Here is a 72,089-nt window from a genome sequence, read left to right as displayed (position 1 = left end):
TGAGCCAGAGTTGAGCTTCAAGCCCAGTTTTTATCTTTGCAAAATTGCAAGCATAATTATTACGTGATGTGTCTGATAATTAAAACATCTAAAGGATTTTTTTGTGTGCCTATTTTCTGTTGATTCACATGTTCTGGCATCTATCACCTTCTTTCCTTGAAAAGATTTGTATTTACATTCCATTAATTGCCTGGATGCAGTATTAGTTTAGTATTCTTTAAATTATTCCTTTTCATTTTTTGATCATTCTTGGAATGTGAACTTGAGTTGCAAATATATACTTCTGGATTTGAAATTACAAATTCTAAAGGACTTTCTGCCTTGCTTTCTTTAACAGCAAGGCACATTTATGGATACTGTTGATGATGTCGATGTGGTGTTGGTGAATTTATTTCTGGTTCATACTTAGACAATATATGGAACTTTGTGTACCTGTTTACTAGCCAAAGTTTCTACTTTTGGACTATACCTTGGATGAGTGCTGGCTTTTGTCTCTATCTTCATGACCCGCAAGATATTGTAAACAAATCTTAGATTTTACAGTTTTAATCAATGTTTCTAGGGTAAAGTTCCTTCAGGATTACCTTTGCCTCACTGGGTTCCCCACTGCCATTTAGCCTTCAACATTGTAATTCTTTAGTAGCATCTCATCACATTGCTTTTATAATTATTAAAAACTACTTAAAAGTATGCTAAACACTTGAAGATACCCCATGTCTATACCAATCCACTTGACCATCATCAGTGTACCTTTTCATGCAGAAAAATGAAAAAAGGATGGGGTAGGGGTTAGTACTTGCTTCAGTTTTAGCTTCCTGTTTTTACTATAGCAGCAATGAAAAATTTGATGGTTACTTCCATTTTGTTTTTTAAAACATTATTTTTTAAAGCAGTTTTAGGTTCACTACAAAATTGAGAGTAAAGTACAGAGATTTCCCATACAAAGTGTTTCACAGGATTCTGACCACTGTTAACACCTTCTCTGTGTTTGGCTTAGACATCCCCAGGCATTCCACTGATTCAGGGAGCACTTATCAAAGGCCCTATGAGATCACACTTGTTTCTTGTTGAGGTTTCCTAAGCACACTGCATCTGACAACAGACCTAGATTTACAGCCTCATGCTACACACGAGTGGACTCAGTCATTGGACATGCAATGCCCAATTCTCCACATCACCCCAAAGCCACAGGACTATTGAATGTTTTAATGAAATTAAAGGATAGGGACACCTGGGTGGCTCAGCAGTTGAGTGTCTTCCTTCTGCTCAGGTCATGATCCCAGGATCCAGGGACTGAGTCCTACATCGGGGTCCCTGCAGGGAGCCTGCTTCTCCCTCTGCCTATGTCTCTGCCTCTCTCTCTCTCTGTGTCTCAGGAATAAGTAAATAAAATCTTAAAAAAAAGAAAAAGAAATTAAAGGGCAGACTCTGTTGGCTGATGAAAGAGACTAAGATAATATCAGTCTGGACTGCATATCTTAGGTAAGCCTCCCCTGGTGTCTCAATGCAGCAAGTCTCCAAAAGGACACTTCTCATTTGTGTCACATGTCCCATGAGACAGTCTTTCCTCCTTCAGCTTTACAATTCTTTTTTGCAATTATTGATAACTCAGTTCCCTGGGGGATCCTGTAAGGACCCCATGTTCCACTCAGTTCTTTTCTAAAGATTCAAATATACAAGAGATCAAAATATCTGTCAAAGAAAAGATGAGAGACTATGTAAGAATATTTTGAAATCTTTAAAAAAAATCAGGATTTTATGTAAACCAATTCTTAAACACAATGTAGCTTTCTGACTCAGATATATTAAGCTATTTTTCTCTAAATATGTTTTTGTCCCTTTTGCATTAATTCTTTCCAGATGAAAGATTTTTATAGGGGAAATAAGGGAATGATAAAAAAAGTAAAGTTTTGATTATTAAATGGGACACACTGATCATAACAGAAATAACAAATAAAAAATCTAAAATCCTCATGTCTAAGGAGGTGGGGAGGGAGAGGGAAGTACAACAATGATCGTTTGTTTTAGAAAACTGCTCTTGAAAGCTTTCCTCTTCTAAAATAAATACACAAACACACACACACACACACACACACACACACATACCCCTATGTCATCATTATAAACTGTTAGGAGTGTTTTGGATTCAGACTGAATTTGACCCCATAATCACACCTGACAGTGCCAACTACGAAGCAGCAGCTACTGTGTGTTCCTTGTAAAACACTTCACTCCAGCTGTTGTCCAAACTTGTGAGGCTGAATGTCTGATATCATGGACAAGAAAAACTGTTGGAAACTGACAGCCACAAGCACTGCTCCTGAAACCAAGAACTAAACTGAATTTTTTGTACTGGACTGGAAATGGGTCCCCGTTAGGCCCTGTTAACTTGATTAACATATGCTTTATGTGGGGTATCCTAACCCTGTAAACATTTTGTTTCCAGAGTTACTCCTTTCTTAGATTATACTTTTTTTTTTTTTTTTTTTTTTTAGATTATACTTCTTGTATGTACTCCCTACCCTGATACAATCTTAGTCTTGGAAGTCTTTGGGTCAACTTCAGCCAGAGATATGCTGTGCAGAATTGATGTTGCAGACCAGCTAAAAAAGATTCATAAAGAAATTGGAGGAGCTCCCTGGCTCTCCAAAGTAGACCTTAATGAGCAGTGATCTATCCTTTTCTGCCTTGATAACTGTTAGGCCTGATGGTTACCTTCAGTCTCACAAACGGACCTAATTTTCCTACTGGGAGTGATCTTGGTAACTGCCTTGGTGTCTTGACCCAAATCAACTGAGGTATTATCACAGCTCCTAATTGTCTGACCTATTTGGAGAGTCATGATTGGGTAGCTATGTTTCTTCCTCATGTCTTAAAAAAATCAAGGGATGGGGTTGAGGAGTCTTGCTCCCTGCTGAAAAACTGCTAATGAGTTCTCAGGCCAAACACAGGCAGTTACAAAGGCTTTACCTGATAAACCTCACAAGGTAAACTCCCTCCTCCACCAGACCTGGTACAAAATCAGTGCCCTATAGTCTCTAAAGGTATTATTGTCAAGGACTCAGAGCTCCCTGGCTGTCCTGCTCTTAAACATATCTGTGTTCCCATCCATGTGCTTCCATTTAGAAGTCTTCCTACTGGCAGAGGACAGAAAAACTTAAAAGATCTTTTTCCCCACCTTGACTCAGTACTCACTACTCTTCTGCTCTCAGGCTTCCCTCTTCTCCATCCCTCTGACCACCTCATTCCATACAATTGTAAAACTGCTTCAGACTCTTGTTTAGGGCTCCCCACTCAAGACTATCCTGATTTATTTGACCTTGACTATTCCATGAGAACTTAGTACTATTTTCTGATATATACATGAGAAAAGAAATTCGACTAATATTCTCATTTTTCTGAAGGAAAAAAAAAGAGTTGTCAACTTACAGTTAAATACTCAAACTTTCATTGACGGTAAAATTAAGGGGTGCCTGGGTAGCTGAGTTGGTTAAACATCTGCTTTTGGCTCAGGTCATGATCTCAGAGTCCTCAGATTGAGTCCAACATAGGGCTCTTTGCTCCACAGGGAGCCTTCTTCTCCCTCCCCACTCTGCCTGCCACTTCCCCTGCTGGTGCTTTTTCTCTGTGTCAAACAAATAAATAAAATCTTTAAAGAGAGAGAGAAATTAAGATAATATCAAACAAAAAATAAAATAGCAGGAGGACTTTGCAACCATAGGTCAGCTCTTATAAAATTTTTAGAGGATTTCCTTTACCAGAAAACAAACATACAAACAACAAAAACATTATAAGCTAAGAGGATAAGCAGAAGGATACAAGCCAGAAGAATTTTTAAAATATGTTAAAAATAACAATGGTAATATCTAATGGGTAGAGTGAAAATAAGTAAAAATAAAATATTGGACATTAGTAATACATAAATGAAAGTATTAGAATTAATGTGTATTTCATAATCACTATTTTAATCAGGAGAAATCAAACCACATTGATTCACTTAAAAATCAGTTAAATGTTTAAGTTAAAGTAGATGGAAAAAGTAAGAGAATATACCTAGTTGTATAAATAGTAAATAAAATATAGAAGAAAAATAAATAAGGAAGAGAGAAAAAATATAAAAGTCCAATCAACCTAAAGGGAGACAAGAAAAAAAGAAGAGGGAGGGATACAAAGTATAACGTATATAAAGCCTCATAATCTTATGAAAAAAGTTCAACTGTAACATAAATAGAACATATATAATTACAAATATAAATATGAATGAATTTGGGGCACCTAGATTGCTCAGTAGGTTAAGCATCCAACTCTTGGTTTTATCTCAGGTCATGATTTCAAGGTTGTGAGATTGAACCCCACATTGGGCTCCACACTCAGTGGGGAATCTGCTTGATATTCTTACTCTCCATCTCCCCCTTTCCCTCCCTCTTCCACACACTCTTTCTCTCTCTCTTTCTCTTTCTACAATAAATAAATCTTTTAATAAATAAATAAACATGAAGGGACTACATACCCAGTTTCAAAGTAAAGTGGATTAAGATGATAAAGCCTATATATAGGGTTTTTAACAAAAATGTTCTGAAATGCTAAGGAGTCAAGAACAAAAAAAAAAAAAAAGAAAGAAATTAAGAAATTAAGTAAAATGACATACTAGAATAAAAGGTATACTACCTAATAATAATTTTGAAGTCCCCAGGAAGATATATTTTAAAAAGTGGATGCCCCAATATGAATCTCAATTATCAAGAGTAAGAGCCGAGTGGTGCCTGGGTAGCTCAATTAAGTGTCCAACTCTTGATTTCAGCTCAGCTCTTAGGGTTGTGAGACAGCTCCATGTTGGGCTCCAGACTGGGCATTGAACCTGCTTAAGATACTCTCTCTTATTTTTCCTCCACTCCATCTCCCTCTCTCAGAAAAAACAAAAACAAAAAACAAAAAACAAACAAACAAAAAAGTAAGAATTGACATCTATGCGAAAATTAAACTGACACCATTAAAAATATTAGTACTTCTGTTTCAATAATTTATAGATCAAGTATACAGAAAAATCAGTAAAATTATAGAATTGAATGTTATTCTAAGCTAAACGTACTTAAGTATTAATTCCATAAATGAAGAATACCGATTTATCTAAAACTGGCTCCAAGTAATGATTATCAGTGTGTTGGTCCAAAATGCTGCATTTAATAATTTATTAAGTTTGAATTTATTCAGACCACAAATTCTGACTCCAATGCAACATGTTAGAAATAAATAATAGATAATTAGAAGAAACTTTTTATTCAGAAATTTTAAAACATACTTCTACAAACATGAGTCAAGAGAGAAATCTTGATAGAAGTTATAAAATTCTGAGGGCTGATTTACAATGAAAAATATTATACACTGGGACGCCTACGTAGCATGGTGGGTCAAGCATCTGACTCCTGGTTTTGGTTCAGGTCATGCTTTCAGGGTCTTGAGGTCAAGCCTCAGATGAACTCTTGTGTAAGAGGCACCCGACTGAACTATACCCAGTTGTCTCACTCCCAGAAACTGTAAGATAATGAATGCTATTGTTTTAAGACACCAAGTCTGGATAATTAGTTCAACAGGAACAGATAACAAAAATGCAAACATAAAAGTACAAAAAGAAAATTGCAGGAAATCTCAAATGTGCTACATCTAACAGCACATAGATGTAATAGTGCTAATTATTAATAGTAAATGATAAGAGTAAATACGTAGACTGCATCATAATCACAGTAATGTGTGTTAGATATTAAAGAATTGAGCAACATTGTTTACCATTAAAAAATAATTTAAAAAGCCCAAAGGATCACAACATATTCAGAAGTGTCTAATAAGATTCTATATCTGTAGTGGATAAAAACTGGTAATTGCTAATAAACATTATTAAATTAATAGAGGCATTTACAAAATCTTACAACAAGCATTATACAAAATGGCAAAAGTATTTAAGGATTTCAAAGTATTTATTTTAAGATCAGAAACAAAAAAGTATGTCAATTAGTCAACATTTACTTTAGGCTTTAGCTAGCAAAGTATAAGACATTAAAAGTAATAAATTAGTAAATGTCAAAAGGAAGAAATAAAACTGTGATTATTTTCTAATTGCAAAAGATGTTTTATTCAACTACATTGAATTTAAAAATATATGTTTATAAAAATCACATTGAGTGCAAAGGTGTGAAGTCAAAATAAGAGATATATGCAACACATAATTACTAAAAAGTTAGCAATGGACAACATAGATTCAATTCAATAGTAAGAAAAAAACAAAAGGAAAATTGGCAAACATATATGGACACTTTAGAAAGAAGACATACAAATGGCACATAAACATGTTCATTATCACTTGCCCACTGTATTAAAGAACTGTAAATTTAAATCACAATAGTGCATCATTTCACACTAATAAAATTTACAAAAATTACAGGTCAAACAATGTCTTGGGTTGTAGATGATGTGAACCCCAAACTCTGATACTAGAATTGACAAAAAAATACTTCAATTCAACTCCATATCACTAGTAAACATTATAAGAATATTTATTTTTCTTTTCCTCTTTTTTAAGAGAGAGAGAGAGAGAGAGAGAGTGTGTGTGTGTGTGTGTGTGTGTGAGCAGAGGGAGGGGCAGGGGAGAGGGAGAGAGGGAATCTTTAGCAGGCTCCATGTCCAGCACTGATAGGGATGTGGGGGCTCAATCTCAAGACCCTGAGATCATGACCTGAGCCAAATTCAGGAGTAAGATGTGTATCTAACTGAGCCATCCGGGCACCCCTGTTTAGAGCTTTTTTCTTAATACTAAATTATAGGAATCAACCTATGCAACTCTTAACACACTTATGAATATATTTTTTATACATACAATGGAATATTCTACTCTAATCAAAAGGAATACTGCAGGATACATCCACTTGGATGTATCCTAATCATGATGTTGATTGACAGATTGAAATCATAGATGAATTCCTTCAGTAAAGTCCATTTATGTAAGTTTCAAAAACAAGAAAAACTAAGAATGTATATTAATGGACACTAATAAGAAGTAGTAGAAAAATTATGTAGGAAAAAGAGAAAACTCACAAATTTGGGGGTTAAGAAAAAGGTTTGTATTGAGCGATCACTAGCAGCTTCTAAAATACTCCCAATATTTTATATCTTGGACTGCTAATGTGTGGAAGGTGTATTCTTATTATAATCCTTTAAACTATATGCACATAGTTTAGTATATATTCCACAATAAAAACTTTTACAAACTTTTAAATGAGTTTTAAATTTATGAAGTCTTCAAAATTTTTACCTCATTTTTATTCAAAAACATTTGTTGTGAAGCTTCAAAAAAGTATTTTCTAGCAAAAACATCTACTTCTTAACCACTGCTTTGAAATAAATAACATCTTTACCATCTCTTAAAAGAAAAAACAAAAACAACCAAAACTGAGGTTTTATTGAAGGCATTCTTCACCATATGAGATATGTCACACAGTATCTTTGAAACTATTTTTGAATTTTTTTGTGTGTGAACTCATTACTTCAAAGAAGATCATTCTCTACTCTTTATAGGATTCAGATGGATCTAGATTTATGCTTTGTTAAAAGGAAAAAATACTGGTATTCACATCGTGTTAATATCATAAATGCAAGAAATACACAGAGAGAGAAGAAAGATGAAATTTCTGAGTTTTCTACATCCTCTCTGAAAATCATGCCGAAATGCTCTGTTACCAACTAAACTGTGTGTGGGTGTGCGTGTGTGTAAAACTCTGATCAAGGAACTGCTCTAGTGCAATCAAAATGCTAGCTTCAGAATTGTGTAACCAATCATTATAATTATTTAGCAAACTTTCAAAGCCAATTTGGTTAAAACAGTTTTTCTGAAACTATTGTAAAACTGTATGCCAAAACCGATGCATAAATAATTTTATTTTTACTTTTTTAAGATTTATTTATTTAGCGGGATATCTCTTATTTTGACTTCTCACATTTGCACCCAATGTGTTTTATATAAACAGATAAATTTTTGTGTTCAATTGTTGGAGCCTAAAAGAAATTCATCCTTTTAACTGCATAAACATGAGTCATCTTATTCTTCACTATTTATTCTTCATTCATATGGTGAAAACACAAAAGAGCCTCTTGATTTTGTGTGCACATGTATGTGTGTGTGTGGATAGATAGATAGATAGATAGATAGATAGATACATATACATACATACACATATATACACACACACGAATGTAAATAAACAAATTCTAATGTTGCAATGTTCCTTATAACAACTACAAAAGTATGAATTATAATGATACCTGAAAATTCAGAAGGCCATTGTGGGGATGGGTATGGCAGGCATGTGCTAAAAGATTATAAAATGAATTAAATTTATTTTATATTATATATAGGAAGCGAAATGTACATAATAGATATGAATTAGTTTATTGACAAACTAGTAAGAAGTCTGTCATGTTTTCCTTAAATATATGTAAAAAATGTAAGGTTGATGTTTGGGGTTTAACATTAAGTCTCTTCCAGATTCTCAGCTATTCATTCATTTAAAAATATGGCAGAAATGATGGATATATTTATCACCATGAACTTAATATTTTTTTATTTTTTTTTTATTTATTCATGATAGACATAGAGAGAGAGAGGCAGAGACACAGGCAGAGGGAGAAGCAGGCTCCATGCAGGGAGCCCGAGACGGAACTCGATCCCTGGACTCCAGGATCAGGCCCTGGGCTGAAGGCGGCCCTAAACTGCTGAGCCACCCAGGGATCCCCACTATGAACCTAATATTATAGGATGATCTAATACAATAGTTTATATGAAATGTCAATAACAATGAGGCAAATGTATAAAAATCACGAAGATTTTTAAATATTTTACCATATGAAATAGTGAAGTCCAACATTACAAAATAAAAACTAGGCTCTGGACAGGACATTTTTCTAAACACCTCCTAAGAACAAATTTTGAGGCAACAGCATGGACTCCTTCCTCTCATCAATCCACAAGTTTTCAATATATATCAAGAGACAGGATAGTAGAAAGTAACTGATATAAAGTAATGAGTAGTAGAATTGGTATAGTATATCCTTACTTTATTTTGTTTTACAATATCATGAAGAAGGTACTAAATTAATATTTGAGAAAGTTAAAATACAGAGAAGTTATGTAAGTTGTCAAAGTCCACAGGGGTATGAAATAATATACACTGCGTTCTAAGCCATGTAGTTGGCCGCCAGGTCTTACACCACTCTCCACATCCAAACTAGGGCTTTTGAAATAATTTGAAGGTGGAAAAAACATATTTTGAAGCTTCAGAAGAAGAAAACTAGAACTATAAAATTTATTGTTATCAGCCATAAAATCTTTAAACACCTGGAAATTTCATAAGGCAAGATGATATAGCATTTATCAAACAATGAAACAAGGGAAAGAAAATAACAGAATGAGAAAAGATAACAGAATGAAGTAAGATTGTAGATAGATCATATAGGAAAAGGTAATGACTAAAGATGTAATAGAACATGAGTTAAAATATAAAAAAATATTTATATAAAATGCCTAGCGCAAACTAGTATGCAAGTAGCCATTAGCTATTAAAACTATTATAAATCACTTGCCTCTAAAGGAAGCAGATTCTGTTGTTACCTTTTTTTTCTGGTTTTCAAATTGGCAGAAAAATAGATGGACAATTCTCGTCCTCTATAATAAACAATTCCCTTTTTATATCTGAATATTAAGTGTAGTTTTATCTTCATGACTTCACTTTCAGTACTAGGTTCTAAGAGTCATTTCATAAATAAGATATGGGGATTTTTTTTTCTTTTCTAAACTGCTGTGATTCTTGCTATTTTCAATGATTCTTGAATTAATGAATTGGACCAATTTGACTGAAAGGCGCACTGTAAATATACTCTTATCTTTTTTTATCCCCTCACTTCTGGCTCTTTAGTTATTGATATCACTCCTATTCATTCATTCATTTGATAATACATATTGAGCACCTATCAAAGGCCAGGTATATCGTGAATACTATTTTGTTTGCCACGTGTCTATGGTCTGGCCCTGGATAGGATGGGGAGTATTTCTGATCTGAAGAGGAAATTCTGGATTCAAATGGAAAAATTCACAATAATCTAAAGGTAAAAACTGATAGAGGTACATGAGACTCAGACACTATGCCATCAAATATTTTCAATTATAAGAAGTCAAAATACGGAAGAAACAAATCACATTTCAATAAGCACTGAATAAATATCAATGTGGACTTACAGGAATCTTCACAAACAAATGAAAAATCTGTGCGCAATGTCTAGAAAGTAGGTTTGGGAAAAATTTTGTGGTTTCAGATTATTATGACCTGCCAAGTTGTAATTCATAAATATTTGTCATTTGACATAAAGTTTGCTTACATATTTAAGGTTTCAGGAAAACACAATTCAGGACTCCTGGGTGGCTCAAGGCATGATCCCAGAGTTCCGGAATCAAGTCCCACATCGGCCTCCTGCGAGGAGCCTGCCTCTCCCTCTCCCTATGTCTCTGCCTTCTCTCTGTGTCTCTCATGAATAAATAAATAAAATCTTTAAAAAAAAAAAGAAAACACAATTCAGGTGACTCCATTAAAAAATAAACAATATTTTTTTAATTTGCTTGTGGGAAAAATCAAAACTAGGAATTTAAGAATGCAAAAGAAATCAAATTAAATTAAAATTTAAATTAAATTTTAATTAAAATTAAAAATAAATTTAGAAAAATAGTATTCATCCAGTTAGAAATCTGTATGTAAATGTCAATAGTTATTACTGATTAAATTAATTTCAATGAAAAATCTAAATTATAGTAGTAAAGACATACTCAGCAGATGTCAACAGATTATTATTGATACTACCGATGATAAAGTAATTCTAACATATTATATAATATTAGCATATGGTGGTAAATAATGAATATTTTGGTTTTTCCCAATTTGAAAATTATAGGATGCAGCTAAAGGAATTATTTTTAGATATGTAAATCATTAATAAAATTTTAAATAGATCATATAGCTTTTTAAATACTAAAGATAAGGGGAAGCATATTATAATCTCTACAGAAAAGAAGTAAAGGAAGGAAATGTGTAAAAAGAAAAATTCTTAATGTGTTTTAGTAATAAGACTAAATATGAGTTATATCAATAAGTTTAGGTAGTTTAATAACTCCCATTTAAAAAATTCACTTAGGAAATGAAGAAATCCACTTATAGAAAAATTAATATAAATAATTTATAAAATGGAAATGGTCTTAAAAGCCCACAATATATGAAGAATTGTTAAATTCACTGCTAATTAAAAAAACACAAATTAAAATATCAAGGAGCCACTATTTTCAATTATCATATTGTAAAATCATGTGTTTAGCAATATCTAATTATTTGATTGATATTCTCCACATAGCACATTATCCATTACAGATAAATAATACTTTCTATACAGGAAATAACCATAATCTGTATGAAGAACAGAAATGTATTCATATGTTGGAAGAAAGAAGACTTAGCTATACGGAACAGTTTCTAGGTGGTAGGACCTGCATGCTCTTCATTATTTGATTTGCATTCTTTTGGTACTTTCCAGATTTTAAAAATAAATATATGTTTCTTTCGAATCAAAATAGGTTATCTTTTTTTTTCTTTTTTATTTATTTATTTATTTATTTTTTAAAATAGGTTATCTTAATTGTCCTAAAGGATAAGAAGAACATAATACTTTGAATGATTACAGGTTTACAAAAAACAGATGGCAAGGCTATGTTAGAACTTTACCTGCTCATGGAGAGCATCTTTCAGTTTATTACACAGAAGTGAATTCTAACTTAATCCTGATCCTCTAGATATCTAAATATCTGGAAAAATATGTCCTTTATTTTTAGGTCATTATTAAATAGGTATATTAATCCAGTTTAATTATGGTTTTAATCCTAAAGCTTCTACTTTATTTTTTTATTTTATTTTATTTTTTAATTTATTCTTGAGAGACAGGAGAGAGAGAGAGAGAGAGAGAGAGAGGCAGAAACACAGGCAGAGGGAGAAGCAGGCTCCATGCAGGGAGCCTGATGTGGGACTCGATCCTGGGACTCCAGGATCATGCCCTGGGTTGAAGGAGGTGTAAACCACTGAGTCACCAGGCTACCCAACGTTCTACTTTAGATGCTTGTCACTTGTCTCCTATTTACCCTGTCATGTTAAGAAACCATCTGACAATCACCTTTTTTTTTCTTAAAAATATTGTATCATGCTGAAAGCATCACAAACACTAAAATGTTACAAATGAGCTCCAACAACTATTCTAGTAAATTTAGCACTTAGTAAATAAAAGCTTTCAATTATAAGTAAATCAAACTAATATCAAATTATCTTTAAGTAAAAAGTTAGGGAATGGGCTGAAACAGTTAAAACATACGGACTTAGGCTGGTTTTAGGCATAGCAGGATCCAGCTCAGTTGATGTCACCAATTATCCATCTATCACTCTCATGTTCTCCCATCTTTTAGCTCTGTGCTGTAATATGTAGGCTTCATATTCTAAGCAGGCTTTCTAGATAGATTCACCCCGCCCCCTCACACACACACTAGGGTTGCATTGTTTTTATATCTTCTGGTCAAAGAAAAGTAGCTGCCCTCTTACCATCCATTTTATTCCCCCCAGTGGAATGCTGACCCTGCTTGAAAATATGCCCAAGAAACCAATCACTGCACCCAGAGGGCTGGCTTTGGTCAAGTAACTTCCATAGAAAAAGCTATCATGACTTAATTTCCAGTCCTAGCAATTAAGAAAGGAAGAAAACACCAAAAGAAAATTACGTGAGGAAGAAAAATAACCCCTTGGAAACTTAGCCATTTATTTATTCTTAGTGGCCAAACTCTAAGAGGTCAAAACAAATATCCAGTTTCATTTTGTCAAGAAACTTAGAGTGTACTTTGTTCAAACAGGTAGAGGAAACCATCAGACACTTCTTTTCTAGCTCTTCCTCTTCCCATCACTTAAGTGTGACAATATGTCCTAAGTGAACTTAGAGATCTTGTTTAAGGTCATTATTTCATAATTATCCCTAATATTCTAGCATTCTCTATCTCATTAACTGATATATACATTTCTCCCTTCTTCTCATCTAAAGACATAGGTTACCCAAGACAGGAACTTATCATATTTTCTTTCATATACTTTGGTTCTGTGAGAAGAGATCACATTTCAAATTATGAACAATTTATCACCAGTAAGCCTTGTCTACTGCCTATCAATAAGTATGGGTTAAAAAAGATTAGAATGCTCTAGCATATTCAGCATGGTTCCTTTTACCTTCACTTTCCCAGAAGATCAAGGGAATTGTTCTGCAGTATTTGTGGTTAGAACCTGCTCAAGTTATTACAGCTATCAACAGTTTTCTGGACAAAGATGAAACATTTATCCTTTTCTCTCTATTTGACCCCTCCAGAATTTGAAAACTATCAAAATGACTCTTGTTAAATACATGATTGCTTGCACCATATAGGCTTAATTTGGGGAATCACTTGCATCACTGCTTCCTGAAATGAGACATAAACTTTTAATTAAACTGACCTATTCTCAGGACTAGGAGACTGGTTCAATGAGATATGGAACAATATACCAACTCAGGACAGGGTCAAACCTCACCTATATCCAAGAGCCCAAAATGTGAAATATTTCGTAAGTCTTTGAACAAACTCCTAGGGACCCTGGAATCACTGACTTAGCTTCACTGTGGGTTCATTCCAGTTAGAAACCATGGCTATAAACTGGCTTTTAGATCATTGCCTGCAAAATAATTATAGGACTTGGTACTATAAACCTGCTTATATCTGTATCTTCTCTATCTTCTAGGTTACAATGTGCCCTATGTCTTGGCATCATCCCAGGGTGACTTGTAGTGTAAGTCCTGACAGTTGCTTTACTATTTTTTTTTTTTTTTTTTTTTTTTTTTAGTTTTGTCATGCAAGTGCCTGACTTAAGTTTAGATTGTTGAGGCATCATTTCAGGAAACATCCACTTCTAAGAGGCTATGTCAAATAAGCATACTGCTATTTGGCCTCTTGAGGAAAGAGCAAGGTTTCCTCCCCCTATTGAGGCTCCTTTGTGTTGGAGATCTTGTTTGATTTCAATAACTGATCATTGAACACAGTTCAATGGGCTACCTGTGTTTTCTCTCTTCCTGACATTTAAATTCCAGTTCTTATGTTTTAAAGTCCTGGTAAAGAAAGAAACTGAGAAATCTAGCCAACACCCTCAACTCCAATAGAGCTCCTGGTGGGGCACCCAGGTGGCTCAGTGGTTGAGTGTGTCTGCCTTTGGCTCAGGTCATTATCCCCTGGTCCCACATCAGGCTCCACGCAGGGAGCCTGTTTCTCTCTCCACCTATGTCTCTGCCTCTCTCTCTGTGTCTCTCCTGAATCTTTAAAAAAGAGAAGAAAAATTCCTGATATAAGCATTCTCTCCCTCTCGCACACACTCGCTCTCGCTCTCTCTCTCTCTTTCAATCCAGAACCTCAATCTGTGGTCCCAGGTGTGCTGTGTAATTTCCAGGACTTGTAAGTAATAAATAATATTTTTTTCAAAAGTAGCAGCAACATAGAAACCACATGAAAATTCTATAGGGTCAACAGGTAAACCTCATTTGTGAAGTTATGTGCCTAACCACCGGGAGGCACAGAACAATAATTAAGCTAGTATGTTACAAAGACCATATTTCACTGAGTGAATTATAAATTTTGTTATGGACAGTTCTACTTTAAATGGAGAATGGAAACTTACCTAAGCTTCTGCTATTTTAGTGGCTTCTTCTGTTTCAAAGGAAAATCTCAAGAGATCATCAGTGTATACTGATGCTTCTTGGTATTAGTTTAACCTCTAGACATTTTGCTTTTCATATCTTTAGAGACTCAGATTGTAAAAACAGTAATAATATTGTTCAACTTAACTATTCATACAGAAAATAATGATATAGAGCAATCTTATCAGCGGCAGATATCCTTCCTTTCTCTTATAGACAATCTAACATGGCATCCCTCCAAGGGATCAAATTTGTCATTTACTATCCATCCTGAGGCCCTAGAAACCTGCCCAATGGAACACAAAATTTCCCTTCAGAATTGGGGAATTTATGTTATTCGTTTCGTAGAATTAAGGGACTTAAGAAAAATAGAATCCCTCGACCTCTAGAGCTTTTATTTCCACTGTATTTTAGAAGTCAAATAGATTATTGGATAAATATAACTTTAAACAGCACATGAAAAAGCTATGCAGCAAAATTTATACACCAAGAGTTCTAGGCCTGAAATAAATAAGTGTAAGCAAGAAAACTGGAGAAAGCCAATCTTCTAATCTTCTAATCATGAGCAATTTTTTTTTTCCCAGTCTTACTTGGTCAGTCAGTATATTTAAAACACATGTAGAAGTCTTTCTAATTATAGCACAGTAAGACAAAATGTATTTTTCAATAAATGTTATTAGATAACACATATTTTCCTAAGACAGCGTTCTAAAATATTCTAGTTCATATCAGTCCACTTCTTTACACATCACTAATTGTTCCCATTATGCTACTGGCATTTTAGAATCATTGATTAAACATTCATGCTGCATTAAACAATTATGTGATATACAACTCTGATATGGATATATTTAATTGCTTTGGGCAAGCCTTAGTTAAAAAAATAAATATATATTTTAAAATACAACACTGATAAAATTAATGAGTGTATTCTGAACCCACAATTACATAAAAAAGGATTGATACTGAAAAATCCAACAGAAACAGGAAAAGTAAAAAATCCCTCATCTTGCCAGAATCTTTGTCACTGCCTGTCAAAAACAAAAGTGGGAAAGCTTTGATGAGTCCAGTTAGTGCAATGCATGGATCAAAGTGTCAGACTGATAGGATCAAAGGGAACAAAATGAAGTGGTAATGTTGTGCACCAGATTTGAAACCACGGCAATGATGAGAGGTTCTCACCGGATGGAACAGGGAAGCTTTGATTAGTGCACCTTGTTTGTACTGTGAAGGCATCAAAGTGGCAAATGCGCCTGGATCAAATGGGGCAGAAGGCAATGGGTAATGGAGCACTCAGAGCTCACTAGAATTTAAGCAGAGATGTTGATGATGTGGTGGAGGCCAATGCACACATCCCCATCTGGCAGCTGGGAAGAAGAAAAGGAAGGAAAGAGAAAAAAATAAAAAGAATGATTTTAATCACTTGAAAGTTCGTTGATTATGGCACAACCAAAGAATCAAATAGCATTTTCAATTATTACATGGGATGTGAAAACGAAATCATTTCTTAAAAGTGGGCAATATTACTAATAGTTTGCTGTTGATTGTGCTTCATGTATGCTTTATTCATGCTCAACAGTTCTATTACATCTGTTAATTCACACGGTAGATTATCTTTGACTTTATATACATGTAAGTCTGTATTTGCTGGGGATAGTCGTATGCGTGTTATCACTTAGAGTACACTGCAGGAATAAGATTCATTTAATAGTTAATTTTCACTTACTGTGTTTGCGGGGATTATGCATTCCCTGGGAATCAATTCCATTTAAAAGTTAAGTCGTAAGGCATCTGTCTAACTCACTTGATTAAATTCTCTTTTCCCCATACTCAAAAGTTACAAGTAGTGTTTGTAAATTAAAAAAAAAAAAACAAAAAACATATTATTGGAATACTGAAACAGTTAAATAAGATATTCCCTAATATAGCATAGTGATAATGCCTCAACTAAAAATATAGAAAAGTGGGGACACCTGGGTGGCTCAATGGCTGAGCGTCTGCCTTTGGCTCAGGGCGTGATCCTGGGATATGGGATCAAGTCCCACATTGGGCTCCCTGCATGGAGCCTGCTTCTCCTTCTGCCTATGTCTCTGCTTCTCTCTCTGTGTTTTTCATGAATAAATAAATAAAATATTTTAAGAAATATAGAAAAGTGTTCAATTTTACTAAAATTACAATAAAATTGAATATGTTTAGCATTAATATGACTAATATTATCAGCTACAGAGTGAAACTTCTCTGAGGCTGTGTACCAATTGCTGTATATTTATTCTCACTTATCCTTACAACATCCCCATAAGTGGGTATTGCCATGAGGGAGGGGGAAGATTTTCTGGTGATTTCAGGAAGTAATATAAATATTTTTCAAATCAAAGGGAAATTAACCATCGTGACCAAGTGGGCAGAAATGTGTTGCCCGCTTAAAATCTGTCCTTTGTTTCTTCCTTTCCTTATGGCCACCTTCTGTCAAGGGAGTAAACCTGGCTGCTCCATGGAGTTTGAATGTCACCCTGTGACTTGCATTAACCAATGAAGTATTATCAGAAAACATAGTCACTGTAGGGATAAGTGTGCTCTTAATATCTGGCTTCCACTCTTGCCTTTTTGCTCTTCATTTTGAGGACACGTTCCAGACGGCCACTGCTCCAAGAGAATGAGCAAATGGAGCAGGCCATCACCTAACACAAAGCCTTCAACTGAGCAAGCCCAGATGATCTCTAAACTGACCCTACCAGAGCCATGACCTACCCACTGAATAATGAGCAACACCAATTTGGGTATTAATTGTTACAAAGAGTTATTTTGGCACGGCTCTCCAGAACAGCATTATGCCATTGGTATTTTTACATAAATAGGTCATTGATCAAATATGCATAATTATTTGATCAAATGCACGATCCTTTTAAGCAGAGCTTGTAGTTGTTACACAGGTACTATTATTTCCTCCTTTATTATTCTGCCCTCCTCCTATTTTCCCCAAAAGTACTTTGCATGGGTTACTAACTCATGAAATCTCTGTGGAATGTATTTTAAGATTTGTTCTCACAAGAGCAACAGGGGGTGGAGAAATCTACTGCCTGTACCTCTTGAGTATTGGTACGCACACAGCGATGCTGATTGTACATCTGTTCTCTGTCTTTGGGAAATCTGTCTTCTCAAAAATCTTATATTTGTTTTTTTTCCACTATCATTTCATATCACTTCTAAAGTGTTTAATAATAAAACCGTCAAATAACTGAGTCTCAAAAATTACTTAGATTTTATTATGTTTTCTTTGTTGTTTTCATAAAGTTCAAACGTAGGCAGATGAATAAATAGCCAAATGTATGTTTTAAGTACACTATTGATGTGCTTCTGGAAGTGAGGGTAATCTCTACTTAAGATGAAGTTATAGGGTTATAAAACCTTGCCCAAAAAATGGTTAAAACTGTTGCAATAAATTTCTCTATTCATCAATTAAAACTGATACTTTGGGATTATGGAGAAAATTGGAAAAACATTTAAAAGGTTTTTCTGAACAATGAGCTGATTAGAAGATTTAATAAAAGTCAGAAATCTTAGGTTTATAAACACTATAGCATAAAACCAAATAGTAGTGAATAGTGAAATCAGGAAAGAAAAAAATTCTGTTTATTTTTTTGGATACTGTTTTAATCTTAAGACTATAAATTAGAAGGTAATTAAATTAATTTTTAAATTATTAAATGCCTCTGCTAAACTGTATTATAATTTATTAATATGATGAAATGTCCCTTAACAGAAAGTGATTATATAAACATAATATTTTAATTGATGAATTTATTAGTACAAATTATTAATCTCCTCCAAATATGTTTACTGATACCCTGACTCACACACATAACTCTGCCAGGAAGTGTTCATAAAACCTGACTACACATTAAATAATTGCAGTTAGTTAAAACTCTTTCAAATAAAGAAACTTACAGCTCATAATATTAGAGTTATAACATCGGTTAATTTAGTCATTCGGTTTTGTACTAATTGTCCTGAACAGCACTAGGCATTCTGCTAGTAAAAAGACAGCTCATTTTACATAAATTTGAATATGACATAAATGAAATTAGATTCTCCAAACCCAAATGAATTATATTCCCCAAACTCAAATTACTAAGTGACTGATAAATCAATGTACAATCTACCCTCAATATTAGAAGATTAGCTTTTGGGGATCCCTGGGTGGTTCAGCAGTTTAGCGCCTGCCTTGGGCCCAGGGCATGATTCTGGAGTCCCAGGATCGAGTCCCACATCAGGCTCCCTGCATGGAGCTTGCTTCTCTCTTTCTGTGTCTCTCATGAATAAATAAATAAAATCTTAAAAAAAAGATTAGCTCTTGATTAAAACTGACAATATTTATTGGAAAGATTAAAAATCAGAATCCAGTACATTAGATTGATCCCCAGATATGAGGAAATTTTAAAGTATATCAAAAGAGTACCCCATTTTTATTGCCTATACTATTTAGACATGTATCAGTAAGTACTTATTTTACATACTTTGACTTTGATGCTATAACTATGACATTAAATGCGAATATTTACAATAAAATATACTTTAAAACATACAAAATACTTAGTAAAATTTTAACAAAACCTAAAATATTCTTATTGTTTTATGTTTCTGTGGAAAAGATAATGTGATGTAAAAAAATTTTTTTTGCCATGATTCATGATAATAAGTTAAGGAATGAATCCAGAAAAAAAAAAAAAAGAAAACACTTTCATTTTCCCACTTCCATTCTTGTTATTTCTCAGCATATACAAGCAACATTTAAACCATGATACATAAATAAATAAATAAATAAATATAAACCATGATATTTAATTTACTTAAGGAGGTTAATACTGGGTTTTTTTTCAATACCAAATCATTGGAATAAACTTATTTTATAAAAATAATATAGTTGGTTTAGCTAAAACTACTGAAATGAATGTTACATAAAGATATATTTGATAAAATTTTTTTCTTAAAGGTTTTATCCATTTATTTGAGAAGAGGAGAAAGGAGTAGAGGGAGAGAAAGGAAGCAAGAAAGAGAAAGAAAAAGCACAAGAGCAGGGGAGCAAGAAGCAGACTCCCCACTGGAAGCAGGGAGCCTGAGGCAGGGCTCGAACTCAGGCCTCCGGGACCATGACTTGAGCTGAAGGCAGATGCTCAACTACTGAGCCATCCAGGTGCCCCTGATATAAATTATTTTAACAGAAGGATTAGATGTGCAGTTTTTAAACTACCAGAAGTATGTAAAAAAAAAAAAGATACTATACATTCAGTTAATTTCTACACGCATTCCTTCACTCATTTTTCATTTCGCTCTCATCAATGTCTTAGCGGTTGGCTATAATGAGATGCACAGCTGTGAAATGATAAGTGCATCTATAGAAAGTCAGAGAGATGCTTTGTATTTGAACCTCAGTTTGACCATCTGTAAACATGGAAATGTGAGCGCTCACTCTTCGATTTAAAGGTGAGATGACTTATATCAGACACTTTTAGCAGAAAGCTAGGCATGTGCTAGGCATCCATGGAAATTTAGTAACTATTAGTCATTATTATTTGTCTGTACTAAGACCCATTATTTGCTCTGGCCTATGGGTTTGCTTTTAGGTGCACACTGTGTGTAGAAAATGGCTTAAAGTTGGTAGCCTCTATTCCTATGGGAATATAATTAACATCATAGGCACTGGGCATGGTTGAACTAGTCACAGAAACCCAAATTAAGGGAACATTCGTTTTTCATTCAGAAAAACATACGTTTGCTGTGGAAGCTGTTAAAACTCTGATATTCTTTTTTTTTATAAATTTATTTTTTATTGGTGTTCAATTTGCCAACATATAGAATAACACCCAGGCTCATCCCATCAAGTGCCCCCCTCAGTGCCCGTCACCCAGTCACCCCTACCCCCCACCCACCTCCCCTTCCACCACCCCTAGTCCTTTCCCAGAGTTAGGAGTCTCTCATGTTCTGTCTCCCTTTCTGATATTTCCCACTCATTTTCTCTCCTTTCCCCTTTATTCCCTTTCACTATTTTTTATATTCCCCAAATGAATGAGAACATAAAATGTTTGTCCTTCTCTGATTGACTTACTTCACTCAGCATAATACCCTCCAGTTCCATCCACATCGAAGCAAATGGTGGGTATTTGTCATTTCTAATGGCTGAGTAATATTCCATTGTATACATAAGCTCTGATATTCTAAGACACCTTATCTCCAACTATTCAGAAATGGGTTGAGATTTATGAGTTTTATGTGTGGAGACTGTGGGTATGTATGTCCACCATATTCACTGCCTCAGAGTGACACTAAGGCACTGTTCTATGTCAATTACTCCTCAATAAAACTGGAAAAATACTCAAAAATACACATAAAAGGATAAAAGGGAAGGAGGACGAGGAGGGGAAAGAGAAGAAAAGGCTGGTGTAACTTCCCATGTGATAGGGAAGAGTAAAGTTCGCTCCATATATTCAGCTGGCTGTCTCTGGTGGTCCTTCAACTCTAGAAATACCGACACCACAAGGAATTAATTATACCTTTGCGTGTTGTCTACAGCCTTGCTACTTCAATGGTACCACTTAAAGGCCTGAAGTTAGCTTCTTCATTTGTGTGCTGACAAATATAAACCAGGCAGCCAAGACACTAGGAGAAATTAAATCTCATCTTCAACTGCTTTGAAATTTATACTGAAATATTTTAGACAGCAGAGAGCTTTGTTATGAATCTTTCAAACTGACCAGTATCTATGTCTATTAAATGATTCTCATCATATGTCTTTAAAATATCAGTCCTGTATTTTATGCCTATGATGGTTCAACCACCTGGCCCAGGCAATCATCTCGCTTTATGTGTGTTGTAGCTGTTAAGTGTTGGAAAGGTTCTGGTATTATTCGTGGAAGAGGCCGTTTGTTGGAATGAATATCAAACTGTTGCTTTTGCAGGATCAATTTTCTCTATAATTGCTACTGGCATTAACAGTCATCTCTGAAACTGCTCCTAGAAAACTGGCTGATGGACTGGTATGCAGAATAATCAAAAGAGCTACTGGAGATAATGACATTTCTTTATAGGAAATTGCTTGAGGAAGATTTTCCCTTTTAGCAAGATGACTACCACATATGGTTAGAAAGTTTAGAAAGGGCTTTCCTTCCCTTTTCGGCCTAAGGCAAAACTATAAGCTCAAATAGGCTTTGTCCCTTGGAAGATGTTTGCTTTCTTCAGCAATTCTTAGATTAATGGGCATAACAAGAACGGGATTCTATTGTGTGAAACAGCAGGTCAGCATTTGCTCATGTTCTGATTGCTCCTGAAAAAAAAAAATCAGATTTTCTTGCAAACAACAGTTAAAACATTTTCTTTTAGTGAGTACATTAGTTAGTGTTTTACAAGGCTGATGAGAAGTAACAGGATGAGAAATTTCTCCTTTTTCTGTGCACTGCCCTCAATTCCTTTTCACACATTCATGTGAGTGCGATGTGACAGTAAAAATAAATCCATGTTCTTTTTACTAGACTAAGTGAACTTAAATGAATCCCAACTTTATCTTTTTTCTCACATTATTAGCATTTTTTCCAGGCATTTCATTTAGTTTTTAGGTCAAATCTGATGAAGAAATGTGTTAAGAAAATTAGAAATCGCTCAAATAGCAAACACCAAACTTTTTCCAAGGCACATGCTGGTTAGTGTTTCTTCTTACCTCTTCTAAATGCAATTTTTTTCTTTATTTCTTCTTTCTTACAGCTTTCAGTGACCTATTCTCTGGGCTATCCCCAACATCCATGCTGTTTTATTCCCATTTTTACTTTTCAACAGAAGAATCAGGGTTTAGGATGGTAAAAATGAAGTTGCTTTGAGGGGGAAAAACAATAATTAAATGTGATAGCTCAATATTATTGTCAGTTTCCTCCCAATTCCTGTTCTTTTCTATGCACACACACACTCACACTCTCACACACAAGATCCCAACTAGTCTCCTGGGATGATATTATCCAACACAAATATAATACAAAACACAAAGGTGTCTTATCTAATTTTAACATTTATCTAATTTTAGATATCTAATTTTTCCACTTATCTAATTTTAACATTTCTAGTACTCACATTAAAAGCAACAAAAAAAGGGAGTTTTCGGCCTGGCTGGCTCAGTCCTAGCAGCATGTGACTCTTGATCTTGGGTCATGAGTTCAAGCCCCAGGTTAAGTGCAGAGATTACTTAAATAAATAAAACTTAAAAAAAACACAGATAAAATTAATTTTAAAAGATATATTATTTAAACCAAGAGATTTAAGAGATTTTTTAGCTCTATTGCCATTTCAATATGTAATCAATATACAAATGAGATTTTTGTAATTAATGGGAATCTTTTTTCTGTCTTAAGTTGTCAAAATCCAGTTGTATTTTACACTTGGATTATTGTAGGGCACGTATGCAGGAAGGGCAGGGTTGGCAATACTGACTTTGCCAGAGGTTTCTGGAGACCAGCCACCCTTGGCCCTGCCTATTTCTTCAGTCCATCTAGTACACCTATAAATTCTATGACCTACCTGCTACCCATCTACTAAGCCATTTTTCTACTTAAGTGTTTTTATTTTTATTTTTATTTTTTTTACTTTTTTTTTTTTTTTTTTTACAGGTGTTTTGCCACCAGAGGCCCTGATTGATATGAACTCACATCCCTTTCAAGGGCTCCTTTTCCTCTGCATACATTTAAACCATCCTTAATAAGCAAAACCATTATTAGTTTGTTCTAAATAAATTGCAGTCAGTCATGCTTATCAAATTAACAGCCTAATTAACTAGATATACTGCTGTATGTATAATATATGGATTGAGCCAAAATAGAATGTTACTGTTCTATCTTTAACCTTTCTCTTCATTTCTCTCCTAAACAGATTTCTTTTGATACTATCATATGAGTATTGCTCTTTTCCACTCTCTTCCTCTTTTTTATGCTTACTTTGAATTAATTTTCATTTGCAGGATGCCCCCCCCAAAAAAGAACATTTAATCTCCTTTTTCCAAGATTTTTTTACACAATGTTGGGCTTTATCTGCAAAGTAAAAAGCTGTTTTTGGATACTCCTTGTCTAAAATTCTTCAGAGCCAATATCCTTCTGGCCTCTGTAAATTTTAGGATAATATCCAAACTCCTTAGATTGAGTTCTAAACGCTTTTCAAATATTAGACTTTTTATGTTTATATCCAGAATCATTTCTAGGTGCTCCTCATTTCAAAAAATGACAGTCAAATATGCTTTTATGACACATTTTGTCACAAAATAAGACACACACCTCATACTCTTACTGAGTTAAACACTCCATTTTAAAAGTGTCCACAATACCTTTATTTTCATGTTCCTTCATTAATTATATTGTATTGTAATTCTTTATTCATTTTCATGTCTTCTCCAGTATACTCTAAAATTTCTGGGAAGTAGGCTCAATGAATATTTATTGAATAAACTGAAAAACAAATAGTCAAATCAGCAAGAAAACCCACTTAATAAGGATGTACATATTTGTTTTAAACTTAATTGTAATTGATGATAATTGTTCCACTCTGTGGTATTTGTTGGAGAAAAACTGCTTGTACTCTGAAATTGGACCTGACTCTGAATAATTGTTCTACCACTTAGGAGTCCCTGTGACTTCAGGGAAGTTATATGACTTCTCTAAGGTAGAATTCTTTCATTTTTATAATGGAGATAAAATATCTATTATAGACACTGCAAAGATTAAAGGAGATATAACAAAACAAATATATGTATCTGCTCAAATATGAAATGCTCACTGTAGCACACAACTTTTAGTAAGGACTCATTAAATTTCATGTCATTATGTATGATATTTGTTTAAAATATTTAATATTTTGATTATTCAAAAATCTTATTATGCCTACTGTGCACTAAGCAATAATTGTTAGCACTTGTCTACAAGTCCTAACCTAGTACTGACACTTTTAGGAAAACAAAATTTAAAAATCACAAGAGATCAGTTCTCTCTTATTGATAGTACATTTGTATCTGAATTGTTGTGTGTGTGTGTGTGTATAGATAAGAGAGTAAAAACTATTTCTATTTTTGAAATTTAATGAGGTTGAGTTCTACACAACAATGACTTTTTGTTTCAGCATCCTAAGTTTTGCAAAATTGGGCAATAATCCCTAAATTTGTATTTTCTTTATATTATCTCTTAGTAGAAACAATAAGGCCCAATTTGCTCACTTATTTGGGTCTTTTCAGTAATTCTTTCCACTTGGGCATCCAATATCCTTGTTGAAGAATGTTCCTGATATGCCTATCTTTGTCTAATATAGTGAATCCACTTTCCTTTTCTTATTATTGAGTTCTGCTACCATTGTTTACTTGAATGGGTGTTAAGGGTGTCTCCAGGAACACTTACTTGAATAAAGAATAAAAACCCATCATTACAGGACCTTTGATCTTAATATTTTCTGGAGCAATGAGAATCACACTATAACTTCTAGATTTAGGTAGATTTTCAAAATTTTGTATGAACCTATGTTCATTTAGATACCAATTGGTAATAGGCAGAAAAGTGTAATAATTTATCTCCAGTCTTAATTTCCAGACTTCTTTGACCTATCTCTCCACATTCTTAATGTGATTAAAGCAAACAAACAAAAAGTGGTGCTTAATATTCTATTATGGTGTTTTTCTTATGGGACAAAGAGGTCCTGTCCTGACTAACCTCCCTTAATTCATTAAGATTTTACTCATTTCAAGGGTTTGTTGTCTATTATTCACACAGAAATGAATTCACAATATTTTTTCCAAATATGAATTTAGTATTAAGATCACTCTTAGTTGTTATTATATTATCTTGGCTTCTCTGTGACATTTGGTCTAGGAAATAGTCATAAGTTAAATATGATCTTACATTAGATTTACCTGATGATATTCTAAAATGCATGGCTTTGGAAAGGATAAATTTTCAGTAATATTCTTAATTCCATTACATAAAATCATACATGGGAAAAGATTTATCATGTTTAATTTAAAAAAATAGAGAATAGGTTGGTAAACTGTGCCTGATTATAGTTAATTTTGTCAAAATATCCACTCCTTAAAGGTGTTATATGTATGTCAACATTATCATATATTACATCTTTAATGCTTATTAAATTTTATAAACTGTATTGATTTTTATGTCATTTTAGGAAATAGTCTCTATGTGGTGACATTGCTGAAAAGTAATGTCATAGAATTAACCAAATGCAAGTGCCAGGTATTGACATTTTGACTGAAGGTAGCATCTTCTATGACAGTACTAATGGGACTCATGAAAAACAAGAACCTGAATTCATTTAGCTGAGGATTATTCTGTAGTAAGATGAAAGAGGAGAAAAAAAATCCATTGTATTCATGGACTTCTGAACATGTTATGACATAAAATAATTGCATTTTTTGAAACAGAGTCACTTTAGTTTTTTCAATTACCCATAAACTCAAATTCTGTTCCTTCTTAGCATTTTGTCATATAGTTAGCTTATAGAGTTGACCTTGAAACTATAGAAATATAAGAACTATACATACAAAAACTCAGTTTTTCACCAATTTTTAAATAGAAGATTCACAATGATACTGTTATTCTTAATATTTCTATATTGCACACCAAAAATTGTGAGTAACACTACAGAATTTAGAATCATACTTTTATTGAAGAATATGTGAAAAGATTATTTGGGATAATTAAAAAACAAACAACGATCTATTGTCTTCCAGCTTAAAACACAGAGGTCTTAAATCAAAGTTTCTTGCCAATATTTTTTCCTCCTATATTTTCATGTTAAAGACTATTAGAGCCCATTCATTCACAAAACCAACATTTATTGGCCAATTAAAAGTATTTGGTAGAAATACAATAGTGAGCAAGTAAAGGCTCCAGTAATTATTATTTCCAGTGCCAAAGACTCAAATTAAATAAATAATTATAATAATAGTATGTTCACTAACAGAATTCATGTTAGAATACAAAAAAAAAAGCCTTATAGGTGTATAAAACAGAGGAGTATGATCTAAGCGTACCCTGAGAAATCACTCTCATGCTAAAATGAATACATGTTAACTAGGTAAATGGGGTACAAAATGAAACACATATCAAGAATAGCAAATGTATGGACCTGTGAGTGGAGGCTAGGTAGGCATACTAATTACAAATTTGGGAGTAGTAGGAGATAGAGTTGGAGAGAAAGGCAGGGACTAGACATGAAATGGCATGCCAGCCATGTCAAGACTGCATTATTTCATCCAAAGACAAATGGAAAGCTACTGAAAGACTGGTCTTTCTTCCTTTTCTTTTCTTTCTTTCTTTTTTTTTTTCTTTTCTCTTTCTTTCTTTTCTTTCTTTCTTTCTTTCTTTCTTTCTTTCTTCTTTCTTTCTTCTTTCTTTCTTCTTTCTTTCTTTCTTTCTTCTTTCCTTTCTTCTTTCTTTTCTTTCTTCTGTCTTCTTTTCCTTCCTTCCTTCCTTTTCTTCCTTTTTTCTTTCTTTTTGTTATTGATCCCAAGTTACCAAAATCTATAGAATCTACATAAAGTTATCAAATGGGTGGGATGCCTGGGTGGCTCAGTAGTTGAGTGTCTGCCTTTGACTCAGGGCATGATCCCGGATTCCTGGGCTTGAGTCCTACGTTGGCCTTCCTGAATGGAGCCTGCTTCTCCCTCTGCCTCTGTCTCTGCCTCTGTGTGTGTGTGTGTGTGTGTGTGTCTCATGCATAAATAAATAAAACCTTTTTAAAAAAGTTATCAAATGCTTATATGTACAATACTTCAGGATTGAGAGGTAAGGTCCTATCCATAGATTTTACTGTCCAAAATATTCACCTAGCACAATATGGCTTGTCATGAGATGGATTATTATGCTGAGAAATAGCAAGCACTAGACCTTTGAAAATGTTTATTAAAATATATTCATCAAACTGGGCTTGTGTCACTACATTTCCTGCCCTTCTCCTCCAGTAATGGAATTCATTCTTTTAAGTCAGATTGGTTCTGCCCATTTTACATTCTTCCGGCGATACCAACGAGACCAAAACTACTAAGAAAGCATATCACGCTGGAAAATGATCGATTAAACCTTCTCAAATATCATCAAGACAAATAAATATTCCTTCTTGTCCTCCAAAAAATAAAATTCTGTCATTACTTTCTATTTGATAACTGAATCATATGTTTGTGTACACATGTGTATTTAACTTTAGAGTTATTATGTTAGAAAGCTACTAATCATTAATGTAAACAAGAATAGATGCAATTAATAGATAACTGAAACCATGAGAAGATTGAAAATAAAAACCTGATTATATTGACATTTTTTAAAAGATTTATTATTTATTTATTTGTTTGTTTATTTATTTATTCATGAGACACACAGAGAGAGAGAGAGAGAGAGAGAGGCAGAGACACAGGCAGAGGGAGAAGCAGGCTCCATGCAGGGAGCCCGATGTGGGACCCGATCCGAGGTCTCCAGGATCACGCCCTGAGTTGAAGGTGGTGCAAACCGCTGAGCCACCCAGGCTGCCTTATATTGACATTTTAGAAAACAATCTAAATAATTTTATTTAAAGTTTTTTAAAAGAAAAGTAAGTTTGATTTAGAGTAGTTAGCAGAGTGAGAAGAGGGCAGGAGTGACTATCAAAAAAAATACACAGAAATAAATTTTCTTGGAAAGGGAGATTATTTTATCTAATTGTATGCCAAATCATGGAAAGGAGAGAGAGAGTTATGAAAGAACAAGCAGGAAAATGCAATTTTAAAAAATATTTCTGTTTTAGAAAAGAGACATTTGATCCATTCATGAGAGTAGGCATTTGGTCCTTTCAGATAACTCAAAGACAGAATGAAATCATTTCAATGGCTCTCTAGAAGGGTACACCATCCATTGTGTTTCAGTAAACAAAAGTTCTCTTTTCATTAGGATAAAGACCTCTTATGTTAAGGACTGGAGCCTATTCTTTCATTTAGAACCATTTTATTGTGGCATTCTAGGTCTTAGATTTGGGCTCTAAAAAGAGCTAACATGGATAAAGAACCTGATTTTTATGAAATTTAGAGAATACTAATAACAGAAATAGAAATAAAAAGGCAACTATGATAGTTACATAAAAAGTACATAATAAAATGAGAAATATTTCTTTTATGAGATAGACAAAGAATTGATAAGGAATCATTAATTGATCTGGAATGTGAAAGATGACAGAGGTCAGATCACTTAAATACACATAACAGTATATATAAATGTCCTTGGAAAGGGGAAGGGATCATAGTACATGGATCAAGAAAAAGACTAGTGTCTCTGGACCTGAAATGGTTAAAATGAGATTAGGTTAAGTGGAATTCAGGGAACAGAAGAAATTTCATCCAAGCCTTATGGTAGTTTAGTCTTTTTTTTTTTTTTTCTCTTTCTAATGAGTAATCAGTCTCCAACATATAAATAAAAACAATTTGATGTAAAGTTATTGACTAAGGACATAGGTACATTAGATGTAAAGTTATTGAGTAAGGATATAAGATATAGTAAGGACATAAGTAAGGATATAGGTAGGGGATTGTATCAGGGAAGAAAATAAAGGAATGGAAGAAACAGATCTTAATAACTGAAGTTTAGATACTGAGCCTCATATTTAGGAATTCTTGCCTAAAGAATGTGAGCCACTGGCTTAGAAGAAAGACTCCCTGAGAGCACCATTTCAAGAGACTGGCATGTACCTCATCCACAAAACCCAGCACAGCAACCCTCCTACAATTTATTATGGCAGTTTCTCTACGGGATTAAAGAAACATAATAATAATAATAATAATAATAATAATAATAATAACAACAACAACACAATTTTCAAGATTTTGCAACCAAATCTCCACCTAACTTGGGATAACATTAACATAATAAGATTTTGTGTCTTTGTATTCCATATTACTGGATCATATAACAAGAAAATCTTCCCTCCATACCCAACTGACTCATGATCATTAACATAGGATAAGGAGAAGCTTTTATATCTGGAATTTGAATTTTAAGGTACATTAAAAGATTCAAATTAGGGACAGTGGGGAAAGATAATTCTCTTAAAATATAATTAGCTACTGCTTATTTACTGTGTATCCTGAATCCCACACTATGATATACCCTGTACATGTCCTAATTTTACTTTCTCCCCATTCAAATACCCCTATTATATTCAGAATGCCAAAGGTTATAAAATTTTATCAAGATATTTTAGCTATGTATAATTTCAAAATCCACATCTTTCTTTATACCCTTCAACAGTGTAGAATGATAAAGGTAGACTGAGCTACATCATATCTGAAAAGATGTCATGGAATTTGACAAGTGGATGCTTTAGCAAGGTTGAGATTCATAGAGTGGTGGGAGATAAAGTCAGGTTCAGAGGGAAGAAGAGTAAAAGATGAGAAAGTAGAAAGTAACTACTTAGTTTATTCATAAGAAAGTTCATAGGAAGAAAAGTTGTAGAGATTGAGGTCAAGACAAAGGAAATTAGTTTATCCTGAGGAAACTGAGTAATAAATTTTAGTAGGGAGGAAAAAAAACAAAAATAAATTGAAGAATACAGAGATAGAAAATGTAATTAATTCAGAAATTTTCAGAGGTCAAAGGCAGTGATATGATTAATGTGTCTGCGGAGTGATTTTCCTTAGAAAGGAGAATGGGTAAATATTTCTTTGATGCAGAAGGGAGGACAATAAGACCAGTTTTGAAAAATAAGAACTGCAAAAGCAATTATTTTCCTTCATAACAACATAAACATTCTTTATTCTGGAATCCAAGCTCTCCATTAATTGGTACTAAATTGCCCTTCCCTCTCATTATTTCACAAACCAGTTCTTTATACAGACCAAATCACTGTATTCATTGTAATCATCATCTGAATCCAAGTCCTGTTTTCCCATTTCAATGTCTCATCCAAATGATTCTCCTAGCACAGATATCTCTCCCTTCCCATCATGACCACTCTCATCTCTTAGGTCCCATGCAAATCTGCTCCTCTGTGAAGTCACCTCACCAGCACATTTTAAAATTATCAGGCATTCCTTCTTAGAAGGGACTGCTTGTACAAGTATTAATAATTTATTTTAATACTTTTGGATATTATTTATTGCATTCTATGTAGAGAGTTATATCTACAGTTCTAGTTCTATATAGATTATATTTAGGGTTATGTCTATCATCTATCTATCTATCTATCTATCTATCTATCTATCTATCATCTATATCTATCTATCTATCTATCATCTATCTATCTATCTATCATCTATCTATTTATCTATTTATCTATCTAGTTATGGGCTGAATTATATCCCCCATAATTCATATATTGAAGTTCTAAAATCAATACCTCAGAATGAGACTGTATTTGGAAATAAGGTCCTTAAAGAGGTAATTAAGTTAAAATAGGGTCATGATATAGGCCCTAATCTAATATGGCTAGTGTTCTTATAAGAAGAGGAAATTAGGAGACAGACATGCACACACAGGGAAGATTATGTAAAGACAAGAAGAAGATGGCATGTATGAACTGACGTGAGAGTCATCAGAGGAAATCAACACTGCTGATACCTTGATCTTAGACTTTTAGTTTCCAGTATTGTAATACCAAAAAAAAAAAAAAAAATGTTGTTTAAGCTCTCCAGTCTGTGGTACTTATTATGGTAGCCCTAGTAAGCTAATTTGGTATATGTTATACAAACACATAATCTCAACAAATAAATGATATCATCCTGGGTATTTTTATATATCACCCTTAACATATCACACAGTGTCTTTTATACAAAGTTGTAGTGCAATGTAGTGGTTAAAAATTCAGATTATGAAGTAAAAGAGACTTGAGTTTTACTAGATTCCACACAATAACTGTATAAACTTTCACATAATATCTAACTCCTCTTATTCTAATTCCTTTATATATCATATATGGATAATAAATATCTCTTCCTCATAAGTATATTAGAATTATTGGATGAGGATGTTAAAATAAAATATTTGACATAATACAAGGTCTATAATAACTGTTAGCTAGTATTACTCTTGATAAATATTATTTTGAATTTTATAAACTATTTAATATGACCAACTCATTTTTATAAATTTACTACTGTATCTTTAACTATTAGAGATTTTTCAATATATTATTTCTTAAATTACATATATTATTTTAGATTATAATTTTAACATTGAATATTACTTAGCATTAAACAGATTTCTGTTGAAAAGCTCATAAATATGATCTTGATAATCAAAATTCATAATAAATTAATTTAAATGATTATACTTCTGGCAGCTTAAAATGAACATCCAACCATTTATCATGTAGAGCGAGTTCATATATTGACTAGATGTTTCTCACATTAAAAAAGTTTTCATAAGGGATGAAGCACAGTAAAAACTCACTTTCAAAAATTTTCTGAGTTCAGTAAGGATAAATGGTAATTCCAAACTAAATATTAAACAGATATCCTATAAGATAAGGGAGCACAAATTTACCTTTCAGTGGTAAAGTCTCTGCAAAATTTCTGGACCACCAAACTTCTTTATGCATCCTAGAAGGGCAACAAATATAAACATTAGATCCCACACACTAAGCTGAATATAGTAAGAAACCCAATTAACTTAGAAGACAAAGGTCTGCATTTCATCAGAGTTGAAGAGTTAAAATGATTTTTTTAAGAAAAATTCTTGCGGTGCCTTGGTGGTGCAGTCAGTTAAGTACCAAATTCTTGGTTTCAGTTCAGGTCATGGTTTCGGGGTCATGAGATGGAGCCCCAAGCCTGGGGCTCTGCGCTCAGCAGCAACCAAGTCTTGAGATTCTCTCCCCCTCTCCCTCTGCCCCTCTGACTCATGATTACTTGAACTAAAGAACTTTCAAAGTGCCTCTTCTAATTGTGGTAATGGGTCAAAGGGAGAAATCCCCTGATAATTCATGACAAAAATTAACCTTGATAAGCGTTGAATTTTTTAATTCATAACAGGGCAGTTGAAATACTTCAAGGGGTTAACTAAGTTAAAGTGATCCCAGATTAATAGTATCATTAAGAACTCAGCAGAAACAAATGAATTATCTAGCAGAAACAAATTTAGCCCTAGCTTTAAAAAAAAAAAAATATCCTCAGATAAAGCGATAAGGAATATAATCAGTACATAATCACAGGCCATAACACAAAACACAAAAAACATACAAAACATACAAAACACAAAACATACAAAAAAGACAAAAGGTAGGTAAAATGAAAATAACAGAGATAATAAGCAGTGAAAGAGAGATTTCAGAAGGTAAAATTTACATAAAAATATTTTTAAATCATGGCTAATTATGTTTAAAGAAATAAAAATGTGGTAGTATAAATAAGGAACTAACGATGATAAGGAAGAAACCATGAAATTTTATAATAAATAGAAAAAACACGTAGAAATGAGCAGGCTTTACATCAAACATATGGCTTGAACACATGATCCCAAGATCAAGAGTCGCATGTTCTACTGACTGAGCTGGTCAGGCATCTCTGAAAAATACAATTGTTGAAAATTTAAAAGCAGTAAAACTGGAACACCTGAGTGGCTCAGTGGTTGAGCGTCTGCCTTAGACTCAGGGTGTGATCCTGGGGTCCTAGGATCAAGTCCCACATAGGGCTCCTCACAGGTAGCCTGTTTCTCCCTCTGCCTATGTCTCTGCCTCTCTCTCTCTGTGTGTCTCTTGTGAATAAATAAATAAAATCTTAAAAAAAAAACAGTAAAACTATCAATAGCTTGATTGAAGACAAAATTAGTAACCTGAAATATATTTCTGAAGGAATTTTCTAAAATATAGCACAAAAAAAACAAAAAACATATAAAAGGTATGTGTGTGTGTGTGTGTGTGTGTGTGTGTGTGTGTGTGTGTAAATAAATAAATACAAAGAAAGATTACCCAACAACAAATGTCTCAGGTCAGGGTGGGGGGGAAGGAGTTTACACGCAACTCATAGCATACAATTCCAACTGAATATTTTATTGATAAGTTTAAATAACTTGAACTTTGTTTACAAATACATTTTTACTTGCATTTCAAAGCTGAATGTATAAATGCTTACTTTAAAATTTTAATAGCAATATTTTAAAAGCATTAGAAAACTGGAATTATATTTAAAGTAATTGTAAGATTTGACAAATACTGAAACACAATCTCTCCAAATCTACTGATCATAGACTATTAACACAAGATTTTTTTTTGTATTCTTCACATAAACATGAAAAACAGTCATGTGTCATTCAAAATATGGAAGAAACGCTTCCTTGCATATAAAACTGAAAGGCATCCGTGATAAAAATAAAACTATTACTCATGGAATTTATAAGTTTGTAAGGATTGATTGAATTTAGATTCAAAGCAAGTAAAAAATCTCAAGAAGTATCTGAAGAGTATTTTTCAAAAAGCAAAATTTGGCTTTCTAAGGATAAGTTCACATATTTAGGTACACAATTGTTTATTTTTTTTTTTATTTTTTTTTTTTTACACAATTGTTTAATAACCAACAGAAATGTAGCCTTGTTCAATTATGTCCAACTCAGCAAACACTTGAATATAAGAGATAGTGTGAGGCAGTGAACATATAAACACAAAACTCAGGAACATTTTCCTTCAGAAATGATCTTAGATTTAATACTTTAGTTAACACATTCATACTCGCTCAGATTAAAAATATAAACTGATATATAAAGTGAAAATTAGGGAACTTACATTACATATATAGTGTCACATAGCTGGAAAGTGAATCAGAATCTAGGCAAGAAAGTATCTTAGAATCTTTACATAAAAACTCATATGACTAAGCAATATTTCTATATAAGTCCTCACCTGGAGTTAGAATTATTAGAAAGTTTGTGGATACTAAAATGAATGGTTTATATCAATAGTAAGAACCCCTCTTACTTTTCACAACACAGCTTAAAAAATAAAGAAACAAAATACAAATAAATAAATAAACAGCTGAAAATATAAATAAATAAATAAATAAATAAATAAATAAATAAATAAATAATAAACAGCTGAACCCAAATACTAAATAAAATTCTATATACTTATACTAAGATACATAAACTGAGAATGACCATATATAAAGATATAAAATGGCATATGCAAAATTTTCTTCCCCTCTAAGAAACTGGTAAGACTCTGAAATCAGTATTCTAAGGGAAAATGTCTATACTGGTCTGCTCTGCATTTTCCTGTAGGATGAAATCCATCCTACATTTCAAGTGCTGTACAAATTTCACTTTTCATGCTGTTCTCCATTCATGACATTTAAACTAAACTTGACTACATCTTCTTCTCATGTCGCTTCTATTTTCTGCAAAATCTTTTTAGTCTTTGCATGTATTTGAAATGCTAAAATTTCAATCTTAATCATTCTTCCCAGAGAAAGCTACTATCATCAAACAGTAAAAATACTTTTTGACTGTTTTACTCATTATCCTACAATAATTTTCTTCTGATGGTTTTGCCCTGAATCCTTCTTTTTGTATATACATATCTATCAACATCTGCCATGCTAGATAATCCAATAGTTAGAATAGATTCAGAGTACCAGCAAGGCTAGAAAGTATGCCTACATGCACGCATGTACGCACACACATTTTTTTAAGTAAATTACCTATAAGGTGTCCATACAGTCTGAAAATATATAAAAAATTTTCTAACAATTTTCTATAATTCCTGCATGTATAATGGGCTATATATTTTCAGACTTTATGGAACATCTCTGTACACACACATGCACACAGACTTCACATACACAATCATGAAAGTTTTTGCTGTGGGATAAATCAGAAACTGTTGAAACTTCCTAAACTTAATGACCTACTCTTAAATATATATAGGAAGATGTTTCATATTTTTTAGTGCAAGAAAATCTGTTTCAGGGGCACCTGGGTGGCTCAGCGGTTTAAGTGTCTGCCTTTGGTTCAGGTGGTGATCCCGGGGTCCTGGGATCAAGTCCCACATCAGGCTCCCCACAGGGAGCCTGCTTCTCCCTCTGCCTATGTCTCTGCCTCTCTCCGTGTGTCTCTCATGAATAAATAAATAAATATATATTAAAAAAGAAAATCACTGTTTCACATTGAATGTAAAAATAAACCCACCTTTGATCAGTAAGCATAAGGGTTAGGTTTTTTTCACATAACGTCCTTAGGCATTTATAACCCATTAAACACTGTATACCCAATGAAATGTAGAACATGGAAGTACAGGGGAGAACAGACCTTTCAGAAAAAGAAGTATGGAAGGCTTCAGATAAGCGATTACATGTAAGTTAGATTTTGAAAGATGAATAAGACATGGACAAGCCTAAAAGAGGAACATTTTTGATAGAATCAACATCATGATAAAAGCTCACTGATGTCAGAGTCTAAGGCAATAACCTATTTTGCAGTCTCTTCTTACCTTGAACAGTATCTATAAATTATCATCACAAAGCTGACTCCTCCTTGTCATCCAGTTCTCTGCTCAAATATCCCCTTAATTCCTAACCAAGCAGTAACTTTCTCACAGACTGAGTCAATCTTTATCTCAGCACCCAGTTTCATTCATTTTCTTCTTAACAAAGATCACTACCTGTTATGTTAGATAGAGTGGCTGGGAAATTCCTCTAGAAAAAGTGACATTTAAGTAAGGACCTAAATGAGGTAAGAGGATAAGCCACAAAAAGCTGTTGGAGAGGAATATTCCACCAAAAGAAGCAGTAAAGCCAAGGGCACATATTGGCTCTCCTCCGTATGCTCTTGAACCACAAGAAAGCCAATTTGGCTCTTGTGGCAGAGTAAATTAAGGTGGAAAGTCACAAGATATGTGGTTAGAGGTTGGGTAACGAAGGGTTTTATGAATCATGGGATGTTTGGATTATAATCTGAATATTATGAAAAGTCATAAAGAGGATTTTAATAAAAGAAACAATATATAATTTATGTACATTTTAAAAGGTGATTTATGGGAAAATGACTCTACAGTTAGCAACATAGTTTCAGCTCAGTATACAAAAGAACTGTAACTATCTATTATACAATCACAAACTCTTGGTGATGATAAGGAAATTATTAGTAAAAGTATTCCCAAAATGTTCCACTCATTCATACTCAACCAACTAACAGTTTGATGTCCTGGATGCAGCAGGAAGAAGGATGACCAAGGAGTAGGATATTATAATAATCTGGGTGAAAGATTATGAAATCTTAGTCTCGTCAGCCAGACTGAGGTAAGAAACCCTTGGTGGTCCTAGGAAGCATTGACAAGAAGCTTTTCCCAGGGGAATGAATATATTGCACTAATAACCATATTTTTAGTCCTAAAGCCCTAGTCTCTTAACTAGTGATCAGGATTGAATGAATCTTGAGAGACATATTACTTTAGCATTAACTAAACTCAAAGTGGTAGTCGCCTGCAACTCTGTTTATCTATCACTGGGTGTATACCTCATTCTACTTTAGATTTCTATGGGAATTTTCATCTTAGTAGACTAACAAGAGACCATCCAAAAAAATCCCTATATTAGATCGAAAGGTACCTTTACACTCCAAAGTAGCATATTGGAAATACTGGCTACTTTTATTAAAAACAGTTGGAATTAGCAGATTAAGACTAATGTGTATTTGTCCTAAAAAAAAAAAAAATGCCAATACTTTGTAGCCTTTTTTTTTTTTTTTTTTTTGGTAGCCTTTTTTATAAATGAGTCTAGCTGCAACATCAGGATATAAGTGTAATTTTACTATTTTATTATTAAATAACTATTTATAGATTTGTTGGGCTTATTTTCCTGCTAACAGTATCTATGGTACCATAAAAAAAGTACTGAGAAACTTGTGTTTGGAGTCCCAACAAAAGTAAGAGATGTAACTGGATGTAATCAAGAGCCCACAGTTTCTTCCACAGAAACACACAAAAAATGAAACTTCCTCTGGTGCAATAGGCATCCAATCATCACTACTCAGCTTTAAATAACCCAAAGGGAAGGTCCTCAATGCCATTTCTCTACCACCAAGTGAGCCATGTCAACTTGAAGTCATTGAATAGTATCACTTTTCCCAGAGCTCATGAAGCAGTGTGGTAAGTTTCTGTATAATGCCTTGTATTGAATAAAATAAGGAAAGAAGAAACAGTGTAAATCTTTGGCATCTAAAGTCTCAGAGTATTCTGAGACTTCAATCACATCATTATTTTAAGAAATCAAAATGAAGTCAGGGAGGCATGACTTTTAGGACAGCTGGAGGAAGGACTTCTGAAAATCCAGTTCTCCATACAAGTAACAGAAATATTCATAGCCACGAATATAGCAAATAAATAAATAAATAAATAAATAAATAAATAAATACATATAAAAACTAAAAAATAAGCAATTTCATAAAACATAGTTGAAGATTTTAAGACACTTTATAATAACTGATGGAACAAGTGGACACAAAAATCAGCAGAGACATAGAAGATTTAAACTATGGATATAATAAGATTGACCTAATCAACACATAAACACATATGTAGAACATATACCCAACTGCATAACTGATACTCCAAGCAAATGTACAGCATTTAGCAAACTGACCACTTGGTGCACCATTAGGCAAGTCTCAACCAATTTCAAATGATGAAACAACACAAAATATGACCTGTGATCACAGAGAAATAAACTAGAATATCAATCACAGAAAGACAACCAGAAAATTGCAAAGTGTTTACAACTTAAACAATACATCCTAGGAAACCAATGAGCTAAAGAAGAAAACACAATTGAACTCAGATACTACCCTGAGATAAATGATTTATGGAAATACAGTTTATTAGGTGCCTTGGAAAAAAGGCTGTCACAATTGCAGATGCTGCAAACATTAACAAGAGAATAGTAGACTTAATTGAGCTTCCTCCAAAATTATGTTGAAGTCCTAACCACCCCCAGGAACAGTGAATGTGACATTATTTGGAAATAGGGTCATTGCAGATATAAGTAAGATGAGGTCATATTGGACTTACCCAGTATGCCAATAAGACTGGTTGTCTTTTAAGGACACAGAGGAGAGACCCAGAAGAAGGCTACATGGCAGTGGGGACAGATATTGAAGGGATGCAGCTACAAGCTAAGGAACACCAAAGGGCGCCAGCAACTATCAGAGGCAATTAGGAATTAGGAAGAAGCAAAGAGTTCTTCCTTATGGTCACTGGAGAGAGCATGGTCCTGCTGACACTTTGAAACTCAAGTCTGCAGAATTGTGAAATAATAAATTTCTGTTGTTTTATGTAAAAAAATCAAAATTATTGTTTTTTTTTAAGCCTCTGGAAATTAACAAAGATTTGCAACCATCCTATGAGCATTGATTTTTTTAAATGCCTGGGTTTGTATAAAAACAGTGAACTTTAGGGGATCCCTGGGTGGCGCAGCGGTTTGGCGCCTGCCTTTGGCCCAGGGCACGATCCTGGAGACCCGGGATCGAATCCCACGTCGGGCTCCCGGTGCATGGAGCCTGCTTCTGTCTCTGCCTCTCTCTCTCTCTGTGACTACCATAAATAAAAAAAAAAGAGTCTGTTAAAAAACAGTGAACTTTGTGGCAACTTAAATTACCTTTTCTTTTACCAAACTCATCTCTGTTGTATGTTGTCCTAAAAACAAATCCATCCACCTTGCAATCACAGTAATTCTGAAAAACAGCAGTAGAACAGCCAATGAAGTAGGCAAAATGGACTTAAAACCTTCAAAAAAAAAAAACAAAAACACATTATTAGTGAACTTTCACTATTTAACATCTGTCAGCTCCTGGGGAATGTCTCATTTGCCAGACTTACTTGACCTGCTTTAGATCTCCTTTGGTTGGAAAAACTGTAACCATAGGGCATTTGTCAAAAACAATAGGTAGCAATTGTTCAAATCACATGTACCTGAGGTGGCAAAGCTAGTTGTAAAAATAGAGATTGGTAAAAATCCATAAATGAAGATATGATGAATCACACGTCCCTAAGGGCCTTTCAAAAGCTCTCATTTTCTTGGGAAAGGAGGAGGCCACATGCAGGTAGAGGTCATTGAGCTTACCCAGGAAAGAGCTGAGGAGACCCAAGAGTCCTGTTTCTGGCTGATGCTCAGACCACTGCAAGAGCAAAAGTCGTAAGCTGCTAGAGGATGGCAAGTAAGAAACTATGCATACACACAGCTCTGCCGTAAAGGCAAATGGAAGATTCTTAGTTCATATATGCAATTATGAGCAGTGATTTGAATGACCATACAAGAAGGGGAAAATTAGTCCAGAAGATCGCTTAAGAAACAAATATTGACAACAGCAAATGATTCTTGTGTCACTTTTTTTTTAAAGAATTTATTTATTTATTCATGAGAGATACAGAGAGAGAGGGAGAGACATAGGCAGAGGGAGAAGCAGGGTCCACGCGGGCCTCGATCCCAAGACCCTGGGATCACAATCTAAGCCAAAGACAGATGCTCAACCACTGAGCCACCAGGTACAAAGTAAATTAGTGTATAGTTTATCCGAGACTAGATGAGTTTTCCAAATGGGTGAATTTAAACAGAGACACAGAGAGAGAGAGAGAGAGAAGTAGAGTCAATTTTACAATGAAAGAGAGAAGATATCCTTGAGGTAAAGTTAGATGAGGAGAAATCAGAAAAGAGAAAACAGGAAGAGGCAGCAGAGTAAAGCTACCTGTGTGTTATCTTGGAAGCCAATTGGAAAAAAAGGTAACCAGGAAAAAGGAGTCATCAAATATAACAAATTTAACTCTACAAGTAAAAAATGAAGGAGTAGGAGATGAGGTCAGTAAAGGGAAACTGATGGCCTGGAAATCCTCCAGTTCTCAAAATGACTAAAGATTCATAAAAGAGCATAATAGTAATGGTGAGGCTTCATGGGACGAGCACTAATTAAATTGATATTGATTCTTTACAAATAATATATATAATTAAACTCACTTTAATTCCCACAATAGATTTTTTCCCAGGGTTTTGTGCTTCATATAATTTTTAATGCTAATTCCACCACAGAATATAAAACAAATTGATTTTTAAAGAGGGTATTTTTAAATCATAGAGACATACACTCATCTACATAGTGTCTCTAGTTAAAACAAAGAAAATCATATAAAGTATTTCAAGAGAGAGAAATTTATAGAAGAAATTAGTTACACAATTGTTGGGGAACAACTGCTGGGAAGACTGTGAGAACGGAAGGAATATGCTGGATTATGAGACCCTGGAAAGACACTCCGGCAGAGTTGGGATGCAGAACACCAAGTAGGGGGCTTTGCAAGCTGGCTCTGTGACACTGGCATGATTGGTCCTGGGAATGATGAAAGAAGCAAGAGACTGGAGCTATTGTCTTCTGTGCAAATGAAGGGCAGCTTCTCCCTCCTGAAAGACAACAGCTTTTAATAATCTACACCATACGGGAGTATGAAGCTTAATATATGTTAAATCATGAAGTACTACTAATTAATGAATAAAATAAAATGTGACAAGAATCTATATGTAAGTACTTTGTTTGCTAGAACTCTGTACTTAACTTTCAAGATACACATACCAGGAGAAAGTACCTTATTCATCAACAGATAGAGAGAATTCCAGGTCAAAGACTTCAATTTTCATTAGACATGGGTATATAAATAATAAAAGTTACATTTATGGCAATTATTGTAGAAATTTTAGTAAGCACCCACTTATCCAAAAATAATCAGAAAATTGGGTCTTTTGGTTAATTGAACATTCTTGTTAATTGACATTTGTCAAATATATCATACATGGATTAACAGTGTTCAAAGAACTAGAATAAAATAGCAGACACTTGACATCAGAATTATAACTCTACAGTTCTTCCTAGCTGAATAATTCTGACTCCCTTCAGGATATACAAGTGTTCAAACATTACTTAAAGTATGTCATTGATTCAAATTAATCAACAAATAATTATAGTTGCATAACATTTAGTAGTAGAAGGTGAAACTGATAAAAATCGTTATTGACTCTTGGACACAGTTTGGAGTTTGATTATAGAAGTAAATCTCTAAATTAAAATTATTATTATTATTTAATTTTTTATCTTATTTTTTTCTAAAGTGAAATTAAATAAAGGTACAAAATATTATCAGTAGAAAAATAATTCTATATTTTTAGTTAGTTTTCTGGGCTAATGGGTGTACACCCTATCACATTAACATAATGATAGGGATCTACCTCAGCAACATAAGTTTTTTTAAATATAAAAATTATTTTCCTCTATATCTACATGTTCTTTATATTACATTTTTATTTCATCTTTGAATTTATCTGCTAGTAATTTTTTGGAATGTAATAGAAATAAGCAAGAGTTTCATATTTGTACTACAAAAACTATCTTGTAGTAAACTGATTAAAGAAAGAACATGCCATTCTTTCTGTTTTCAATTGCTTATCACTAATTATAACTAGAGAGTTTCAATAATTCCTCAAATATAATGGTAGTGATAGATACATTATAAATTTTAATGATCACTGAAAAAAAATGACCCTTTCTTTTTTGGACCAATCAAAAACTATGATATTAACCACAGTTTAAATGAGTCTAGTAGAAAGAAAAGGTGATATTTTAATAAATCAAAAACCACTTGTTCTCTAACTTTATAGATCACAAGTATAGACAATAAATAATAAATCTTTATTATCGATTAAATAGAGTTCATACTATAATATTACTGCGTGAGTTTTGTTTTTTGTTTTTTTATAATAAATTTATTTTTTTTGGTGTTCAATTTACCAAGATACAGAATAACACCCAGTGCTCATCCCGTCAAGTGCCCCCCTCAGTGCCCATCACCCATTCACCCCCACCCCTGCCCTCCTCCCCTTCCACCACCCCTAGTTTGTTTCCCAGAATGAATTTTGAAATCAAAAGGTTAGAATTAGCATCTGTCATGCCCACTGATTTTATTTTCCTTATATTTTATTTTAAAAAATAACAGCTTTATTGAGGTATATTTTGGCATATTATAAACAGCATATATTTTATCAATGATTTGAAAGGTTTTGTCATATGTGTGTACCTGTGAAACTACTAGCACAATCATGATAATAAACACATATAACACCCCAAAATTTCCTTAAGACCCTTGGTAATCCCTTCCTCCTATATTTCTTACCCCTTTTCTAGCCTCTGGCAACCTCTGATCTGCTTTCTATTAACTATATATTAATTTGGATTTTCTAGAATTGTATATAAAATACAATCACATGGTATGTACTTTTTTATGTAGCATTTTTTCACTCAATAATTACTTTGAGATGTATTCATACTGTTAAATGTATCAAAAGTTAATTCATTTTTATTGCTAACTAGCATTCCATTATATGAACATACTGCAATTTATCAATTTACTTGTTATGGACAATTTTCCAGATTTTGGCCATTGCACATAAAATGACTATGAAAATTCATGTGCAAGTTTCCATGAAAATTTGTTTTCACATCTCTTGGGAGAGGAATGACTGGGTGAAAGAAGAGCTTTTTGATCAGCATTTTAAGAAACTGTCAAATTTTTTTTCACAGCGATTGTCCCAGTTTCATGCCCAGGAGCAATATATGAAAGTTCCAGTTGGTCTAAATCCCCACCAACATCTGATCTGATCAGATGTTTCAATTTTAGGTATAATAATCGGTATGACAAGATATTTCACTATAGATTTAATTTTCATTTTGCTAATGATTAAAAACGTGTCTGTCATTTATAATTCTAAGCTAAAGTGTCTCCTTATAATGCCTTTTTTTAAAAAAAATATGTTGTTTGTTTTCTAACTAGTGAATTATAAGGATTCTTTCTAAATGCTAGATTCTGGTCCTTTGTTAGAAGTGGGATTTACCAATATTTCCTTCCAGTTTGAGGCTTATTTTTTTATTCTTTTAACAGTATCTTTTAAAAAGCAGCAGTTCCTAACTTTTATTGATAAAGTCCAATATATCTTATCCAACAGACTCAAGGAAAATTTCACGGATGCATGTAAAATAGCACATGAAATTATGGTTGTGCATCAAAATGTACATAGAGACATATATTCATTTATTGTCTTCTATTTATTTGAATCCTAATTCTACATAAACATCATCTTCTTCATCACCAACATGATCAGTGTACAGGGGCCTCCAGTCTTACAGGAATAATTAGAAATGGGTAAAAAGTTATTACTTTTCAGTTGAGGCCAATCTCCTTTGTATTACCAATGTGAACAAATTTTTCACACTTTCCTAAAGTCATTTTCCAGAAAAGAAACATTTTATTTCTGAAAGGAAGTGATGCCAATATGTGAAAGGGTGCCATCTCCCTCAGAGTATTCATGTCTAGAATATTTTTAACATCCTTCCTTTCAGTAGACTGGACCATCGCTCTTGATTCATCACTTTTTATGCATATTCAAGTCTTTATTTTTTTTTTCCTAATTACTTTGCTGTACCTTCTATCAGAGTGATTGAGAGTATTCCTGACACCATTAATGTTGGGTATGGCCAAATGACTTGCTTTGGCTGATAGAATATTGGTGAATGTGCCATGAACAAGGTATTTACATGTGGGTGGTTGCTCTGGCTCACCTTTTGTGTTTCTGTAGGCACCATGAGGGGAGCATGACCTCCTATAACTATTCTCCCTTCAGTCTGAACCTCAGCATGGGCCAGTAGCGTGGACCAGACTCTGATCTGAAGCTTGAAGCCAATCCAACTGTTACACAACACACCCTAAGATAGAGCTGCTCCTGATGACTCACAGAATAGAGTAAGAAAATACATGTGTGTTGCTTAGAGCCTCTGAGTTATGAAGAATTACAGTAGCAATAGCTAATTACTATATTTATATAAAAATATGTGGATGAGAGGGTCTTAATATACAATATTCACCCTTCTTTTATGAAGAAGTATCATTCTTAGAAATAGAAAAATAATGTCCTCATTTCAAGGAATAGATTAAGCTACCAAAAGGAATTCTATAGATAAATTCTCAAGTTTATTTTTGAAAAAAATAGGGAAAAATAATTTAAAGTAATAAAGATAATTATATAAACTAGTTAGCTTCTCTTGAACTTTATATTCTTGGGCAGTTGATGAGAAATGTCTTACAGATATATCTTTTAAGGCTCATTAACAATCTTTTGAAAAACAGCATTAACAACATCACATAAGGCAGTGTTTCTCAAAGCGTGGTTCCCCACACCAACGGGATCAATTTCATTTGGAAGCATGTTAGAGACACAAATTATTGGAACCCCCCGGGAACTAAATCACAATCTCTGGAGCTGAGGCACAGGAATGTGTATGTTAACAATCTTCCAGAATATCGCAACTGAAGTTGAGAACCACTAAGGATAGGGGGAGGTAGTGAGAGATACAGAGGCTAATTTATACAGAAAGCTACTTTTGTTTGTTTAGGATTTTAACCAGATATCCCTACTCTAGAGCTTTATATTATTTGCTAGGTGCTGTGTACACATAATCTTACTTAATAATTAGCAAACCTACAAATTAGATATTGTCATTCTAATTTTTTACAGATGAGGACACTGAGCTCCTGAGTTAATAGTTAATAAGTTGTGAACTGGTATCTATCCAATTCCAAAAGCAATATTTTACTCCTATACAAAAACTCATTCAAAAAAAAATACTCATTCATAGAAAATTGAAAATAATGGGGTACTTGGGTGTCTCAGAGGTTGAGCATTTACCTTCGGCTCAGGTCATGATCCCAGGATCGAGTCCTGCATCAGGCTCCCCAGAGGGAGCCTGCTTCTCCCTCTGCCTATGTCTCTGCCTCTCTCTCTGTTTCTATCATGAATAATTAATGAATAATTAAAGATTTTTTTAAAAAATAGCAAATTGAAAATAAACAATGGATCAAGGAAACCACTAAATAGAAAAATATAAAACTATGCTGTCACAGTGTTAGTGAGCTAGATCTTATATAGATAAAGAAACAGAAAACCTTCAATTATGAAACACTTCTATAGAAGCTATTCCGAAGACAATTTTGTTGAAAGTTACTTTAAGGTAAATTTTATGAATGAAAAAGCACAAATAGTTAATGTTACTTACATATTAATTTGATTTTCAACTTAAGTCTTTTGAAAGGTTATAAACTACTGGCCTAGGACCATTTTTTAGCAAGTAGAAACTTTTGTTTAGCCCAGAAAAAAATGGGGTATTGTGTCTGGCTGTTTTTTCTTTTTTCCTTTTCTTTTGGTTTTTATTTTTAGAGGAGCTTAAGTCTAAACTTAAAAACTAGGAGAAGGTATACAAAAAGAAACAAACAAACAAACAAACTATATATCCAGCTTCTTTTAACAAATCAGTTCTGGCAACACTAGGACCAAGATATAGTTGATACGACAGGTAGAAATACCTGTAGTGTAAGCTTTCTCTCTCCTGTTAACCATTTCCTTATTAGCAAATGCCATCTGAGTAGCTGTTGAGTGTACATGCTGGAGTCAAACATCCTTGGCTTTAATCCTTGCTTTACCATATTTCACACATAGGTGTGTGAGCTAGGGCAAGTTTCACAGATTCCTTCTGCATAAAATAGAAATAACAGTAATAGATCCTGCATTCATTTGTTGAGAAATTAATGACTTAGTGCATGAAATGTATTCAGATTGTTTCCTAGCTTCTAATAAGTGCTCAATAATTGTTAGCTACTATTTATCATCTTTTCTTCAATAAGAAAGAACATTTCACTGCATTCATTCATGTTTGTCTCAGAGATAGGGCTGCCAGTCAACAGACTGGATGTTTCTAATAAAAAAAAATAGATGATATATATAAGTAAAGATAATGATAGGAAGTTTGAATAAAAGGACTTTTAAAAAATGAGCAGGCTATAAGAAACCTCCAGGAGTAGCAGATGCTGTCGCCCATCCTAAGATTAAGAAGCAAGAAGAGGTACTGGCTACGAGCCTTCTGAAGGAAGGAGTAGTTTGCATGCAGAGAGAGGACTTAAAAGAGCTGTGACTTTGGCTAAGGAAACAGGCAACTTAAGAGGATCCTGGAGAGGAGTGTAGGAAGAATAAATCCTGAGATCTCCCTTTTGTCTTTCTCTTCTTATGACTGAACTCAACTGAAAGCCAGAGGTGTAAGGAGCTCACTAATATAGTCTGTACAATCTCCAGATAGAGACGCAGCAGGGTGAGGATCAGTAGAAAAAATTCAAGTAGATAAGTGAGAAGATTTCCCAGCATATAATAGTCATGAAGTAATACTAGGCAGTTATTAATGCCATATTTTCTAGAGCCTCATGCTTTCTACTGAAGCACTATATATTTTGCTTCTTACCCTTTACTATTTGGTGCCCCTTAACTTGTCATACCTTCAAATCCTTCAGAAAGTTGATTTGGGTAGTTCAGTTAATTTTTGTCCAAATAACATAGATTTCAATGTCTGTTATCTTAAAGATAATAGAAAGCCACCATAGGGCAGCCCGGATGGCTCAGCGGTTTAGCGCCGCCTTCAGCCCAGGGCCTGATCCTGGAGATCTGGGATCGAGTCTCACATCAGGCTACCTGCATGGAGCCTGTTTCTCCCTCTGCCTGTGTCTTTGCCTCTCTCTCTCTCTCTCTCTCTCTCTCTGTGTCTCTCATGAATAAATAAATAAAATCTTAAAAAAAAAAGAGAAAGCCACCATATAGCTGATTAACTTTGAAAATTTCAATAATCTTGATAATGGACGAATATCCACCATTTGCTTCAATGTGGATGTGGATGGACCTGGAGGGTATTATGCTGAGTGAAGTAAGTCAATCAGAGAAGGACAATCACCATATGGTTTCACTCATATGGGAAATATAAGAAATAGTAGAAGGAATTATAAGGGAAAGGAGGGGAAATGAGTGGGGAAAATTAGAGAGGGTGACAAAACATGAGAGACTCCCAACTCTGGGAAATGAACAAAGGGTAGTGGAAGGGGAGGCAGGCAGGGGGATGAGGTGGCTGGGTGATGGGCACTGAGGAGGGCACTTGATAGGATGAGCCCTGGGTGTTCTACTCTATGTTGGCAAATCGAACTTCAACTAAAAAAAATAAAAAAATATCTTGGTATTGGTCATTGGGATCACATGATATAAACAGGAGGCTCTCAGCCCAGAAACATCTTAGAGTGGCTCTTTGGCTAAGACCCCAGAAGGCACTGTGTTGACAAGAACTACCATCTCTTTAATACTGTCGTGTAAAATAACCTATTCTTTTTTTTAGAAGAATGTCATTAAAAGACACAGGCACAAGAGAAAAGGATTCCTTATACTGACATAGGGCTCCCTTTCTCCAATCAGCCACACACCTTCCTGTTGAATGCTCAGCAAGCTAAGCCAACACATAACAGTTTCAATTAGCAACTGAATTTCTCCTACGTAAATATGGATAGGCAGAAAAGATTGACAGAAATTTGAAGAAAATCTAACATGAAGGGCAAACCAAAAATAAAAAGAAACAGAATGGATTTTCAATAAAACAAACAAAAAAATAAAGGAGAAGAAAAGATAAAAGTGATTTTAAAAAAACAATATCTTCGGAGAAATAAGAGGAAATCTCTGATCATGAAACAGAATAGCCCAGACAAGTTGAAATAGAGATTTTTTTTCTGAGAAATTCCAGTTGAGGGCAAGGAAAAATCTTACTAGTGAAAAAGAAGAAAGAAGGAAGAAAAAAGAGAAAAAAAGGACTATTTAATAAATTAAGTCCCCGAGAATCTTTCCTATGAATATGTCCTTGAATTCTAGCTACTAGGCGTATCTTTCAGAGAGCACTGTAGAAAATAATGTGTTGGAATTTTTGCTTATTGAGTCAGTAATTAGCAAAAAAAAAAAAAAAGAAAAAGAAAAAGAAAGAAGAAAAAGAAAGGAGAAAAAAGTTGAGACTTCATTCATTTTGAAAACTATAGCTCGATCAACTGTCCAGGCTTTTTTGCTTTTTTAGGATGCAAGGTAGGTGTGGTTTCTTTGCAAATGTGTTGGTCAGTATCTGAATACTTTCCTCTGTGAGATAAAATAGACATCTAATCATAATGGTTCCAGAGCAAAGTATAAGCTTCATTTTCACATTTCAAATATATTAACATTTTCTTCCAAATATAAACCATTTTTTAATTACAAACAATTGCTTCTATGGAAAAAATGGAGTTTGAAGTATCTTGAATATCCCCAAACGGAATAAAGCAGTGACACATGTGTTGAGATTAAAAAAAAAAAAAAAAAAAAAAAAAAAAGATTGAGCATACAGGAAGAAAGATTTTTAGGAAATTCTGGAGCAAAGCTTGCATTTCACTATTAAGTCTCAGTCTTCACTAGGTAAAAAGTATAAAGTCATTTTGATTATTTTAGTCCATAACAAGAAAACACAGTTTCATTGGGTTTGAGAGCTAAAAAGGAACAGAAACTACTGTGTCCTACTCTCAGAAAACTAAATTCCATGGAAGGCAAATTACTTCCTTGGATCCTGTATCTTCTAATGACAGTGCAAACACAACCCAAATTCTTATGTTGTCCTAACAGTATAGAATTCCCAAATTGTCAGATACTCCTATTTGAAATGCTAAAATGAAGCCATTTCATCAGCATTTTGCATTCAAATTTCCTCTCCCATATTCATGATGTGACCCTGAAGAAATAATATTTTAGTTTTTAGCATATAAAATTGGAATCTTGGGGCACCTAGGTGGCTCAGCTGGTCAAGCGTCCAACTCTTGATTTCAGCTTACGTCAGGATCTCTGGGTTGTGAGATTGAGCCCAGTGTAGGGCTCCGTGCTCAACAGGGAGTCTTCCAGAGATTCTCCCTCTTCCTCTGCCCCTCCACCCCACCTCACCTGTGGGCATGCTCTCTCTCTCTATCTCTCAAATACATACATAAATCTTCATAAAATTAGAATCTTCATTTTATTATATTTTGTGTTGAACTTGTGTTAAAGAGTAAGAAATAATTAAATTACCCAGTGAACTTTCAATCTATTAAGGATAAACTGACACATAAACTCTAAATGCAATCTTAAATTCTGGAGCCATTGCTGAAGTAGACAAATGGTTTAGTTGTTCCAAAAAAAAAAAAAGGAGTGATGAATTATATCTGGAATGCATGAAAAACTTCAGAGAAGGTTATATGAACTTAACTCCTGAAAGAATAGGTTTTATCTGTAGAGATAAGGCGGTCTGGAGACTGATGATGGCAGGAAGGGAATGTCAGAGGTAGTGGTGGGGAACATTTCAAACAGAGAGACCGTTCTTAGCAAAAGCAAATCCTAAGAACTGCAAGAGTTCTAATACTAGATGATGATATCCGAGGAGAACTTCAGTAAGAGTTGATGCTGAAAAGCCAATAGAAGCAGAATTTGATGTCTCCTTAGACAATATCGAAGTGACTAGATTTTTTTTTTCCTTTTGTAGACAACAGCAAGTAACTGAAACAAATAGTGGAGTATTTATGTTTTATAAATTTATAAAAATTGTAAACAATAGATTGGATGGGATATACAATTATAGGAGACCAGCAAGGCAAATATTATCATAGTCCTATCTCTCCAGTTAATATAGTCATTTATGGGAATATAACTCACTGACCACGTACATGGGCTGTAACAGAGGTAATTTAGAAAATGATGTTCAGGGTGTCTGAGCGGCTCAGTTGGTAGTGTCAGCCTCCGGCTCAGGTCATGATCCCCACATTGGGCTCTCTGTCAGCAGGGAGACTGCTTCTGCTTCTCCTCCCCACTCATGCTCTCTGTTGCTATTTCTGACTCTCTCCCTCTCAAATAAATAAGTGAAATCTTAAAAAGAAAGAAAGAAGGAAAGAAATGTTCACACACAGAATTTGAGAAATAGAATTATCATCTATAGTCTGCTGACCGACTTTCATGATCATACAAATCGTGATACAATTCCTCGAGATTGGGAATACTGGTAAATGGAGTATTTGGCAGGGAGAAAGTAGGGGAAATGGAAATGTTAATTAGATAGTTGCATATGTGGATGAAATTCAGGAAAAGAAAAGAAACCATTTGTGTTTAACATGTATAATGAGAAGAAAAGAGTGGCAATAATAAAATTCCACTGGTCTTTTAAAAATATTGATAAATGGGGATCCCTGGGTGGCGCAGCGGTTTAGCGCCTGCCTTTGGCCCAGGGCGCGATCCTGGAGACCCGGGATCGATTCCCACGTCGGGCTCCCGGTGCATGGAGCCTGCTTCTCCCTCTGCCTGTGTCTCTGCCTCTCTCTCTCTCTCTCTCTCTCTCTGTCTGTGTGACTATCATAAATAAATAAAAATTAAAAAAATATTGATAAATGATAAGACATTTTGGTAACACTAAATCCAAATATCTAAGATAAAGTCTAAATTTTACTTGAGCTTTGCAAATGTGCCACAAAAAGGAATGCACTTCCAATTTAAATTTGCTGAATCTGTAAGTAGCTGTGGTATTTTTCCCCACTTAACTTTTACAAGAAAGGGCTTTATCAGAGCAACAAGCTCCAAAAATACATATTTAAAGCAGAAAACATTAGATTTTTACTTGCTATACATATTCAAAATCAGTTTTCTTCTGTATATGAAAATGTTGCCAAGAGTCCCTGAAATATTCTCAATAATCATAACATATTCACTTAAAACAAAAATTCTTAGTCATGAATAATACGATTTTATCCAACTCTTCCAAAAAACAAACACTTTGACTCATTTGTGTTTTATTCTAATGGATTACATTATTCATATGGTTGAATGAGTGAGTAAACAATGGAATGGCATATGGTACAGGATTTCTCCAGATTTATGGTCAGTCATTACTCAGATACTTGATGTTTCCCTGGGTAAGAATCAAGTAGTTGTCTCCAAATGGAACTTTTGTCCCCCAGTGGAACAAGTCATGTCTATGTATCTCAGATTTGCTGTTCTGTATCATTTCTGTAGAACCTTTAAATCCTACAACCCAATATGAATTTTATTATATTCACAATAAGAACAGTTAATACCAAATACCTGAATGTACTTCCATGGTCAAACAATGTTTGAATGGTGTTTTGAGGAATTTAAATGATTATAAGCATAATTCAAGCCATATATTTATTTAAACAATCTGCTTAAACAAGATTTTTAAAAGTCTTTTAAACACAATTTCCTTTGTGGACATATATGTCTCACAGTAAAGAAAACTACATAGTGTATCTAAAATGGCATCCAATTAAGCAATACTCAGAAGTAGTGTATATCCTTTAAAGTAATGTCAAGAAAAAATAAAGATATTTTAATGTTGTATTCCCTAAATGTCACAATAGAATGGATAATTTTGTGATATTAAAGTAATTTTCACATTCAAGTATAATTTTTAAATTATTTCACTCTAATTCTACATAGAACTTTTGGGTTTCAGGTGTCTGGAGATTTAAATGTCACCTACAAGCTCAATTGTGATTATGATTATTCAATTTCATACTGCCAATTTTTATCAGTTTTGCATATTAAAAGAATAATTTTAAGCTATTTTAAATACGAAATCTTTGATTTGATATCAACCTAACAAATATACCTGATTGTACATGATGTGCTTAATTAGTTTGATGAATATGTATGGTTGGTTTAAGTTTGCTTATGGGATATTTAACAGGTAAACATTTTCCTTTCTTTATCCACTACTTTAAAATATACGTTAGTCTATAGCAACAATATAAAATGAGTTTATCAACTATACCTGTAATGCTAGAGTAAAAAGATTTTTAACTTAAGTGTGAAATTCAAAATAACATATCTAAAAATGTATCAAAATATTTCACTTCACTTTGCATGTGGAAACAAACCCAAGCTAAGACAAAGCAAAGATGTGCATCTTTCCATTAGGAAAATGTTCCTCTCAGGAAAATACGTCATATTTAATGATGAGAAACCAGAAATTGATCAATAAATTATAATCTATGCTCTTTAATCATTATGTAGGTCATGTGTAGATATAAAATTTTTTGCAAGGGAAAATGAATTGGCAAGAAATATTGCACTGCTTATTTCCTTAAGTTCTATTACTAATGATCTAAACTCTGAGAGAGAGGAAAGGCACTCATCCTATGTTGCTATTTATATGTAGTTTCCTATAAAATACTGGGAATATCTCTAGTAAGAAAGAGTGGGTACAATCTACTTTTTAATTTAATTATTATAGCAGATAGAATACCGTTTGCTATGAACAGACTAGACGAGTGTTTTATATCCATTCTTAGTCAAACTCTGCAATCTAAATAAGTAAATTAATTGATACATAATAATGATAAGGCAAGCATTACTCATCATTCAGGCACATTGGAGTAAAAAATTGACCAGTAAAAGCCAGGTCTAGTTATAATGGACAAAAGCCAGGATAGGAAAAAGGCCACTGGGGAAGGCAGATGATAGCAGTTTTACTCTGATAAATAACTGTCTAGATTAAAAAACAAAACACTTATCTTTCTAGTCCACTACCACCACTACTGCCCTGAATGTGTGGGCACATTGTCTCAGAGTAATCATATCTGGACCATGATGAAGGTATATACCATTCCAAGGAAAGTTAGTGAAAATTCTCCAGCTAAAAAACACATGGCCAGTACTATTCCCTTTGGTTTAGTAGGGGAGCAATCTCCATGTGGCCAGAAATTTGGCATAAGCATGGAATGTTTTCTCTGCCCAGTTTGGATGTGATAGATATTTAGATATTTATATTAGTATGTTAACCAAAATAGAAGTTTATTGCTTTGTGACACAAATGTTTTAGGAAGGAGATACAGGTCTGTAATGGAGGCTTTGCCCTGTGAAATCCTCGGGAAGTAAAACTATTTCTATTGTTACTTAGTCCTGTGCTAGCTCCATTTGTAGGGTCACCTCTGAGTTCAAAATGGCTGTTCCAACTCCAGCCATATTTTCTGCATTCCAGGTAGCAGGAAGGAAAAAGAAATAAGAATAGACAGGAGTCTTTCACCCTTAAAGAAGATTTACAGAAGAAACTACAGAACATCTTCTTAATACAACATATTGGCCACGCCTAAGTATCAAAGAGGATAAGAAGTAAAAACTGTTTTCAAGGCAGCCAGTGCTGCATGATAAAAATAACTATAATAAAAACCCAGTCTAAAAATACCTATAATAGGGCAGCCCGGGTGGCTCAGTGGTTTAGTGCTGCCTTCAGCCCAGGGCCTGATCCTGGAGACCTGGGATCGAGTCCCACGTCAGGCTCCCTGCGTGGAGCCTGCTTCTCCCTCTGCCTGTGTCTGTGCCTCTCTCTCTCTCTGTGTGTGTGTGTGTGTGTGTGTGTGTGTGTGTATGTCTCTCATGAATACATAAATAAAATCTTCTAAAATAAAAATAAATAAATAAATAAATAAATAAATAAATATACCTATAACACAAATGTTAAGCATTTGGTAAGTGTTTAAAAGAAAGTAAGATTAAGAAGCAATCTCACACCTACTTCCGTCAGTTGAGTGCCTGACTCTTGATTTTAGCTGAGGTCATGATCTCAGAGTCATGGGATCTAGCCCCGTGTAGTGCTCAGTAGGCGTCTGATTGAGGTTCTCTCTCCCTCTGCTTCTGCCCCTCCCCTCTTCTAAAAATAAAGAAATAAATCTTTTTAAAAAAAGCAATGTCCATTTTGAAAAGTAAAAGGATTAAAGAACCCCAAACAAATATAGTTCTACACAGTTAATGATCATTGCTGCATTTCCACTAATTATGCAGTTTATATTTCTCTACATTGACAGGAAAAAAGAAATGTAACAATAACCCATGAGCCATCTGCACTTCATCACAATCATTTAATTTTAATTTTTTTAATAAACTGAAATAATGTCAATTTTGTCTCTGTTCAAAATTATAATTTCACGAAAAGGATTTCCTCTCCCTCCCCACTTGGATAATTCAGAGTAAAATTATGCTTTTACAGTAAAGATCGACATAATCTGTTTTAACTGGTAAAATAGAGGATTTAAAATTAACTGTATAGAACTGTAGATAGAAATAAAAGAGTTTGTAATTGACTGTAGGGATGTAAATGAAGAATAAATCAGGCCAAAGAAACATCAGCTCCCATCAGTGATCAGAGAAACTTAACCTAAAGCAATTTTTTGTCCTGAACTATTCAGAGAACTGCAGCTCTCTAAAGCTGTTACAGATATGCTTGCAAAATAATTCTTTCAAACCGCAATAATTTGAGAAATACCCCAAAAAACACACACATCTGCAACTGTCTACTGAATTCAGACTGTGAAGTCGACCAATTTAAATCATATCTCCTCATTTTTTTTTTTTGCTGAGTAGATATTTCCTTCTTGTCTCCTAAATGAGCAAAACTCTATAATTCATAGTTTTTAAACTGTTTAATAAAGGCTTTGAACAAGGAAGTTGCTCAAACTGATAGGGCACAGATTTTGAAGAGCTGACAGGTAGGTTGAGACTGCCTTCTCAGTTACTTGCCAGTGCTATATTTTGAGCAAATAATTGGATAACGCTTTTCTCTTCTCCAAAAGTCTCAGGATTTTACAGTGACATTCCCAGTGTCAGCAGTGGCTTCATCAACAGTTACGTAAAATGTGAAGACACCACCAGGAAGTCCTGTTTCACACTTCAGAAAACTAATGTTAGTAGATGTGTGGGTGTGGAAAAATAAGCTGTGTGTTGTAGAAAGGTTTGTAATGGAATGTTTGAAAGAAAAAAAAAAAAAGATTCCCAGAATATCATTGTCTAGCAGTGGACAACCTAGTGATTCGGTGAAAAATGAACACTTTTGAGGAAGAAGGTTGTTTTTTTGTTTTTTTGTTTCTTTTCTTTTTTTTTTTTTTTTAATACGTTTCAGGCACAAATTTCTTCTATTCCTAATGTGAAATGTATGCAATGGAGAATAAAAGTCATTTTATAAGTGGTAGATGGGGATCCCTGGGTGGCGCAGCGGTTTGGCGCCTGCCTTTGGCCCAGGGCGCGATCCTGGAGACCCGGGATCGAATCCTGCGTCGGGCTCCCGGTGCATGGAGCCTGCTTCTCCCTCTGCCTGTGTCTCTGCCTCTCTCTCTCTCTCTCTCTCTCTCTCTCTGTGACTATCATTAATAAAAAAACAAAAATCTTTATAAGTGGTAGATAATCTAATGTCAATTCCAGTCTTCCTGCTCCTCATAAGCAGAGCTTTTAGAATGCTAAAAGTACTATCAATAAATAGAACATTACAGCAGGATTCTTTAAATAATAATTCTAAGAGTCTAAGTAAATGGCCTAAAGTACACTAGAGATGAAATGCTATATTTAACCTCTCAATGCATGCTGGACAAATGAATGAAGAAAGCAGTTGAACTTAAAAGTATTTTTGATTTAAAAAATAAGCATGACAGAGCTATTTTTGTTTCTGCATGTGCCCTGTTACAAGTAAACATAGTAATGATGTTTGATGTAAGACCACCAAATGAAACACTATCATAATTAACTTACAAGTGCATGTTTTGGCATATGATTTTTCCAGTTTACAGAAAATATCTTTCTAAATGACTGGATGGACAATGACTTTATGTTACTTCCCCCACATTTCAAAAAGGTATTTTCCATAAAAATATTTCAGTTGTAGTTCAGCAGGATGGCTTCCATCTCAAAATAGCACCTTGTTGAAAACTGGGTTTCATTTTCAAAGCAACTTCAAGTTTTAACCATAAATACAAATTATTACTTAGCATCATGTTTCTGTTTGCTTTGTTTTTGAGAACAGTTTGCTCCAGGGAAGTCTAAACATTTTGAGGATAGGAATGCTTCATTGTGGTAAGACCAAGGAGGCTTGTAAATACTGAATAACTGAGAAGTTGGGATTGAAACTTCCCTCACAAGATTAAGACTTTCTAAACCACCCTGGAAAAAAGAATCTATCCATAACTTGCTTCTCAAAACTTCCTGGCATAAGGAAAGAAATTCATCCTTAAGAGGTATTTGAGATAGACTAATGTGGCTCCAAAAAGCAATGCATAACTTCTAGTTTCATCTCTAATATGTAAATAGCTTTAAAAAACACCACTCAATTCCCTATAGGTGAATAATAAAAATTGAAAGAAACTAAAACTCAGTAATTTCTGGGACCCATCAGAGAAATGAATTCCCAGGACAAGCACTCCCTGAGATCTAGTGACACAAGTGAACCTGGAGTAATGGTCAGGAGCTCCTTACCTGGAGCACAAGTCAATGGAGCCCTCAACAGACACGAATAATTAAAATGTGGCTCTGGTATTTTTGGAGGCTAAGTATGGTTTTAAGTGAAAGTGGAAAACTTCTTGGAGGCTGCAGACTTTAGGTGACTCCATACTTTCATGGGATTTATGTTCAAGAATCCCATCAGGTTTTCCTGGTGAAGATGTAAGAAAGAAAGATCTCATGGCTCTAGGAGAGGGAGAAGAGTAATTCTTGTTAATTATACCACTACACCACAAGCATTTTCCTTAACAAAAGTCTACTATTCCAGAGAAGACTTTATCAGAATCTTGTCCCAGAGCCTTGATAGAAGATCATCCCTCCTACATTGCCCCCTCCAGACTTTCTGTCTCACAGAGGAGGGGAAACAGCTATAAGAGAAGAAAATACCCACCATTTGCTTCAATGTGGATGGAACTGGAGGGTATTATGCTGAGTGAAGTAAGTCAATTGGAGAAGGACAAACAGTATATGTTCTCATTCATTTGGGGAATATAGATAACAGTGAAAGGGAATATAAGGGAAAGGAGAAGAAATGGGTAGGAAATATCAGAAAGGGAGACAGAACATGAAGACTCCTAACTCTGGGAAACAAACTAGGGGTGGTGGAAGGGGAGGAGAGTGGGGGGTGGGGGTGAATGGGTGACAGGCACTGAGGGGGGCACTTAACGGGATGAGCACTGAGTATTATTCTGTATGTTGGCAAGTTGAACAGCAATAAAAAATAAATTTATTATTAAAAAAAGGAAGAGAAGAAAATACCATGAAGGGCAGAGGCCAGAGACAAAGGCCCACGAAAGGACTGAAATAAACTGGAAGGTTATAGAAACATCTTCTTCAACACCCTAACACCACACCAACAGGACCTAAATATAACAGCTGTGGATCACAACCGAAAAGAACTAAAAGACACAGTCTCTCTCCAAGGATAAGTAAAAGGAACCTCAAAGTCAAGAGGAGTGACAAAACCAAGAACCATCAAGAAACTTAAAGCTTCTGGCATTTAAACTGCAGAAAACAGAAAACAAAGCCCAATTCCTACTCCGATGAACATAAATCTTCGCACTGGAGAACGATTTTACCTCAGTCCTATTATTGGACGCAACATGTTTAGTTCCTAACAAAAATCATAAGGCATGCCAAAGGCTAGGGGAAAATCGACAGTTTGAAGAAACAAAGTAAGCATAAGGACCAATTTTCAGACATAACACAGATGATGAAATTACCAAGCAGACAACTTAAAAATAAATATGATTAATAAGCTAATGGTTTTAATGGATAAAGCAGATAAAAAGAAAAAAGCAAATGGATAATGTAAGTTAAGAGGTGGAAATTTTAAGAAAGAATTAAAGGGAAATATTACAAATAAAAATATTGTCATAAAAATGAAGAATATCTTGATGATGGATTTGGGAAAGAATCAGTGAACTTGAAGGATATATCAACAAAACTTTCCAGATATGAATGAAAAAATAGAACAAAACATCCAAGAATTAAGGGAGGTTTTAAAAAGAATTGAAACAAAAAAGAAACAATGAAGCATGAGCAATATCTGAAGCAATATGGCTGTGAAATTTCCAATATTAAGGAACGATGCCAATCCAGGAAGCTCAAAGAACCCAAGTAGTATAAATAACAACTACCACACCCAACCATGAAAATAACCTACACTTAGGCATATAATATTCACTCTAGAAAAAAAAATCAAAAGTATATTGTATTCACACTCCAAAGAAGCAAAGAAAAAAAAAGACAAAAAATATTTGGGATACAGCAAAAGCAGTCCTGAGGGGGGAATACATCACAATACAAGCATCCATCCAAACACTGGAAAAAACTCAAATACAAAAGTTAACCTTGCATCTAAAGGAGCTGGAGAAGGAACAACAACGTTGTCCAGATCAAACGTTTAAAGAAGAAATAATACCTTTTCTACTAAAGCTGTTCTGAAAGATAGAAAGAGATGGAATACTCCCAAACTCGTTCTATGAGGCCAGAATCACCTAAATTCAAAAACCAGACAAAGACTCTATCAAAAAGGAGAATTATACACCAATATTCCTGATGAACATGGATGAAAAAATTCTCAACGAGATACTAGCCAATAGGATCCAACAGTACATTAAGAAGATTATCCACCATGACCAAGTGGGATTTATTCCCAGGATGCAAGGTTGGTTCAACACTCGTAAAGCAATCAATGTGATTGATCATATCAGCAAGAAAAACACAAGAACCATATGGTCCTCTCAATAGATGCAGAGAAAGCATTTGACAAAATACAGCATCCATTCCTGATCAAAACTCTTCAAAGTGTAGGGATAGAGGGAATATTCCTCACCATCTTAAAAGCCATCTATGAAAAGCCCACAGCAAATATCATTCTCAATGGGGAACCACTGGGAGCCTTTCCCTTAAGATCAGGAACATGACAGGAATGTCCACTCTCACCACTGCTATTCAACATAGTACTGGAAATCTAGCCTCAACAATGAGGCAACAGAAAGAAATAAGAGGCATTCAAATTGGCAAAGAAGAAGTCAAACTCTCCCTCTTCACAGATGACATGCTACTGTACACGGAAATCCCAAAGATGCCACTTCAAGATTGCTAGAACTCATACAGCAATTCGGCAGTGTGGCAGGATACAAAATTAATGCCCAGAAATCAGTGGCATTTCTATACACTAACAATGAGACTGAAGAAAGAGAAATTAAGGAGTCAATCCCATTTACAATTGCACCCAAAAGCATAAGATACCTAGGAATAAACCTAACCAAAGAGGTAAAGGATCTATACCCTAAAAACAACAGAACACTTCTGAAAGAAATTGAGGAAGACACAAAGAGATGGAAAAATATTCCATGCTCATGGATTGGCAGAATTAACGTTGTGAAAATGTCTATGCTACCCAGGACAATGTACACATTCAATGCAATCTCTATCAAAATACCATGGACTTTCTTCACAGAGTTGAATCAAATAATCTTAGGATTTGTGTGGAATCAGAAAGACCGCAAATACCCAGGGGAATATTAAAAAAGAAAGCCAGAGCCGGGGCATCACAATGCCAGATTTCAGGTTGTACTACAAAGCTGTGGTCATCAAGACAGTGTGGTCCTGGCACAAAAACAGACAAATAGATCAATGGTAAGGAATAGAGAATCCCGAAGTAGACCCTCAACTCTATGGTCAACCAATATTTGACAAAGCAGGAAAGACTATCCACTGGAAAAAAGAGAGTCTCTTCAATAAATGGTGCTGGGAAAATTGGACATCCACATGCAGAAGAATGAAACTAGACCACTCTCTCGCACCATACAAAAAGATAAACTCAAAATGGATGAAAGATCTAAATGTGAGACAAGATTCCATCAAAATCCTAGAGGAGAACACAGGCAACACCCTTTTTGACCCTGGGCACAACAACTTCTTGCAAGATACATCCATGAAGGGAAGAGAAACAAAAGCAAAAATTAATTATTGGTACTTCATCAAGATAAAAAACTTCTGCACAGCAAAAGAAACAGTCAACAAAACTAAAAGACAACCTACAGAATGGGAGAAGATATTTGCAAATTGCCTATTAGATAAAGGGCTATTATCCAAGGTCTATAAAGAACTTATTAAACTCAACACCAAAGAAACAAGCAATACGATCATGAAATGGGCAAAAAACATGAACATAAAATTCACAGAGGAAGACATAGACATGGCCAACAAGCTTGTGAGAAAATGCTCCGCATCACTGGACATCAGGAAAATACAAATCAAAACCACAATGAGATCCCACCTCACACCAGTGAGAATGGGGAAAATTAACAAAGCAGGAGACAACAAATATTGGAGAGGATGCGGAGAAAGGGGGACCCTCTTGCACTGTTGGGAATGCAAACTGGTACAGCCACTCTGGAAAAGTGTCAAGGTTCCTTAGAAAGTTAAAAATACAGCTACTCCAGACCCAACAATTGCACTACTGGGTATTTACCCCAAAGACACAGATGTAGTAAAACAACAGGACACCTGCAGCCCAAAGTTCATAGCAGCAGTGTCCACAATAGCCAAACTGTGGAAGGAGCCCCTTATCCATCGGCAGATGAATGGATAGAGAAGCTGTGGTCTATGTATACAATGGGATATTCCTCAGCCATTAGAAACGACAAATACCCACAATTTGCTTTGACGTGGATGGAACTGGAGGGTATTATGCTGAGTGAAATAAGTCAATTGGAGAAGGACAAACATTATACTGTCTCATTCATTTGAGTAATATAAAAAATAATGAAAGGGAATAAAGGGGAAAAGAGAGAAAATGAGTGAAAATATCAGTAAGGGTGACAAAACATGAGACACCTAACTCTGGGAAACGAACAAGGGGTGTTGGAAAGGGAAGTGGGCGGTGGGTGGGGGTGACTGGGCACTGATGGGGGCACTTGGCGGGATTAGCACTGGGTGTTAGGCTATATGTTGGAAAATTGAACTCCAATAAAAATAAATAAATAAATCAATAAATAAATTAATTAATTAATTAATTAATTAAAATTAAAAAGAAATGTCAGAAGAAACAAAATATTTAAATAAATTATAATAAAGATTCCTTGTACCAATATACGCAGATTGCAGTGAAAGCTGTGCTTAAAGGAGAATTTGTAGCAGTGAAAACATATCAGAGAACAAAAGGATCTAAAATGAGCAACTTAAAAGTTTTCTAGTAGGAAACTACAGAAAGAAGAGAAATACAGGGCACCTGGGCAGTTCAGTAGTTAAGCATCTGCCTTTGGCTCAGGTTATGATTACATGGTCCTGGGATCGGGTCCCACATCAGAGTCCCCACTGGGAGCCTGATTCCCTCTCTGCCTGTGTCTCTGCCACTCCCTGTGTGTCTCTCATGAATAAATAAAATCTTAAAATAAAAAAGAGAGAAATACAAGCCTTAAGCAAGATGATAAATAAATAACAAAAATCAGCAGGAATTATAGAAATGAAGAAAAGTATTATTGAATAGATAGGATAATAAACTATATTATAGACAAGTCTATGGCTGCCAATTTGGTAATTTCTATAAAATGAACCAATTTCCTGAAATATGCCACCTGCAAAAACATACAAGGAGAAACAGATAACCTAATAAGCCCTGTATCTATTAAGGAAACTGGAACAACAATTAATGATATTCCAAAACTGAAATCAACAGGTCCACATGGTTGCACTAGTGAGGTCTACTGAACATTCAGGAAAGCAGTGATACCAATTCTCTATAATATCTTTCAATAATAGAAGGAGGATGAATACTTCCTAATTAATTCTATAATGTCAGCATTAGCTTAATACCAAAACAAGATAAAGAAGATCTCTCATTACCCAGATGCAAAAATGTCTAATAAAATATTAGCTAATCTAACCCAACAATGTATAAAAAAAAAAAAAAGAAAAAAAAAAGAAAAAAAAACACCATATCTAGCAAGATTTAATAAATAAATTGGGGAGAAAAGACAAATATCCTGTGCAAAAGAATTCCAAATAATTTATGTTAATACTCTGCCCTCAAGAAAATGGATTAACGTCACAACCATCAGGGAAATGCAAATCAAAATCACAATGAAGAGCAGCCCAGGTGGTTCAGTGGTTTAGCACCTGCCTTCAGCAGGGTGTGACCCTGGAGTCCCAGGATTGAGTCCCACGTCGGGCTCCCTGCATGGAACCTGCTTCTCCCTCTACTTGTGTCTCTGCCCCTCTCTGTGTGTCTCTCTCATGAATAAATAAATATAATCTTGAAAAAATAAACAAAACCACAATGAAGATATCAACTCACACCTGTCACAATGGCTATTATCAAAGAGACATAACAAGTTGGTGAAGATATAGAGAAAAGGGAGCTCTTCTGCATTGTTCGTAGGAAGGTACATTGGTACAGCCACGATGGAAAACACTATAGCTCTTCCTCAAAAAATAACAAACAACCATATAATCCAGCAATTCCACTTCTAGGTATTTATCCAAAGAAAATAAAACCAGCAATCCAAAAAGACAATGTGCCTTATAGTTACTATAGCATTATTTACAATGCCAAATTAAGAAAACATACTAAGTATGCATCAGTAGATGAATAAAGAAGACATGGTATGTGTGTATGTGTTTATACATATGTTATACATGTGTGTGTGTAATGGAATATTACTCAGCCATAAAAATAATGAAATCTTGCCATTTGCAACAATGTCAGTGAGCCATGGAAAGATGGATGGAATAGGTGAAGGGCATTAAGAGGTATAATCTTCCAGTTATGAGTAAGACATGGATGTAACATACAGCATAGGGAACATGGTCAAATAATGTTGACTTTATTGTCATCGGCTTTTATGGTGACAGATTTTAACTAGACTTATTGTGGTGACCATTTTGTAATGTGTATAAATACTGAATCACTGTGCTGTACCCCTGAAACTACTACAATATTGTATGTGAATTCATCTTCAATAAAAAGATATATAAAAAAGCTTCCAGGACTTGTCATAAGCATGAGGAAAGATGGAACAGACCCCTGAAATGTAAAAGGGGTTTGAAACAAAGATTCAATTCATTGTAGAAAAATAAAAGTATATTTGTTGCGAGAGAGAGAAGAAAGTGGATTATAATTTCCTCCATTCCCTAAGCGTGGACTATTCACAGTGACTTTCATCCAAAGAATAGAGTGTGCAAAGGGGAAAGGTTACATTACTGTGTAGAAAACTGACAAACACCATCTCAGTCCAGGTGATCAAATAGACAACAGTGATAAGTCATATCGATAGTTTGGAGCCTTGATGTGATATGATGAGAAAGGCAATCTAACTGTGTGGTACCACAGGTGAATTACTCCAGTTTTATCATGAGAAAAACACTAGGCAAATCCTGAGAGACATTCTAGAAAATACATAATTATGCTCAGAAGCATCGAGGTCACACAAAACAAAGAAATTCCTAGAGAATGCCGCAACTGATAGGAGCTTAAGAAGATACCAGTACGAAATGTAATGCATTATGCTAGATTTGATCTCAGAAAAGAAAAATAACATTAGGGAAAGATGAGAAAAATCTTAATCATTAACTCTAGTTAATAATAGTGTATCAATATCGGTTCATTAATTGTAACAAATGTACCACACCAATGTAAGATGCATTAATAATAGGAGAGTATGGATGTGAAGTATATGGAAATTCTCTGTTTTAGATTAAATATAATTCTCTAAAGCAAAACTGTTCTGGAATGTCTTAATGTTTATTTTTTTGAAAATAGTACATACTGGGGAAAAAAAAAGTATAATTAAGTCCAATGGAATGTAGCTTATTTCCTCATTCATCCCAGGGACTTCTGCAGAATTCCTTTGAGATAGACATTTTGGGACAAATTAGATAGGGCTCTAATAGAATTCTAGTCTTTAGGGAAAAAATGATATACTTCTGCTGCCTACGGATTCAGCTAGATGACTGATGATGCAGAACGGAAAAGCAGTTATTACAAAATCAACAACAGGTGTACAGGGACATACCAGTAAATGACCAAAGATGTTTAATGAGGTCACCTCCAATCAAAGATGAAATGATGGGTGTTAATATGTTGAGAAAGACTCTGGCCCCTGACAAACTGAAGCATGCATTAGAAATCCAATGCAAGTCAATGCAAGTTTGAAAGTTAATTTAGATTTACTGTGTTGTTACTGTTACTGTGACGCTATTATACTGCCGGCTGATAGGGCCTGAAGAAAATCAGATGCAGACAGAAGATTAATGTTAATAGACAAAATATAGTACAACAAAACCAAGAGAATAATACAGTCAATATATTGCAAAGCCCAATCCCCTCCCTTTTATTAAAGGCTATTTCAATTACCACAAATAAAATGTCATAAACCTTGAGGAATTCAAGGGAAAAGTAAGCCATGTTCAACTTAGTGTCCATGGTACTTCTTTTAGGGTCTCTTATGCATTGCAGAGAGAAATCAGAAGCTGTATTTCCCCAAACGTAGTTCTCAGGTTGGGTAAGCCACTGGGAGACACTTGTCCCAGAGTTAGAAAGTGGAAGGGGAAATAATCTCTGAGGCAGGTGGAAGCAGATTTTGCACAAAAGCGGAGCCTTGAGACACATATGCTGGTGCTGCCAGCAGCTGAGGACAGATATTTGAGAAGTCTTGTCAAAAATGCTGAGCTCTACCATCTCTTCAGAGCTCTACCATCATTTCTAGGAAAATGGCCTGCTTAAACAGCTAACAATATTCTGATGAGACTGGTGACATTTACTGAGGTTTCCCTGTGAGTGCCTGTGAATCAACTATCTTAAGGAACTTCCTCTTGGCCTTCTTCACCTAATCCTCCAACAAAGGTTGAATTAGAATGGCCTAGATCAAGTCATTCCTCCTCCGAAATCCTAGAGTGGTTGTTCTTTTTGTAAATGAAACATGACTTTTCAAGTAAATAGATAATACCAAGATATGCATGTAAAGTTATAAAATCCCTCTTCCAGGATTTGAAAGAAATGTATTCTATGGAATACCAACTGATTTGTGGCCTTTTACTATCTTAGAAGCAGAATGATATATTTAATAGTTCTAGGCTCCCATTTTCTCAACTTGCAAGTGACACTAGACACTAACCCAAAACCTCTCTAGTTCTGTCGTTCTTCAAGTCCAGAGTATTAAGATTAACTAGGTTAGAGACGAGATGATGAAGACTAAGAGTCCACTTAGAAATATTGTTGGGACAGGGAACTTAACAGATGGATAATTTGTTTCGACATAACAAATAACAGAAATTTAACTGTTTCTTTAGTAAAATATAATTATAAAATATAATGGATAGGGTCTTTCTAGCCATCTCAAATCTTTGTACTTTTCATGTGTATGATGAATTCCAATCATTTCATACCTTACATTGGCAGCAAACACTTAAGCTAATTTTCAAGATAAGAAATAATTAATCAAAATTCCATATTAATTTTATGCCTTGGTGCTGCTAAACTCTAGAAAGCATAACAATCTATGATAGTTGGTCACATCCAAATACAAGGTCCTATCCAAGTGTTTCTTACGTCTGCTGTTAAGAAATGACTACAAAGTCGAGTGCGTAAAACAACACACATTTATTCTTTAATAGGTCGGTCTATAAATCAGAAGTTTGAATTGGGTATTACTAGGCTGAAATCAAAGTGTCAGGAGGCCCTGCAGACTTTAGGGGAGAACCTGTTTGCCTCCTCGAGCTTCTAGAGCCAGCAGCGAAGTATTATACATTGTCTTTTTTCTGTTATCTGTGGCCAAATCCCCTTCTGTCTCCCTCCAATAAGGTCACTTTTGACTACATTTAGGACCACTAAGATAATCTGGAATAATCTTCTTATTGCAAGATCTTTAAAAATTCTATCTATAAAGTTAGTTTTGCCATATAATATTCATGAGTTCCAACAACTTGGACCAGAATATATTCAGGAGCCATTATTTGTCATAATATAGCAATCTTAAACATAATCAATACTGCTTAGTACCTCTGTTTCTACAGCTAAACTTGCACTTTTATTAAAGCAAACAATAAAAAAGTATAGATAAAAAGCCAATAAAGTAGATAAAATGACAAATTTAAAAATGTCTAATAAACTTAAATAGTAGCAGAAAAGAAAAAAAATGCAGGCCAGAGAGAATTAGAAAATATGTAGGAAAATAGATATATGTGAGGCATAACAACTAAATTATATTACATATACTATACACTCCAATTAAAAAGACAGGCATTTCATCAGAATAAATTTTTAAGTATTTTATTTAAATTCAATTTGCAAAAAAATAAAAAATAAATTCAATTTGCCAGCATATAGTATACTCCCAGCGCTCGTGCCATCAAGTGTCAGAATAATTTAGAAAGAAACTAATATACAGCTATGTGCTTCTAAGTGGTGTATTTTAAACATGAAGACATGAAAAGGTTAAAAATAAAAAGGTAAGATAGATCATGCAAAATCTAAACTCAAAAGTTCATATTGCTTCATTAGCATCAGTTGGCCTAGACTTCAGGACAAGCAGCATTACCAGAGGTAGAGTGTCATTTTCTAAAGATAAAATGGCAATGGAATATTCCTAAATATGCACTAAATAACAGAGTTGCAAAGTGCATGAAAACAAAATTGATAGCATTAAAGTTAAAAAAGGATAGGCCTACAATCATGGTGGAGCATTTAATATTCATATCTCAGGAATTGAGAAGGCGGATATATAAAAATATAATGATGAAGAATATGAGAGATTAATGAAAATAGAATGTTAAAATTTGAACATGATCAATTAAATTAAGTATTATTTATATAACACTACACAGCTAAAATAAATGCGAGATCATAAAACAAACTAAACAAATTATTTAAGTATAAAAATCATGGAGTATCCACTATGATCCTAATCAAATTAAAGTAGAAATCATAAGATACCCAGTTATCTCCCCACAGGTTTGGAAACTAAGCAACGTACATGTAAAAACCCTATTGGTTGAAAATATTTCCAACTCAATGAGAATTAAAGTGCAACATATCTAAACTATCAATGACTGCCTGGGGGGCATAGTTGGTGAAGCGTTTGTTTCATGGTTTGGGCTTATTTCATGATCTCGTGGTCCTGGGATCAAGATCCGCATTGGGCTCTGCACTCAGTGGGCAGTCTGCTTAAGATTCTTACTCTTCCTCTCCTTTATCCCTTTCTCCACTCACATGCTTTCTCTCTCTCTCTCTCTTTTTAAATAAATAAATCTTTTTAAAAAATCAGATCCTAATACTAAATCTATACAGAGGGAAATGCATAGTTTTAAATGTTTGTATTATAGAGGAGGACAAGTTTAAAATCTTTGAGCAGTTTTCAACTTAAGAAGCCAGAAAAGCAAATTAAAGAAGCTAGAAGACTACATTAAGGAAGATGTAAGTATGGATTAAATTTCAATTATTTAGAGAGAGAAAAAATGAAATAGCAAAAATAAATGAAATAGAAAACAATAAAAATACCAATGACAGAAGTCAGTTTTTTAAGATAATAGAAAGGATAGAAATATAGCAAAACTAATCAAGAAAAAAATAATTTTGGTATCAGGAATTAAAGAAAGATCATTGCTACATATTATATAAATATTAAATGTATAATAAATATGAATAAGATTATGGCAATATTTAGGAAATCAGAAGAAATGGACAATTCATTGAAAAACACAACTTTCCAAGACTATTAGAAGAGGTAATAGAAACTTTGAATATGTTTTTTTTTTTTTGTCAATGAACTTATAATTTAAAAATATTTCTATAAGAAAGCTGTTAGCTTTACTAGTAAATTATTTCAAATATTTAAACAAATTTATTGATTAGAACAAAATACTGCCTAACTCATTTAATCATTTTATTAAACCTTCCAAAGATGTTACTAAGAAGAAAGTTATAGATCTATATCCTTCATGAATTTAGATGCAAATGCAAAAATTTTCAAGAAATATGAGCAAATTGATTCCAGTAATACAAGAAAAATAACACAACTTGACTATACAGATTAAACCCAGGAATGAAAGATTGGTTTCACATTTGAAAATAAATCGATTTAATTTACCGTTTTTAAAAACTAGGGGGAAAAAAAGCAATCCAAATAAAAGATGAGAAACTACCTGCCAAAATTAAATATGTAGGATTAAATATGTAGGACCTCTCAGCAAATCAGAAGTAGAAGAGAACTTTCTCATAATTAATAGTGAAATATTGAATGCTTTCCCCCTTAAGAAAGGCTCTATTGTCACCTCAGAACACTCCTTGAGGACCTTGACTGTGTAAAAATACAATGAAAATGAAGATGATTCATAAATATTAAAAAAGAAGAAAGAAATATGACTCAGTGACAAATGATATGACAGTTCACATTGTAAGTAATAAACAGTAGTAATCACAAAGAACCTAGAAGTAAAAGAAAACAGTTGATAGGAGAATGTAAGGTCAATAAGAAATATCTTAAATGTAAAATGTAAAACTAAAAAGCTTCTAGAATAAAAGTTGTGGAACATGTTCAAAACCATGGGTAGGTAAAATTTTCTTAGGTCAAAAATTGAACTTATCTAAAAAGGAAAAAATAATTGGACATCATTAATGTTAAAAATATCTTGCCCATAAAGATAACCCATTTAGGGCAGCCCAGGTGGCTCAGTGGTTTAGTGCCTACCTTCAGCCCAGGGCCTGGTCCTGGAGACCCAGGATCGAGTCCCATGTCAGGCTCCCTGCAGGGAGCCTGCTTCTCCCTCTGCCTGTGTCTCTGCCTCTCCCTCTCTCTCTCTCTCTCTGTCTCTCATGAATAAATAAAATTAAAAAAAAATCTTTTAAAAAATAAATAAATAATAAATCTCCTAGATTCTTAAAAAAAAAGATAACCCATTATTAAAAAATAAAAGTGAAACCAGTAACTGCAAAGAAAATATCCCTAATACATATCTGTAACAAATAATGTTTTTTCAGTTTTTATTCATCAAGAAAATGGAAGCTAAAACCACAATGAGACACTATGCCACACCCTTTGGGATAGCTAAAATAAAAAGATAATATCAATATTACTATAGGACATGTAGCACTTGGAACCGTAACATACTTTAGTGGGTGTATCAAATGATTCAAGAACTGTAAAATGCTGTTGGTCATCTATAAAGTAATAATACAACCACCCATTACCCAGTGATTTCACTTTTATGAATTTACCCAAAAGAAATGAAGATGTTTCTCTACAAAATATTTATGCAATTGTTTTTAATCTTATCTTTATTCATGCACTCAAAAAATCTCGGGAAAAGAAACTAAAACATCCACAAACAATTGAATGAATACACCAAGCGTGATAATTAATTTTATGAGAAAACACCAGTAAAAAAGAATGATTAATTCATAAAACAAGTGAATCAATTTCAAAGACATGTAGTTGAGGAAAAGAAGCCAAACACAAAAGAATTCATGCTGTATTTTTCATTTGTTCGATGAAATTATAAATTGATTAACTTAATCTATGGAGATAAAAATCAGAACAGCAGTTGTCTCTTTGTACCTTTGGGAAAGGGGGTTTGACTAGAAAGGAATGTAAAGAACTTTCTGGGATGATCAAAATGCTCTAAATCCCGATTTGGATTTAGTTAACAGGAAGAAATGGATACTTAAAACTTATTGAATTCCATATAATACCTATTATTTATTTTATGAAAATTATATTTGAATTAAAAAGAGTTTGGAGGAAAAAATAACTGGCAAAAAATTAACACTTATCATATAATTTAGCAATTCCATTTTTTGGAAGTTTCCACGTGTATACTGAAAACACGTTGACACAAAATCTGTGTATAGCAGTTTATTTATAATCACTAAAACCTGGAATAACTCAAACATCTTTCAACAGATGAAGGATAAACAAACTGTATAATATCCATACAACTAAATGCTACTCAGCAATAAAGAAAAAAAAAACTATTGATTCATGCAACAATGTGAATAGCTCTTAAAGATACTTTATTAAGTGAAGGATGCCAGCTCCCAAAGGCTCCATGTTGTAGGATCTAATTTACATGACATCCTGGAATAAGCTACACAACAGAGATAGAAAATAGATCAATGGTTGTCAAGGAGAAAGGTAGAAAGAGGTTGTCTACAAAGGAGCAGCAGGTAGAAACATTTGGAGGTGACTGAATGGTTCCATATTGTACTGTATAGTGGGTAGGAGGAGGCATTTGTCAAAACCCACAGAGTGAATTTTCCTGGATGCTGATTTAAAATCAAAACAAAAGCATGATTATCAGGGGTCCCAGAATGCAAAGCAGGTTGTATAAGAATGAATTTAATTATACATAAATGATATAGCTACATTTAAGGGAGTAAAGGAGCGGATCTATGAACTTGAAGGGATTTACGGTGCAGAAAATTGGTAAATATCATCTTCCTCAATAATCAAGGATAACATCACCAGTAGAAAGCCATGATGCTGTCATGTTCCCCTTGATAGGACAAAATAAAAAAGACAATTCACCTTTATGGTATTTGTGGAAAGTACGTGGAAAAACTATGGGGATTATCTGTTCTTCAAAAGTTTTAGTGGTTATCTTGGAAAGGAAGCTGGACCTGATACATAGTTTAGAAATGACCTTTCTATTTAAAAAATGTAACTTTCTATGGAATAATACATATATTATATACAATATATATATTAATTACAGATTGATCCCCGACTACTTACCTATGTTCTCACTCCACATTCATTGTTAGATAGCTTTACAAAATGTTTTACAGCTTCATTGAAACATAGCTGGTATATAATAAACTGCACATGACTAATGTGCACAATTTGGTAAGTTCTTTTTTAACTTACTATGGGCCTGGCAATGTGAAAAAATGCTAAAAAAAAAACATTACACTGGATGAGCTCTACAATTTTTAAGTATTGAAATATGTATAATAAACACATGGAATCATTATCATAAGAAAGAAAGTGAAAAATCCATCATCTCTGATCATTTTTTTCTTAAATCTCTTGGGGACGTTTTAGCTCATGCTCTCCCCTCTGCCTACAACACTCAAATCCTCCTGATTTTGACTTGGCTGGATCTTAAACCTTGAAGTCTTCACTTACAGTTCCATCATTCCAAATGCCTTTCATAACTAATCTCACACCACACAGCCTGATTTCTGTATACCTACTTTCATTTAACTTACTACATTATGTTGTATCCGTGTCTATGAGGCAATCCTGCCCAAATTAGGTTATATCAACAGTGGAAGGAATTTGTTTCATCACGGTATCCATAAATTTTAATACAGATTAGCTGTTAAATACACACCCATCAAATTATATAATTCCATGGTTTGTACCCTTTGCAGAAACACACATTATGCTTCTGTTAAAATATCTTATTTTAGATGATATTTTCTGACAAAACTACCACACTTGTTATGATTCAAGAGGTCTATGAAATAACATAGCTATCTTTTTTAATTAAAAGCCAATGGTGTGTGTATTTAATTATTTTGGTTAATCAAAAC

General features: G+C 34.1%; 1 long non-coding RNA gene across 1 annotated transcript; it reads right to left on the bottom strand.

Annotated features, from left to right (window-relative positions):
- Window positions 1–11,785: 11,785 nt before the first annotated feature.
- On the bottom strand, window positions 11,786–39,863 carry LOC144291486 (uncharacterized). Its single transcript, XR_013358768.1, has 3 exons — window positions 39,449–39,863; window positions 32,358–32,413; window positions 11,786–16,196 (listed from the first exon to the last, which is right to left on the bottom strand). It is a non-coding gene; the product is annotated as an uncharacterized LOC144291486 (long non-coding RNA).
- Between the last annotated feature and the right edge of the window lie 32,226 nt (window positions 39,864–72,089).

Source organism: Canis aureus, chromosome 20 (genome assembly GCF_053574225.1).
Source record: "Canis aureus isolate CA01 chromosome 20, VMU_Caureus_v.1.0, whole genome shotgun sequence".
Classification (NCBI taxonomy): Eukaryota; Metazoa; Chordata; class Mammalia; order Carnivora; family Canidae; genus Canis; species Canis aureus.
The sequence above is the reverse complement of the archived record's forward strand: the minus strand, read 5'-3'. Positions and strand labels throughout refer to the sequence as shown.